The sequence below is a fragment of the Oryza brachyantha genome, chromosome 8 (assembly GCF_000231095.2).
Source record: "Oryza brachyantha chromosome 8, ObraRS2, whole genome shotgun sequence".
In the NCBI taxonomy this organism is placed as follows: Eukaryota; Viridiplantae; Streptophyta; class Magnoliopsida; order Poales; family Poaceae; genus Oryza; species Oryza brachyantha.
In genome coordinates, this window is record NC_023170.2 from 999,707 (window position 1) to 1,068,776 (window position 69,070).

Below are 69,070 nucleotides of genomic sequence, written 5' to 3' on the forward strand. Positions count from 1 at the left end.
ACCAAATACCCCTATAAGATGACTTAAGTGCTTGCTTACCCAAACTAAAAATTGGATGGAGCTTAGACAATTAAAATAGTATTGACCTTAATATTTTGAACGGTTGCACATGTTGAAGCTCTTGAAGTAGATCTACTCGAAGAGCGACTTTACCATCCTTAAGAAGATACTAGAGAAGATACCAGAAGATACCATTATTTTTTATGTAAAATTTAAGAGCTTTTTTACCATCTTTGAAAAAGTATCTCAAGGTATCACACTTTTTAGTGTAAAAGGTATGATATCTTAAGGTATATATATTGTACCTTAAGATACCAAAAATTTATACTAAGAGTTTTTTATTATCCTTGAAAAGTACCTTAAGGTAACAAGAATTTTTGTATAGATTTTTTATACCTCAAGATACTACACTTTTTACACTAAAAAGATGGTACTTTGAGTTTATTTTCAATGATGGTAAAAAGTTCTTGTACTAAAATTCTTGATACCTCGAGATACTTTTTAAAAATGATAAAAAAACTCGAAATTTGGTATATTCTAGTATCTAAAATACCAAGAGGTATCAAATTTGGGCTTTTTTACCATTCTTAAAAAGTATCTCAAGACATCAAGAATTTTAATACAAATTTTTGGTACCTCAAGGTACCATATATTTCAGTGTAAAAAGTATGGTACCTTGGGGTACCAAAAATTTGTACTAAAATTTTTGGTACCTTAAGGTATTTTTCAAGGATGATAAAAAACTCTCAAATTTTACATAGAAAATAGTGATACCTTCTGATACCTGCTCAAGCATGAGAAAAATACTCACGACAGAATGAAAGGTAAGAATGATCACACAAGCAGCAGAGACAGAGTGTTGAGAAGGCTTATATATGCTGCTCCTAGCTTGGAACATACAGTGGCAAAGATTGTGGAGAAGGAAAAGAATCGGTATAAAGATTAGTTTTGTCGATCAAGCTCAGGCAAAGCGACATGCTTGAGCCATCAACCTAAGTATCTGACAGACAGACGAATGTACCTTATACGTACGTGTCACTCGATCTTAGAGCTAGCTGCATGCATGCATGCTTGCTACCTATAAATACCAGCTGCTAGAAACTGAAATTATCTATCTATTAGCCAATTACCGGTAGGCTTGATTAATCTGTGAGGAATAACATTTAGCCGCCGCCATGGCTGCCGGCGAAGCAGTGGTAATAGATATAAGTTTGAAGCATATACAGGAGAGAATGGACAAGATACCGGTGCTTGGCCTGGACGACGACATCCTCGACGCCGCCGTTCGGCAGATCAGCAGGATCCACGTGTTCCCTCGAGGCCTCCGAGGGATCGGCGGCCCCGACGACCGGTACACCGTGCCTTCCTTCGTCGCCATTGGCCCCTACCACCATGGCCAGCCTCACCTGCAGGACATGGAGGAAGTCAAGCTCGCGGCGGCGAGACGCTTCGTGGCGGAGTCGAAACGCTCTCTGGAAGATGTCTACGTCGAGCTCCTGTCCGTCGTCGGCGACGTGCGGGGCTGCTACGCCGAAGAAGAAAAGGTCAGGGGCTTCGGAGACGCCAACTTGGCCACCATGATGCTGGTGGACGGCTGCTTCCTACTGCAATTCATGGTTGGCAGCAAAGACAGGATGCTGTCGTCGGAGTATGGCATCCTCAAGGACATGATGCTGCTCGAGAACCAGATCCCATGGCTGGTGCTCGAGACTCTCATGAAGTTCCATGACGTGGACGTGGACGGCTTTGTTGCCGAGGTGGGCGACAAGTTCTTCCCCAGGGAGGAAAGCGAAGGCTGCTGTTCATGGATCCAATCCGTCTGTGGGTCATGGCAGTGCCGGAACAGTACTGAAGCGCTCGAGAGAAGCGTCCATGGCAGCCATATCTACAAAGCTCGCAAGCCGACGCACCTCCTCGACCTCCTCCGGTTGAGCCAGATATGGTGCATGCCCCAGGAACACATCGACTACAAGCCGGGCCACGTGTCGTTGCTGTCCAGCAGCGCCGTCGAGCTGGCGCAGATCGGCGTCAACCTGAGGGCCAGCGCGGCGGCGTGGTTCGGGGACATGAGCGTCCGGAAGGGCCGCTTCTGGGGCGGCGAGTTGTCGCTGTCGCCGGTGTTCCTGAACGACGTGACCGCCTGCTGGCTGGTGAACATGGCGGCCCTGGAGGCGGCCGGCGGCAACGCCGTGAACGGGTCCGCGGTGAGCTCGTACCTGTCGGTGCTGGCGATGCTGATGGACAGGGAGGAGGACGTGCAACAGCTGCGGGGGCGGCGCGTGGTGCTCAGCACCTTCAGCAACACGCAGACGCTGGAGTTCTTCAAGCGCATCGGCCAACACCTCAGCTTCCACGGCCGCTACCTCGCCGTCTTGGAGCAGATCGAGGCGTACCGGCGGAATAGGCCGGTGATGACCTCCATCCACAAGTTCGTCTACAACAACTACAAGGTCGTCGGCATCATCCTCTCCATCGCCAGCGTGCTCGTTGGCATCTTCAAGGCACTCAGGGGACGCTAGCTTAGACATCTAAATATACAAAATTATAAAGCATACCTAATATTTTTATAATAATAAATTATATTATAATAAAATAATTAATAATTATATAATTTTTTGAATAAGAGGAAAGGTTATCTAAAAGTTAACGATATCGTATAAAAAATAATACGAAGAGAGTGGTAGATAAACTTCACGTGCAGCACAACTCTCCACATGTGGTGCCCCCCCTGCCTTTATTCTCTTGTAATTTGTGAAGCCATGCAAAACTAGCTTGAAAGATAAGGAGTAAATGGAGGAAAGCAGGAGTGAGCGAAAGAAGGGCACATCCTTAACATAATTTTTTTAATCCAATGTCTGGATAACCAGATTAGAGCTATTTATTATATAAGTTATTTCTTTAGCTATCTATTGGTGACATGTATAAAATTAGAGATAGCAGCTGACTACGTTGTTAGAATAACTTCAAGAGGTAGGTAAAAATAGTTTTCCAAAACTGATATTTTGGCAAGTCTCAAACAATTATGAGAAAGAAAAATCTACTCTTTATCCAATAGTTTGGGATAAATTATTTGGCAAAACTAAAAGTTGGCCCACAATCTATTATTTTCTCCCTGCGAGTTGGAAAGATCTCGTGGCAGAATTGATCTAGTCTTCGTCATGCCCAAGCACAAATCCAACTAGGTTTATATATTGATGATGGGCAATTTTACAATTCTTAATAAGTAACCATATATGAGGTACCAGGTACTACTAGGAGGTACCAAATAAATCTAATCGTTGATTTGTTAGGGGTAGGATTGGAAGTAAAAACGAATGAAATAAGAAAAAAAAACTCTCTCATTAGTTCAATGAGATCAGTGCTGTGCTTCCTCTGGCTCAGCTGCACTTCGCGCCCACGACCTCCGGCGAGCTCTAGACCAGCAAGCCATGCAGTACGACGGCTTCGGCCATCGCTACTTCTTCCTCCTGCATCAGATCGACCGACGGCTACAAGCGCGACAGGGCGGCGTACTGAAGCTGTTGAAGTAGATCTACATACAGTCTTCAAAAAAAGAAAAACTCATCTACATACTATGACAGAATGAAAGGTAAGAGTGATCACACAAGCAGAGAGAGAGCGTTGAGAAGGCTTATATATGGTGACGCATGCTGCTCCTAGCTTGGAACATACAATGGCAAAGATTGTGGAGAAGGAAAAGAATTGGTATAAAGATTAGTTTTGTCGATCAAGCTCAGGCAAAGCAACATGCTTGATCTAAGTATCTGACAGACAGACGAGTGTACCTTATACGTACGTGTCACTCGATCCTAGAGCTGCGTGCATGCATGCTTGCTTGCTACCTATAAATATATTCCTGCAAGAAACTGAAATGATCTATTAGCCAATTACCGGTAGGCTTGATTAATCTGTGAGGAACACTTAGCCGCCGGCCCGCCGCCATGGCCGCCGGCGAAGCAGTGACAATACGTGTCGTTCCAGATGAAGCACAAGCAATTTTGAAGGGTATACAAGAGAGAATGGACAAGATAGTGATACTGGGCGACGTTTTGCAGAGCAAGATCCACGCGTTCCCTCGAGGTCTCCGAGGGATCGATGGCCCCGACGACCGGTACACCGTGCCTTCCGTCGTCGCCATTGGCCCCAACCACCATGGCCAGGTTCACCTGCAGGACATGGAGGAAGTCAAGCTCGCGGCGGCGGGACGCTTCGTGGCGAAGTCGGAACGCCCCGTGGAAGATGTCTACTTCGACCTCCTGTCCGTCGTCGGCGACGTGCGCGGCTGCTACGCCAACGAAGAGAAGGTCAGGGGCTTCAGAGACGCCGACTTGGCCACCATGATGCTGATGGACGGCTGCTTCCTGTTGCAATTCATGGTTGACAGCAAGGACATGATGCTGTCGTCGGAGTATTGCATCCTCAAGGACACGATGCTGCTGGAGAACCAGATCCCATGGCTGGTGCTCGAGACTCTCATGAAGTTCCATTGTGGACGTGGACGGCTTTGTTGCCAGTGTGGGCGACAAGTTCTTCCCCAGGGAGGAAGACGGAGCCTCGTGTTCATGTCTCCAATGGTCGTGCCGGAAAACTGATCTGGCGCTCGAGAGAAGCGTCCATGGTGGCAAAGCTACAAAGCTCGCAAGCCGGCGCACCTCCTCGACCTCCTCCGGTTCAGCCAGATATGGTGCATGCCCCAGGAACACATCGACTACAAGCCGGGCTACGCGTCGTTGCTGTCCAGCAGCGCCGTCGAGCTGGCGCAGATCGGCGTCAACCTGAGGGCCAGCGCGGCGGCGTGGTTCGGGGACATGAGCGTCCGGAAGGGCCGCTTCTGGGGCGGCGAGTTCTCGCTGTCGCCGGTGTTCCTGAACGACGTGACCGCCTGCTGGCTGGTGAACATGGCGGCCCTGGAGGCGGCCGGCGGCAGCGTCGTGTACGGGCCGGCGGTGAGCTCGTACCTGTCGGCGGTGGCGATGCTGATGGACAGGGAGGAGGACGTGCATCAGCTGCGCGGGCGGCGCGTGGTGCTCAGCACCTTCAGCAACACGGAGACGCTGGAGTTCTTCAAGCGCATCGGCCAGCACCTCAGCTTCCACGACCGCTACTTCGCCGTCTTGGAGCAGATCGAGGCGTACCAGCGGAACAGGCCGGTGAGGACCTTCCTCCACAAGTTCGTCTACAACAACTACAAGGTCATCGGTATCATCCTGTCCATCGCCAGCGTGCTCGTTGGCATCTTCAAGGCACTCAGGGGACGCTAGCTAGACATCTTTTAAACTACCCTACCGCTTCCTTTATTCCATATTATTATAAGACTTTTTAGTTTTACATAGATTCATGTGTATATTAATGTATATATTTTGTACGTGTCTGGATTTATTAGCACACGTATAAATTTAGCAGTCATGCGAAGGTGCTCTCCAAAATCTTGATCATCCATCTACTCATGTAAGTTCTTATGCGGACAGAGTTCCAGAGGCCTGCTCGTCCGAGTTGCTCTCCTCGTGCGCACGAGTATATCCTAGGGAGAACTGAGAGCATCACACAAACAGGAGGAAGTGATTCTCTAATAACGGAGAAGAAAAACAATGATATGTAGGACCTGTTTGGCATAACTCCAGCTCTCAACTCTAACTTAATTGGAGCCGGAGTTTTACCAAACGGTACAGATTCTAATTTTTTTGGAGCGGAGTTGACGGAGCTGCTCTTGAAAAATAAATTACGGGGGATAGAGCTGGGTTTTTGCTGCTCCACAGCTCCACTCTACGCCAAAAGACCCACTACCCTTTATCATTTTATTGAAATTACTTGAATCTGTCACTCATGCTACTATATATTATTAGTAACTATTTATATTATGTGTTAACTATCATATAGGAGTAGTATTTTATAACCATATAGTTGTGTTGTTGAAGTTCAAAAGAAAAATAATTAATATTTAATTACATGAAAAGAAACATAATTAAATAATGGTTTAATCATGACTACACATAATCTACAAGGCTATTATTGTCAATCTACTTCATATTCTCTCTTTTAGAAGTTCTAGAGCAAACCAAACTAGCCAAACAGTTTTAATTTGCTCTCCCGCTCCCACAGGATCAGCTCTCACTGGAGTTGAAGTTTAGAGCTAGGATCTGGAGTTTAGAGCTCTACCAAATGGACCCATAGATGGAGTCGGAGTGATAGAGTAAATCCAAAATCCGATGCGTTGGAGGAGAATCACAATGCACTAGAGAGTAAACAATTGTACAAGTTAAGTCGTGTGTTATTAGGGACGAAGTTAACTTGGCGCAAAAGAGAGCACATCCAGGTGCAATGCACCTGTGCCTTCGGCCCTACGTGCATGCATGTGTTTCCGTCTATCTCTCTAAATCTCTCAATAGATACATATCAAACAATCCGTTTAAGTTGAATCAATTTCTTATGTTGGTTCTACCCAGCATTAATTATAGACCTCAAAATTTAATGAAATTAATTTGACCCAAGCCCATATAGTTCCAACAATCTTGGCACACAACAAATTACTTTGCTTTCAACCATCAAAATACATCCAGAAGGTTATGAAACATGTTTATGAAGAAGAGTCCTTTTTCACGAAGGTCAACTTTCTTATTTATAGGCCATATGATATTTTTGCACTTTGGTTTAAATATATTTGATATATGATATTTAATTCGTTGTTGGTTCTAGAAAAATGAAATTGACTAATTAAATGTAATAACTTATTAGCTAACATGCATATTATAAGTCCGAGCACGGGGATATTAATAGTACTAAGAATGCATGGCGGAAAATCTTATAAGCTTATATTGAGGTAAATGTGTGGTTCACCCAGCTTGCTAGTTACACACTTACACGTGATATCGCAAACCAGAAGCTACGAACATGAATAACACTGCACGATCGATCGATTTTATGAACAGAATAGGAGTTAGAATCGCCCGAAATATGCTCGTACGTAGTTAGGGTACTGTGCTTTTTTTTTTTTTCAATTTTTGGACTGCAGCGCCTTGAAGATTCCGACAAGCACGCTGGCGATGGACAAGATCGATGATGCCGATGGCCCTGTAGTGTTTGTAGAAGAGTTTGTTGTGCTAGATTAGCCCCGCCCTGTCGCGCTTGAAGTAGCGAGAGTCGAAGTCGGAGCAATTTTATCATTCTTAAGTAGGTACCAAGAGATACCACTGTTTTTTATATAAAATTTAGTATCTCTTAGTTTCTAAGATAACAAGAGGTACCATACCTCTCGTTACCTCCTCAGGAATGGAAAAAAGCTCCCTGAAGCCGAGGTGCTGGCCGATGCGCTTGAAGAACTCCAGCGTCTGCGTGTTGCTTATGGTGCTGTACAGCACCTCCTTCGCCCGCAGCTGCTGCACGTCCTCCTCCCCGTCCATCAGCATCGCCATCACCGATAGGTAAGAGCTCACCACGGACGTCGTCGCGTCGGCGGCGCCGCTCTCCTCCAGGGCCGCGATGTTGACGAGCCAGCTGGAGGTCACGTTGTTCAGGAACATGGGCGACAGGGAGAGCTCGCCGGTGACAGCCCATCTCCCGACGCTGATCATGTCCCCGAACCACTCCGCCGTGCTGGCTGTCAGCTTGATGCCGGTCTGCGCCAGATCGACGGCGCTGCTGGACAGCAACGACGTGCTGCCCAGAGTGTACATGGGCTCATCCTAGGGCATGAGAAATATCAGGCTGAACCGGAGGAGGTGCCCTGCCCTGTTATCTATCATGAACTGCAGGAGGAAGCAGCCGTCAACGAGCATCATGGCGGTGCGCGCGCAAATGTTTCAACAACTTTTGGTGGTTTGTGAGCCACGAGGGAAAGCAGCAGCTGTGCTCGATGGCTGTTCTGAGCGAGACGACAGGGGAAGACCCTCCCACCGTGCATGGCGGCCATGGCGGCCCAGCTGGTTCTCGGCCCATGTCTGGGGGTGGGTGTCAGATCCCTGGGTAGAACGAAATGAACTTGAAAATATTTCGTGGACGCCGCCCCCAAAGTCTGACAGTGGGGCGATGGCCAAATCAATCCCAGTTCCCTCCTCCGATCTCTCATGGTCATGGGGGTGGAGGACGTCCAAATGAAAAATTTCCCCGACAACCCCAACCTCATGAGGTAAGAAATACTCCGATCCCCAATATCTCTTTCAACCCAAGAGATGGTGTTCGTAGAGATGTTGATATGAGAGGTGGTGTTTCGAAGAACCCGATTAAATGCTTCAAATGTGGGAAGGAAGGACAGCATCAGGCAAATTGTTTCAATCCTCCGTTGTGCTATGCTTGCCACAACACGGGTCACATTGCGTCTAACTGCCCAACCAATGCTATTTCTGCTAACCCTGCTAAGAGATATGTTAGGATGTGTGGTTTTGGCATCCCAGGTCATGGGTTTTTCAGTCTGAATATTGATACTTCTGTGGCTAAGTTGGAAAAATCCCCTGTTAGAGGTATTCTGTCAATTATTGAGGGTGAGGGGTACGTGGAAAAAATAGAGATGGAACTGAATCATATTTTCTCTGATCTCACCTGGGAATGAAAGGTTAAAAAGCTGAATGAGATTGAGTTCTTAGGGGGTTGTTTGGATAGGTGACTCTAGTTGCCACAACTCAACTTAGTCATGCCACAACTTGTTAGCCTATTGTTTGTTAGACTACCACATATTAGGTTGCCAAAGAAAGTCCGGCAGCTGTCGAGTGCTGTGTCATAGCTTTTTGGGCCAAACTTGTGGCGAGGAAATCGATCGCCTCGCTTGCGGCGTGAAGCGCGTGAGAGCGTTAAAGCTGATGTTATGGTCACCTTCTGTATGGTGTGTGGCGCGAAGCACCAAAGAAAATCCAGGAAGGTTCCAAAATTCTGGCGCCAAACAAGAAAAAAACGCGCGAAGCTCACAGTCTCCTAGGACAGCCTACACCAACTCCAATCTTTATTATCCCCTCAGCTCTATCTCACTCTTCTCTCTCCACTCTCTTCTTTCTCTCGTGAACTCCAACCAGCAGCAGGTTAGTATTCCCCTTTCCCTTTCTTTTCTCCTCTGCCTTCTTCCATCTAGCTCATGCATCCCATTGAGATCCCCTACTTTTTCTTCAAAATCCATATCTGATCGGTGCTCAAGAAATGGAGTAATCCAATTATTACTTTAATTTGTCTCCATCCCTTCCATCTCATTTAGATTCATATATTCATTTCCTCCAAATTGATATTCTAACTTGTTCCGTTCATAAGAGTTCAAGAAATGGAGTAGGCTGCAATGACAATTCATTTTGGTGAAGTTGCTTGTGTGGGTGGAGTGGTAGACTGGCCGTACTGCCTCACTCACATTCCGCAATCCACGCTAACGTGAAAGCAGGTTTCATCACGGTAAGCACATGTGCCTATTTGGATTTCTTTTTAGTGATTTGAATATTGGGTACTAATTGGACATTTCTTTACTTGGGAAAAAAATTATAGTATTTGTTTTGTTCTTGTCTGGGCTGAGTTTGCAAAATACTGTTGGCCTGGAGTTTTATTGCTGGATGTGTTATGCAAGCATTCCTATAATTATGATAAGGAAAAAAAATATCCCGGTTACTATGTATTAATTATTCTGATGGAATGTTGTTTCTTTTTGTTTTTGACATTTATTAATTTAGTCTATTTTAATTGCTTAGATGGACGAAAGGAAGCAACTATATTTACAGTATTTCTTCAACTACTACTACCAATACTGCATATGGAAGAGAAGGTTGCTAGTTGCTATTGCTATATGCCTAGCTAGTTACTCATATTTGGTTGACATGAGAAAAAAGCAGCGAGAAGGTGTAACATATTCACCAATGCTTCTTAGAGATGTGGAGCGAAATGCACGGTTAAATCGTTTATTTAATGGTACCGAGGCTAATTGTGTTTCCGAGCTCCGCATGCGAAAAGCCATTTTTCATAGGCTTTGTGGGCATCTCAGATCACGTGGTCTTTTAGTAGACACCCTGCATGTGACAGTGGAAGAATAGGTTGCAATGTTCATGCATGTAGTGGGACACAAATGGTCTAATAGGTCTGTTGGTTTTGAGTTTTATCGATCGGGTGAAACAGTTAGTAGGTACTTCAATGCTGTTCTGGATTCACGTTTCAATATCTAAAGAACTAATATACCTCAGAAGCACTGAAACCCATCCAAAGATTACAAGTAGCCCAGGAAGATTCCACCCGTATTTTGAGGTAAACAACACAAAATTAATATGTAGAATGCTCATCATATAATGAATTTACATGTTAGACTAATGGGACATTCATTTCTTTTCTTTTCTTAGGGATGCATAGGAGCGTTGGATGGTACTCATGTACCAGTATGTGTCCCTGCACATATGCAGAATAGATTTAGGGGTAGAAAGTCCAGTCCCACTCAAAATGTCCTTGCGGCTGTTGATTTTGATTTGCGATTTATCTATGTCCTTGCTGGTTGGGAGGGATCAGCCCATGATTCACATGTGCTTCAAGATGCTCTAAGCCGCCCTAGTGGACTAAAAATACCAGAAGGTGAACTTTAATTAAATCATTTAAGTATGTCAACCATAACTTCAGTTTGCCACTAACTTTAAGACATGTCCATGTTATAGGAAAATTTTTCCTCGCTGATGCTGGATATGCAGCAAGACCTGGTATACTACCCCCATACCGCGGTGTTCGTTATCACCTTAAAGAATACAAAGATGCTAGGCAACCTGAAAATGATAAAGAATTGTTCAACCTTCGCCATTCCTCATGTAGAACAACAATCGAACGAGCATTTGGTACCCTGAAAAATCGATTTAATATCCTCAAGAGTCAACCAAATCTCCCTTTGAAAACTCAAGTCAAGATTGTGATTGCTTGTTGTGCGCTTCACAATTGGATATTAGATAATGGTGATGATGAATATGTCTATGATGATGCTTCTTGGTATAGAACCTTGCCAAGGAGCTAGAGGATATACCGTGATATACGTCATGAGTGTCAAGCTTGGGTGCTTAAACGAGATCAGATGGCACATGCTATGTGGGAAGATAAAGTTGGTCAAAATGAGAACATTGGTCCCATGTAGTTGTGAATGGGTACTTCTAGTTCTTTATTATTATGTTGTGAATGTTGGACTTATCTATGTAATAAATACTTTGTTTGCTCAGTATTACATAGCTGCTTGCTCATGCTACTCCATCTTATTGATTACATTGCTATATCATATTGCATTCATTTGTTTATAGACAAATACAAAATGGGGAAATGGAAAGGAAAGGGGAAGGTGGAGGTTGAAGGGTCTACCCGTGAGAGATCAATTAGCTGGGATGAGGAACACACTAAGTTCATGCTTGATTGGTTCATTGAGTATAAGAAAGACCAACATGCAGGGTTTGTGTGGAAGAGTCAGCATCATCTGAAATGTGCTGATGCCTTAAACAAAGAGTTTGCTATGGGTGTAACATTTGCCCAAGTTTCCTGTCACTACAGACATTACAAAGAGAACTGGAAGATAGTTGAGAGGGCATTAAACAAGAGTGGAAATGGGTTTGATGCTACTAAGTGCAAATTGACTATATCAGAGTCTGAAAAGGCTTGCCTAAAAGTAAGTATCTGATGTCTAAACTCCTTTTTTCTATTAATTATATGGGCTTTGTTAGTGACATTTTACTAGACAATATATAGTTGTGATTATAGCAAAATGAATAGTTCTGTGAGCTCATGAATCATAACCTATTGCAATGATTTTGTTGAAATATAAGTTATATCCAATTAGGCTTATAATTTGCTGCTTATTAATGTTTTATGGTTTGCTTTTTCTCGTAATATTGTATGAACATGTAGGTTAGGGACAGGCGCCTACTTGCTAAGCCAATCAAATACTTTCATGAGATGCAAGAGCTTTTCTCAGGCAGCAATGCAGATGGTTCTCTTGCCATATATCAGCAAACATACATGGATGTTGATAGCAAATCTGATAACAGTGACTGGGAAGGGATGAATGATATGGCTAGTTATCCACATCCTATTGACATTGCTGCAGAAGACTCTGACACATAACCATCTCCTGTTGGTCGTAAGCGTACATCAAGCCCAGATAATTGCTCTCCTAGCACTTCTCGACTTGGTGCAAAGCGGGCAAGAGGAGTAAAGTCCCCAAGTAAGAAGCAACCAAAGCCTAAGAGTCGTCTCACAGATGCTGCTGAGAAAATTGGCAACACAATGGATCATTTGTTGAAGAATCTTGCTAGTGCTCCTTCTCCACCCCCAGTGCCACAACTTTCTGACCCTCATGCTACATTGTGGAAAAGGGTAGAGGCCCTTACCATTACCACTAATGATAAAATTAGTGTTGGAAAATACCTGGGTCGCCAAGAAAAATGAAGGAATGCGTGGATTTCTCACTGGTTCAAGTGACACAACATTAGAAACTTGGGTGTACCAATTCTTATGTGAGCGAGATGCTGGGACACTGAGATAGATGGATGGGTCTAGTTGCATGCTTCTTAGTATTTGTTGACCTTTTGCTATGTTAGAAAAAAAGTAATCGGGTATAATGGAACCTCGTTAACATGTTAGGCACAAAGTAGTTACTTTTGGTTAAGATTAGAGTAGATGTAGACGTTCTTATATACTATATTGGGACCTTGTGATTGCTTTTGAATATCAGTAGAACTATGATTATGAACTGATGACGCAGAAGCATGCTCTTTCTGCTTATATTATAAATATGTTGTGAATTTATCTTCAATGGTTTATTGTTTATCGGTACTGCAGACTTTTCTTTCTAAGTTGATTTTCTAGCTTGTCCAATGGAAATCACTATTCGTTATTTATTATATGAATACATTTTGTTTAATTAGATTTTCAACATTCTTTACAAAAAATACTTAATAATTTGAGGGATAAGTATATAGTGGAACATGTATGCTAAAATAATATATAGCTCATATACCTTGAGGGTGGTAATCTCACCACCAATTTATTAGAGGTAACCATATTGAAGTTTGGCACCATCCAAACAATTGCCACATAATTTGCCAAAACTTTGGCACGTAACTATGACAAGAATCCAAACACCAGCCTCAGCAAAATTGCCACATTTTAGACTATCAACCAAACAGCTCAATTTTAGCACACAGTTAGGCATGCCATAACATCGGCAAATGCCTAACCATAGGCGTGGCAACTTGAGTCACCTATCCAAACAACCTCTTAGTTACGTTTCCCTCTGAAGATATTGTTAAATTTTTTGGAGTGCCAAAAATAGCTAGAGATGAATTATCTATCAAAGCAATTACTGAGCTGGTGGGTGAATATGAATCCTTAGATGAAAAGAGTTTAGAGATAGATGGACCTATTAGGGTGAGATTGGCTTGTAGGGAGCCTAATGAGCTGTTTATCTCAATGTTGATCTATATCAACAAAGTGGGTTACAAAGTTAGATTGGAACCAAAAGGTTTTAAAAGAAAGTCTCATGATATTCCTCCTCCCCCTCCTTCTGAAAAGAAAGATGACAATGAGGATGACGATGTTGATGATCTAGGGGATGCAGATGGTAGTAAGGATCCTTTCTTTGATAAAAGCCTGAAACAAAAAAAATTTCCTAAAGGATCTGCTTCTGCCCCACCTTTCTCTGGAAAATCCTCTAGTTCGAAATTCAGTCGGGTCTCAGCTGGCAATGAGATGATCCTTAGTTCTTCTGAAATGGAGGTTGACATGGTATAGTGGTCTGGGTACAATCTATCCAGGAGACTCTGTAGGAATCTCAAGAAGAGGTGTTACCCTTAAGTGCTGCTCTAATAGATATGCCAGAAGAAACCAGTAAAGGATTAGGCCCGGTCCCATTTGAGCTAGACATTGAAACTCTAGAAGAATCTGAAAAATGTGATATCCCCACTAACTCTGATATAGAGAGGCTGAGAGCTGAAGAAGAAATAGAAGTGATTGAGTCCTTTGAAATTGTATCTCGTAAGAAACAGAAGAAGAAAAAAGAGTTGAAAACTATCCTAGCTAAGAGGAAGAGTGATAGAAATAAAGATCAGGCCATACCTGTGCAGAAAAGAACTGAAATGTTGGCCAAGAAGAAGAATTTAGAAGAGCCAGGTAACATTTGTAATTCTTTTGCTATTTTTCAGTCTATTGATTTTGAAACTTTAAATAATATTGCCCTAAATGTTGGTGTATCCCTGGGGTCTTCCCAAAAAGAGATTGACTCAAACATTGATATTATAAAAGCTAAGGAATTAGCACAGGCTAGGGTTGCTGAGTTAGAGTGGAAAAGGAAAAAGAGCTGAATCAAAATGAGAGTTCTGTAGGAAGTTCTAAGGAAGATTTTTTAGAGTTGAATGAAATACACCTATCTGAAAAAGAGGTGTGTGAGCCAAAAAAGAGAGGGGGTGTTAAAACTAAAAGTAGGAAATGATTGTTCTTTTTTGGAATGCTAGAGGTTTAGGTAATAAGGCTAGAAGAGACCAACTAAGGGATTTGATTAGCACCCATAAAGTTGATGTTGTTTGTGTGCAAGAAACAAAGAAGGAGAGCTTTTCTTGTTCTGAGTTTCAACATCTCCAGGGCAACAAGAATTATGATTGGTTTATTAAACCCTCTGTTGGTGCTTCTGGAGGTTTGATTACTGGGATCAATATAGACTACTTTGAGATTTTGGATTCTCACGTTGGCTCTCACTTCATTAGCAGGTCTGTTAGAAATAGAGATGATGGCTTTAAGTGGGATATTTTAAATATCTATGGACCTATAAATGTAGATGATAAATACCCTTTCCTTGGTGATCTATCGAATTTTGTGATAGATAATCAGAACCCTATGATTTTGGGAGGAGATTTTAATATGTACAGATAGAGATGGGAGAAATCTAATGATAACGTTGATGAAAGAGTTGTGAGAATGTTTAACAATTTTATTCATTCTACCTCTTTGAGAGAGATGGAGAGATCTGGGACTACTTTCACTTGGACAAATAAACAAGCTTGCCCTATTCAAATTGTCCTAGATAGAGTTTTGATTTCTTCGGATTGGGAGCTTCATTATCCTCAGGCCTCCTTAGTTACTCTAACTAGGGTAGGCTCTGATCATTCCCCCTTACTTCTGTGTACTGGAGACATGGTTTTGCAGATTCCTAAATAATTTAAGTTTGAATCTAGTTGGACCCTGGTTGACAACTTCCATAATTTAGTAATTCAAAAATTCCCTGATAGAGATGTCTCTTATATCTTAGACTTCTGGCATAAAAAACAGGGGTGCATTAAGAGATTCTTGAAGGGTTGGGGTGCTAATAATGATAGTTAATAGATAATTAATTACTAAGGCCACATTCATTTGGGGTGAGGAGGGTTAGTTATCCGGCGCGAAAAACGTATTAATATATTAGTACATGATTAATTAGTTATTATTATTAAAAAATAAAATAGATTAATATGGTTTTTTTAAATAATTTTCCTATAGAAAATTTTTGTAAAAAAATACACCATTTAGCAATTTGGGAAACGTGCACACGGAAAACTGAGGGGGCTAAGATAACTTATCCCCTCCCCTAGCCGAACGCGGCCTAACTAATTGTATTTGGCCAGTCTATTTATACTGATTATTATCACTATTATCATGAAGCCCATTGATTTATTACAGCTCTTTTAGATTAAATCAGCTGGTTACCATATCAACCATCATGTCAAAGGCTGATCAGTTGATTGAATTTAACTTTGTTTATTCCTTATCGATTGCAGGGTTAACTCTACTGGCACGCCTTGAATTCGAAGATTTAGGACTTACGCTGGAATTAAGCAGATCTCCAAGGCCTACCATCAACAGATACAAAATGACATCTTTAATGGGTGGAATGACGTCATTAGAGATAGTGTAAAGATGCTACTAATAACTTGAAGATAAACATGAATAGAAGAAAGAAATAATTATAACATTTGATCTATTGTATTATTAAGAAAATTTAAATGATCCATCACATTTATTTTATGAACATGTAAATTACTATGTCAATTAGAATATCAAATATTTAAATTTGATGATGTAAGGTCAGATTTTTTTTAAAAATATATCGCTCTTCTCAACATTTTTCACAGTATATTAAAATATATGCTATTATATGAAAAAGAACATATTCCCTCTACCCTAAAATATAAAAATTTATAGGATCCAAATTTTGTACCACGATATAAGCATGCCTGGTTGATTCTCATTATTTCAATCGTTATAGTGATTTTAGAACAAATCAGATGCTTAGAAATAAAATCTAAACAATTGAAAATTCAAAAATAAAGCACTGAAATGACTAAATGGAACACACGTGGATATATACTGGCCGTAAAATGTAGTACGTGCTACCGCGCATAGTAGTTAGTTTTGTTTGTCGTAGAGAGTCTTGAAAATGCCGACGAGCACGCCGACAATGGAGGCGAGGGAAGCAATGGTCATGGTCTTGAAGCCATTATAGAGGAGTTTATTGAGGAAGATCATCACCGGCCTATTCCACCGGTACGCCTCGATCTGCTCCAAGACGGCGAAGTAGCGGCCGTGGAAGCTGAGGTGTTGGCCGATGCGCTTGAAGAACTCCAGCGTCTGCGTGTTGCTGAAGGTGCTGAGCACCACGCGCCGCCCCCGCAGCTGTTGCACGTCCTCCTCCCTGTCCATCAGCATCGCCAGCACCGACAGGTACGAGCTCACCGCGGACCCGTTCACGGCGTTGCCGCCGGCCGCCTCCAGGGCCGCCATGTTCACCAGCCAGCAGGCCGTCACGTCGTTCAGGAACACCGGCGACAGCGACAACTCGCCGCCGCAGAAGCGGCCCTTCCGGACGCTCATGTCCCCGAACCACGCCGCCGCGCTGGCCCTCAGGTTGACGCCGATCTGCGCCAGCTCGACGGCGCTGCTGGACAGCAACGACACGTGGCCCGGCATGTAGTCGATGTGTTCCTGGGGCATGCACCATATCTGGCTCAACCGGAGGAGGTCGAGGAGGTGCGCCGGCTTGCGAGCTTTGTAGATTTGGCCGCCATGGACGCTTCTCTCGAGCGCTTCAGTACTGTTCCGGCACTGCCATGATCCACAGACGGATTGGATCCATGAACAGCAGCCTTCGCCTTCCTCCCTGGGGAAGAAACTGTCGCCCACCTCGGCAACAAAGCCGTCCACGTCCACGTCATGGAACTTCATGAGAGTCTCGAGCACCAGCCATGGGATCTGGTTCTCGAGCAGCATCATGTCCTTGAGGATGCCATACTCCGACGACAGCATCCTGTCTTTGCTGCCAGCCATGAATTGCAGTAGGAAGCAGCCGTCCACCAGCATCATGGTGGCCAAGTCGGCGTCTCTGAAAAACCTGACCTTTTCTTCTTCGGCGTAGCAGCCCCGCACGTCGCCGACGACGGACAGGAGCTCGACGTAGACATCTTCCAGAGAGCGTTTCGACTCCGCCACGAAGCGTCTCGCCGCCGCGAGCTTGACTTCCTCCATGTCCTGCAGGTGAGGCTGGCCATGGTGGTAGGGGCCAATGGCGACGAAGGAAGGCACGGTGTACCGGTCGTCGGGGCCGCCGATCCCTCGGAGGCCTCGAGGGAACACGTGGATCCTGCTGATCTGCCGAGCGGCGGCGTCGAGGATGTCGTCGTCCAGGCCCAGCACCGGTATCTTGTCCATTCTCTCTTGTATACGCTTCAAACTTATATCTATTACCACTGCTTCGCCGGCAGCCATGGCGGCGGCTAAGTGTTATTCCTCACAGATTAATCAAGCCTACCGGTAATTGGCTAATAGATAGATAATTTCAGTTTCTAGCAGCTGGTATTTATAGGTAGCAAGCATGCATGCATGCAGCTAGCTCTAAGATCGAGTGACACGTACGTATAAGGTACATTCGTCTGTCTGTCAGATACTTAGGTTGATGGCTCAAGCATGTCGCTTTGCCTGAGCTTGATCGACAAAACTAATCTTTATACCGATTCTTTTCCTTCTCCACAATCTTTGCCACTGTATGTTCCAAGCTAGGAGCAGCATATATAAGCCTTCTCAACACTCTGTCTCTGCTGCTCGTGTGATCATTCTTACCTTTCATTCTGTCGTGAGTATTTTTCTCATGCTTGAGCAGGTATCAGGAGGTATCACTATTTTCTATGTAAAATTTGAGAGTTTTTTATCATCCTTGAAAAATACCTTAAGGTAACAAAAATTTTAGTACAAAATTTTGGTACCTCAAGTTACCATACTTTTTACACTAAAATATATGGTACCTTGAGGTACCAAAAATTTGTATTAAAATTCTTGATGTCTTGAGGTACTTTTTAAGGATAGTAAAAAAGCCTAAATTTGATACCTCTTGGTATTTTAGATACTAGAATATACCAAATTTTGAGTTTTTTTTACCATTCTTAAAAAGTATCTCAAGGTATCAAGAATTTTAGTACAAAAACTTTTTACCATCATTGAAAAACTAACTCAAAGTACCATCTTTTTAGTGTAAAAAGTATAGTACCTTGAGGTACAAAAAATTTGTACAAAAATTCTTGTTACCTTAAGATACTTTTCAAAGATAATAAAAAACTCTTAGTATAAATTTTTGGTATCTTAAGGTACAATATATATACTTTAAGATATCATACCTTTTACACTAAAAAGTGTGATACCTTGAGATACTTTTTCAAAGATGGTAAAAAAGCTCTCAAATTTTACATAAAAAATAATGGTGTTTTCTGGTATCTTCTCTGGTATCTTTTTAAGAATGGTAAAATCGTTTCTTTGAGTAGATCTACTTCAACAGCTTCAACATGTGCAACCGTTCAAAATATTAAGGTCAATACTATTTTAACTGTCTAAGCTCCATCCAATTTTTAGTTTGGGTAAGCAGGCACTTAAGTCATCTTATAGGGTATTTGGTTCGTCTTAGGCACCGCATGCTGGCTTTTTTTTTTTTTTTTGGCGAAGCGCGCATGCATTCAGCATATTGCAGTCGTTTATTCTAGTACCATTCTTTGCTTTGTTCGTTTGTCGCATGTATGGTGCTCTAGAGCATGTGTAGGGAAGCTTCTCCTAACTACAGTTTTTTCTAAAAATTATTTCTGCCAGAAACTATCCTAAACGGCTCACAGCTTTTAAGAATCTGTAGTTACAAATTCTAAAAAATAAACTAAGAATCCAGAAGCTGGAGAAGCTAAGTTTAGGAGCTTTTCCAGATTCTCAGAAACTGGCTACTAAGCAGTTGCTTCTCAGAATCTAAAGCTTCTCAAACAAACTCTTAATTTTTAGATCAACCGGAGGACGAGATCTCGTCTGGACAAAAGAAGTTACGAGCATGTGATGATAATAATTGGTACCGGATGATACTGATCGTTATTATCTATTGTCAGATGATATCAACTAGTATCAGTATGATTGCTATCTAGTATCATCTAGTACTATTATCTAGTACTATTGACGCTACATGGTGAGGCAATGCGAAGGTGGAGCTTCGGAGGAAGCAGCATGGACGAGAGAGCGCCAAGGCCACAGGGGAGACAATATATTTATTAAAATTACGTAAATCCTACAACATTTGTAGTCCATTTGTTTTGAAAATATGATCATTTCTAATACTATCCATAACAATATGTTCCTGATGGATCACTTTATATTCAAATTGGTTGCTATCTTACCCTCATATATCCTCTCACCTCCATTCATCACATTTTAAGAGGCACCAAAGTTTTCTCTTCTTAACATTAATTTTTGTTAAACAATTTAGAAATATTTATATTCTAGAATAAAGAGGATAGGTAGAAGCAGTCTTGATGGAATATTTTTTTTAAATGTGACTTGCAGAAAGAGCAAATACGATAAGGCAAACCTCCCTACCGTGAATATTTATTCCCTTTGTAGAACCGCCTCGAATTGGACGCACAATGTTTTAAAAAAATTGATGGTGTTTCATCACATAGGAAAGAAATGTTTCATTGTGCACGAAAAAATGTTACAGCTATTAAAGTGGTGAAACACACTCTGAAGCACTTTTAGCTTTATATTATAAAACATTGAGTTTTCATATACTGAAACAACACATCATGTTTATCAAAAGATTAAAAAAAAGTAACATGAAAAAAGTCACTGCAACATTTTGGTTTAACACATTATAACATTAAAAATATCAACTCAAACATAAAAAAATTGCAAAAAAAAGTATCATTTCAAATATAGCTCTTACTGCTCTCCAATGGCTATGAAATAACATCAAAGTACCTATTGAAATATTTCAATCCAACATAAAAAAAAACATCGAAACACATTGGCTGAAACATCCAAATATCTAGCCAAACTTCACTTCGCCTTCACGTTGAGCGTGCATGATACCGCCGATGCCGAAGTGCCATGCCAGTGTGGCGAGCGAGCCACGAGGAGGGCTGGGAGGCTTTTGAATAATTTTGATGTAACACTATAAGAACAAATATATAAATAATTTAAAAAAAATATTTAAAATTCGCTAATGCATATGTGCGTATGCATGCAAGCAGTTGAGGTGAGAGATATAATACCAGGAATGATCCAAATGACATATTTAAAAATAAAAATAATTTGTAAATAAAATTTCTAGATATGTGCTCTTAACTATCTTATAACTATCTTAAAAAAAATAAACTACAACAAAAAGTTTCTAAAATCAACTTCATATTTAAAGTTAAAAAATTAAATTTTAACTTATAAGCATAGCCAGAGGTGGAAGGTAAGGCTAAGTGAGTGGAGACTGATTCAAAAAAAAAAAGTGAGTGGAGACTTGTGTTGGAGTTTTTCTTGAAAAAATTGGCCTTTCTGCTGTTCTTGTAGAAAAAAAAGAATTTAGAAATGTTCCATTTGTTTTGAAAAAAAAGAATTTCTAATACTATCCATAACAATATAACAATATGTTCCTTATCGATCACTTTATATTCAAATTGGTTTCTATCTTACCCTTATATATCCTCTCACCTTCATTCATCATATATTAAGAGGCATCGAAGTTTTTTTACTTAACATTAATTTCTGTTGAACAATTTAGAAATGTTTATATTTTGAAATAAAGAGGATACATTAGAAAAAAAATTATATACGTGATCTCAGCGATCTAAAAGCTAAGACTAAAAAATAAATTACAATAATTTTTTTTCTAAAATCAACCTCAAATTTAAAGTTAAAAGAATTAAATTTAAACATATAAAATGTAACCAGAATTGAAAAGGTAAGGCTGCAAGTGAGTGGAGACTTATGTACGCGAGGTGGTCATGCACTCATGCGGATCATATATGGTTGGTTTTTCTTGGAAAAATTGACCTTCTACCGCTTGCAAAATTCTACTTCCTCTGTTCCATAATATAAGATGTTCCATAATATAAGATGTTTGACTTTTTTGGTTGTACCGTTTAATCATTCGTCTTATTTAAAAATTTAGTATAAATATAAAAAACGATAATTCGTGCTTAAAATTCTTTTGATAATAAAGTAGGTCACAAGCAACTTAAAAGATATTTTCATATTTTTTTAAATAAGATAAATGGTCAAACATTGTAAACAATAATATCAAACATCTTACATTATAAAACGGAGGGAGTACCGCCCTATCATAAGACCGTTAAATGACTGCCCCTTGCTGTCTACCACATCAGATTTCGCATCTAGCTAGTGGACATTTTCTATATTTCGCCTACTAACTGAGTTGGGAGCATAGATCAGATATTTTCAAATGAAAAACTATTTTTAAAAAGATTAATAGAAAAAAAATTAAAAAATGAGATTGGGCATGAATGATATATTAATGTAGGTCTGTATTTCGTTAGTTACTTATAGTCATTTTGAGAGAGTCCTTAGGTTAACCAAAGAATGATTTTCTAGGTAATTAAGGAGAAAATTTAAGAAAATGTCATTGACAAACACTTAATTCTAAGAAATGTCATCGATGGGTTATGTTAGCCTTTCTTCATTAATTGCTAGATAAACAATGTATTTAACGATACAGATGAAAGAAACCCTAACGACGATTGAATTTATCGGACAAAGTCATTTGTATCAAATTTATCAGACAAAGTCATTTGTACATGATATTTCATAGGACTTGTTTCCATCAATATCATTTCTTAGACTTAAACATTTATCGATGACATTTCTTATATTTGCCGCGAGACCTCACCAGCTTAGATGCTATTTTTCTCACTGATATTGATTTCTCATCGGAAATTCAACACGATACCTATCCGGACTCACCTTTCGACGTAAATTTCAGAGATTGGCACGCTGATGCACAAATCGAAAGGTGTGTGTGTGTGTGCATTTTTCATCATTGCAACTGCAATCTATACGGGTAATTAACTTTCTTATTGCAATACCATGTTTAATTAATTGTCCTTCGTCCACGTACCATGCTAATCTTGCTCGATTTACGTATAGCTATGATGCAATTAAGTGTGCTAGCCTGACATTGCACAATACACATCGACGAGGCTCGTACACAGAGAATATATTCAAAATTCGTGTTAAACAAAAATGTTCAGGTACGCGGACTCTTGATATTTAGTTAATAAATTTGAGTTGTATCCGTCTTCTATTCTCACTTTAGCGCATTATTTGTTTTCTTCAAAATTAATAATTACCAAAACTGATATGCACGGGCTTTCTTCCAATCGAATCTTGATTATCAATTTAAACTATTTGTCAACCAGTCACTCTAATTAAGCACGTTGTGTAGGCCCAGTTTGCTTCGGCCCAATATCTGAGGCCCATCAAGAAAGTCTAGTTTTGCCTCCCTCCACCCATCCGTTTTCTCATCCTAAAACCCAAAGCCCACCAACTTGTGCGTGTGCGCGTCCCCGTCGCCGGCGACCACCACCATGTGCGCCGCCGCCGCCACCGCGGGGATCATATCGTCGCCTTCAGCTAGTCCCCTCCACGCGAACACCAGAGCTTCCTTCGTCGTGTCCTTCCCGCGGCGATCCCCTCCCGCAGCCACCCTCCTCTCGGTCTCCTCCGCCGTAGCACCCGCCCCGCCGTCCGCCAACCCGAAGTACCACAACGCGAAGGTGGACGCGGGCGACGAGGAGGTGGACGGGGAGGAGATGCTGCTGCGGTTTAGGCGGGAGGTGGCGCGCGCCGGCGTCATGGAGGAGATCAGGCGGCGGCGGAGGCACGAGGACGCCCGGGACAAGCGCAAGCGCAAGTCCCGCAACGCGGCCCGGAGGTTTCGCCGGAGGTGAGGCCCTCGTCCGTCGCTCCATCGGTCGATTGGTTCTGTGATCCTGCCTTGCTGATAAAATTTGCTGCAGATTAGCTGCGGCCTTCTACTCAGATTCTACTCCGGTTGATGATCCATTCCATGTGATTATACCATTTTAGGCGCTAATTAACCATGCATTTTTTTCCTCAGCGTCATCAGATCACTTTGATCTGTTCTAGTAATTGGCATGATGCACCCAAAAACTATAAGCATAGCTTGTTTGGGCTCCATCTTAGGTCCCTTCGGTATTTTAGTGATTGATTTCACTTATCACACGGATGCGATGATGCCTCTTTAGCGGAATTTCATGTCATTTTAGATTGCTACAATACATTGGGCATATCTGAATGTCATTAGCATTTCAGCGCTCTGAAGCTACTTATTGTTATGCTCTTCTGAATATGGTAATTGGATTGTATCGATCGTCTAGTGAACTGATTGTTAGTATCATTCTTGTCCTTAATGGAAGTAATTGAGGTTAAGAGATTATCCCCTTTTCTTAGCAGGAAATATAGTCCTTGTAAAAGCTGCTATGTTCTTCAGTATCCTCCGACAGTTTTTTTAGTATGTGATGATCATGTTGCTTCTATTCTGTGATTCTGTCCATTGACATATTGGTCCTATTCTCAGTTATGAATTCATTATGGTGACGTGCATTTCCATGTAGGAACAGCTACGAAGTGCCAAATCATTCATCAATTGTACATAAATTACGGTAGTAGCGACGTAGCATACACTTGAAATTACAGTGTGTACGTACTTCTGAAATTGCAGTGCGTACAATGAATGGATCATCCATGATTACTTTGTAATTTGAGAGCATCTCTTGAGGTCATTTTGATTGTTACATGCTATTTTTAATTGGTCCTATCATTTCTACCGCAGGCCTTTCAAGGGTCCATATCCATTTGATGAGGAGCAGGAACCAAAGGAGGGAATCATGGATGATGATAAGCATGACAATTGGGAGCTTCCTGGAGGAGAGCTCCCTTCTTACAGATGAACCAAGAAAAGACACTGATGCTTTTTTGTCTGATGAAGCGTTTCGACGCTTCAACTTCAGTTCTTCTTTCATCGATGATAGCAGCAGCAGTAGTAGAGCAAACCTTACCCAACACACTCCTAGTTGATCTGTGACCAAGATGTAGTGAACCTCCATTCTGGGTGTGAAGTATAGTTGCTAGGTTCGAAAATACGTAGTCTGAATATCTGATTCATCTGTTGTGTGTTAATCTCCAACTTGCTTCAGGTGCCTTGTTTTCTGTCTGCTTAACTTAGCTCGTGACTTGCAAACTGCACTGCAGTGATATATGTTACTCGTACTTTTTTTTTTCACATTATAAGATATTTAAGCCCTCACTAGATTCATATACTAATGAATTTAAATACACGTATAAAACACTTACATTCTCTCAAACCTTTATGAAATTTGGTCGGCCTACTTTGGCTGGCCCGGCAAAAAAAACATGTATAAAACATATCTATTAATCCATAGAATTAATAAATCTAAGTATGGCTGAAACATTATATAGGGGTCATTGTTCCATTTTTTCAAGGAAAAAACCAACATCATACTTACAAAACAAAAAATAAGTTGTAAATAGAACTTGCAAACAAAAAATACGTTGTAAATAGAACTTCTATATGTGTATTCTTAACGATATAAAAGCAAACAGTAGAAAATAAAATACGATTTAAAATCTTAAATTTAACTTCAAATTTAAGGTTAAAAAATTAAATTTTGGCTTATAAAGATAAGTGAAACACTAACGACAAGACTGAATAAACGACGATGCTGATGATGTGGAAGGGAGGGAGTGCATATTACATTAAGTACAGGGCTTATTCTTTTCTTGGACTATGATAGCTAATGGGCCAGATTCAGTGACCCCAAAGTTTGGTAGGATTTGGGGCTCTTTGGCAATCACTTGTTGTTGGCCCTCGAAAACTCTACATTGCAAATCTGTGTGGATAAGTACTGCAAATAATTGAGATTTTGATCGTAATCTTCTTGTACTAACTGTTAAACTGTGCAGTGCACGCGTGTGATGGACAGGTCTTAGCCAGAACGACATGGAGAAAACGATAAAAGAAGAGGGAAGGAGAATGAAGAGGAAAGCTCGTGGCCCTCCTCCCCATATGCATGCCATCTCGCCACGCGGATTCTGGCATTATTAGGCAACTCAAATCATTGTGGCTTTGATCATTCTTCTCAGTTCTTCTGTTATGTGTTTTTTTTGTTGAGTTGGCAAATACACAGTTGGTCACTAGTTTTCTTGCAGAAAGGTCGACTGCTCCAGCACAGCAACAGAAAGCGAAGATTGCTTCTGGTTCTGGAATTAGTGTCAGCAACGTAGCATCCGACACCACCTGTATTTCTTCTTCTTCTCTTTCTTCTTTTTTTTTATGTTGTCAATCATGATCCACATCCATCTTTCGCTTCTGCTTATACTTCTAAGCTAAAAACTAAATTTTCAACCTTAAATTTAGAGTTAATTTTAAGTGTTTTTTCACCAAAGCGTATTTTTTATCATTAACTTTTAGATCATTAAGAATACATATATAAAAATTTTATTTCAAAATTATTTTTCGTTTGCAAATATACCGAACAGCTCTATCATCTTTTTGTTTTTGTTTTTTGCTTTTGTTCTGCTATTATGTGTTTGCAGCAAAGAAATACTTCTTTTTCATAAAACATATCAAAATGGCTTCAGAATTATTGCGAGATTGCCAGGTAATTATGTAATCCTAGGAAGGTGCCTGCAGGGTAGTGGAACGACTTAAATGTGCTTTGCACAGTTGCATTTGCATGGCATGAGTGCGACCCATGATGACGTGCTTGGTCAGCTGGTGTTGGATGGTGAGTTCACAACCGACAGCAGCTGAAGAAACTACAAAAAAATAAATAAATAAATTGCTGTTGATGTTTCCTTTGATTGCCCAACAATTCCTAGTCAACGTATTCGGCCAGCTGATAAACGAGAAACTTTTATATGATTAATGCATTTTTTGCCAGGAACTCGATGAATTGCATTGCATGGCAGTGACCTAGTGATCAAATGTTCAGTGAGACAGGGACCAATTGTACAGGAACAGGTATGTACAAATAGTACAGCAACTGGTTATGGATCCAGCTGCCCTGCATCTAAATCTGAAGCTACATCTCATCTCATCCCTCCAATATGCAGTGAGCACAATGCAATTCACAGCTACTAGCAAGTACACTGGATTAAAAGGATCCAACCAATTCAGGGTGCAAAGTGGAGGATTTTGCTCCCCATGCCAGAGAGACAAGCAAAGGTGTGCCAGCCTATTACCTGCCAGATATTCAGGCACTGTTGTCCAATGCATGAAGATTTCAAGGTCCAACTTAGCAACAGCATTATCATAGCAGCTCACATGTCTCCATACATGCACTGTCCTTATAGTATACATATGGGCATTATACTATTTATTATACTATTATACATTTATACTGATAAGAGTACCAAAATGCCAAATCGCCGGCCAGATGTGTATACTTTATTCTTGCAGTACTTTTCAGTTTTATTGAGGTATCTTCAGATGGCAACATCCCCAGAAGGCACCAAACCAATCCACAACACTTGCCCGCTTAAGTATTGTTGTCCATAGCTTTTCTTCTTGATTAGTACAGCAAAACTGACATTAGGAACAAGGGCCGATTTGTGGGTTAGAGGATAGGAAATTAAAAAGTCCATGTCTGATTTAACTATGTGGAAGAAAGCCTGTCCTGATAAATTTATGGATACTAGTAAAATAGAAGATCTGGGACCTTCGAGGCACACAAGGACATCCTGTCAAGGAACTTTAGATAATTAAGTAATAAAAGGAAGGGAGTACAATAAGTTAAAGAGGAAAATAAGACCTAGGATTTATCCAGTGAGAGTGCTTGTATGTGCCAGGTTAAGCTAACCTACTAACTATGAAAGTTCAGTAATGGAAGATGGTTTGAGAGAGTGACCTGGATGTTGATCCAATCTCTTCAGATACTCCCCCCCCCCCCCCCCCCCCCTTTTAGTGAAAATAACCGGTGTGACATAACAGGAATACACTCCCAAAGCTACTACATATAAAGATGCTAGAGATAAAGTAGTTATGATGTAAATATAAAGTGAAAAAATGAAAAAAAAAAGCAGGTAGCATAGATTACCCGAGTATGATTTTTCCCTGAAAAGCCAAATATGCTTCCAGGACCACATCAAAGGAAGGTGTACCATCCTTGTCTGCGTCACAAACGGCCAGTTAACCAGCTCGTGGTTACTGAACTCACTTGTAGCTTTCTTCATAAGGACTTTTTTGTATTTGCCAGATAGGTGAATAACTGAACAGGCACTGTGATTTCAGTTGTGTTGGCCATAAGGCAACAGAAAATAAAACCAAGCATAGTAACTGAAGAGAAAAGTGAAAGCAAGTAACTGATTGTATGATTGTTTCTTCCCCAAGAAAACTTACAGTGAATTGTGCTACCTATCTGTATCTACAAAAGAATCATTTCCCTCTTAGATATGTAACAAAAAAATGATGATTCTAAATGAACTAAGAAAAGGAAGACCTTAAAAATCTAAAAATATACCAAAGAGCAAATAGCTCTTCTACCTAATTTCCTTTTGGCTCCTTTTCCTGTCTGTCTCCATGTCAGTTATTGTGGTGCCGTGCTGTGCATGATCAAATGAAGTGTTTACCAATCTACCATGGAAGATTTCCAGAGTGTGGATCTGCAAAAGTGTTCTGAACAAAATCTTTCAAACCGGTATCATATACTTCACAGAAACGTTTTGGCCAATCCTTCGGTTCAACCGGTTTGGTCCCAAGCCCAGGAGCCCTGTCCCTGGATCCAACATTCTCCTCGTCCTGCCAATCAGCAACATATGTCGCAACACGTCCGGAGAACTTATCCTTGAACACCTCCCATACTTGGTATTTATAGTGGTTGATCAACATCATACCCTGACCAATGTTCACATACTTCATCCCTTCCTTCAGATGGAAGTGGTGCACAACATTGATCAGGGATGGGTTCAATGCGTCTGGCCTGACAATTGACTTGTGGCGTTCAGGTGCAGCCAGCCGACATGTGTAGCCTGTTGTAACACCTTTCTTCGGAATTTTAGTCCGGCCTGATGGACCAAAACTATGGCATGCAGTCCTGAGCTCACCAATCCGTGGCTTGGTTGAGTAATTTCGTATGACATCTTGTAGTGTTCTGTTGCCAGGGAAGTGCAGGAACTCATCGATGTCAATGAACCCCACCCACTCACAACTCTCTCGAGCCCTGAGTGCACAATGTGCAAATCCAGCCTCCTGAGATTTCATCCATGGCCATAAGTGGCGTGTCACATTGTACATGGATGGATCCATAGTGCTGAGGACTTCCTCAATGCCATCGTCGCTGTTGTTGTCATAGATGAACCACCGCTGCACACCAATATGTGAGTGATAGATGATCCATTCCCGGATGAAACGAGCTTGGTTGCGAAGCATGGTGCAGACACACATTGAGTGTGCCTTTTGTCTCCGATGCCTGTTATACCGAGGAAGTGGCTCAGGTTGTGCAATTGAAGGAAGTGTAGAGCTTCCCCGGCCCTTAGTCCTGATGGAGACCAACATAGGCTTTTCATCATTATTTCTGCTGCTTTTTCCACCAGTAGTCATCCTGAGGTACCGGCGAATGCGAACTGGTGTCACACACCGGAATATCTCCTGGGCAGCAGAAACCACTGGGGAAGTGACAACAAGCTTTGGCTTCGAAAAATCTCGGCCGAAGACACACTCATACCGTGATGGCACACCTAGACGACCCGGACGGAGGTTCATCCCCTTGGCAAACACCACGGTGGAGTTGTCCCGGCTGTCAATAAGTGCAGTGTACACAAGCCGATCCCATTGCAACGGCGCCACCGGAGCCGACTGCGCCAGTGACAGGGATACAGCAACTCTGGCTGGTCCGGCAGGACAATGAACAAGGCTGGGTCCATCCGGCAAGGCGGCAACAGACAGGGGCAGACGACGCAGCTGTGAGGAGTTGACAGGGGAGTACAGGCACTCAAATTGCCCTGAAGACGGCAGCAATGAGCCATCTCTGAGCATCAGGAGAACATGGTCCGGCAAGGCAATTGCGTGCTGGATATGAACAGAAGGCAACACGGTGTCGACACTGACGACGCCAGCTTGCTGCGCACCGCGCTCGGAGGACACGGCGTTCAGGGTGGCCGACGGCCATGCCGTCTTGAGCACAGGTCGGAAGGATGCTGCACCAGGGAACAACAAGAACATGGGATTAGGTTAGCACAGCGCATTTTCTCCATAAAGAAAAGAGCCAAACGGATTCAGCATGCCTGAATTCAGATTACATCAACATAAACGTTCTTCATGTGACAAGATAAGCCTTTTCTATTCCCAGAACTCACAGTATCAATCAGTCAAACAGCAGTAGCAACACTAGTATTAGTAATTTAGTAAACTCGCTGGCCAACGTAACAATCCAGAAATCGTGGACTAGGCAAGAAACAAATCAAATGAGAAAAAAAAAAACACAAATTTTGAGACCCCTCAGATCTGCCATACAATTGCAACCCCACAGAGGAAAAAGGGTACTTTTTCTTCGCCACCTCCCAACAGCAAACACCATGCGCATACCAGAAACAAATCTAAAAATGCAGACTTTTCCTCAAATCATTCGCGTGAGTACAATTGAATTGATCCAAAACCGCGCCTCCGACCACAAGATTTCCATGAGAGTATCATTCCACTGGCCTACCTAAACCCAACCAAGATCCAATTTACCGCACGCGGCGGCAGCCAACCAACGGCGGCGCCGCCGTGCCGAGAAGAGACCAAGGGTTGGAGGAGAAGGAAAATCAGTCTCACCTCCAATGACGTGCGCAGCGCCGAAGACGACCGCGCCGGCGCAGAGGAACGCGAAGAACGCCGCGAACAGCCGCCGCTGCGTCCCCGCCGGCGCCCGCTGCCCCCTCGCACAACTCCCGCCGCCGGCGCCGGCGCCACCTCCACTACTGCCTTTGCTACCAAGCCTGCTCAGCTTCCTCTCCTTCGCAGCCAACGCCATCTCCGGCACCGCCACCACCACTCCAGCAGCTCCAACTCAGATCGATCCACGAGCACCAGCCAACTCCACAGCCCGCACCATTTACTACAGCTCCTCGTCGGCGGCGGCGGCGGCGGCGAGCATTGGAGCCGTCACGCCTCTCTCTCTCTCTCTCTCTCTCTCTCTCTCTCTCTCTCTCTCTCTCTCTCCCTCCTCAGTCTTCTCTCTCCGCCGCGGCTGCCGTAAATGGCGAGGTGGCCGCCGAATCCGAAGCGGTGGTTGCGCTGCGCGACGCCGACGCCGAGGTGGGAGCGAATGGGAAGCCTCCCACGCCGCAGCGGCGCCGTTTATACCGCCCTCGCACGCGGCTGCAGGTGGGCCAGGGCGCTCCTGCCTTGTCCCCACATGTCAGTGACCCAACCACGCGGCCGCGGCTGGCAATGACAGGTGGGGACGGCCTGTCAGTGGGACGTACTGGCGTGTGGACTGTGTCCAACGGCACGGAGGCGAGTCGGTTAGACGGTTATTTTCGGAGCGGTGTGAGAATGACATGTGGGGCCAGATAGGTGGGGTCGTTACGTCAGTTGGTTGGCCTGGGTGTGTGTTGGTGCCAATTGTTTTTTTTTTGCTTTCAACAGCAATTATTGGGGTGCACATGGGGCAAGGTATCTAATTCTGCCTATTGATTAGGGAATTTTTATTAGGGAATAAATTTATTGGTATAGTATTTTCCATAAGAAACAGGTGTTCTATCTTTCAAAAAAAAAAGAAACAGGTGTTCTTTTCATTTCCATCTTCTTTTATTTGAGGAAAATAGCTAATTAATAGGGAGAAAACAAATAGAAAATGAATAGATGTTATTGCACTGGAAAAGGATGCTTTTCACAGCTTCATTTGCCAGCAGATGACACGTTTAAACAGTGTAAACTCATTGCTAATTCAGAAAAAGTTCGTGTAACTCTTAAGGCTTGGGTATATTTAGGTACTTTCTTTATCAATCAAGATTCCCGATCATTTTCATAATTATATATTTCCTTAAAGGAAACGATAATCGAATCATATTTGGTTGGCTAATAGCGTTTGGACGATGAGAGCTTCTGCGTGTTGAAGTTGGTGGTCACGAAAATGCTTTGCTTAGGGCTGCGTTCGAAGCAGCGGGTTGTAAAATCCAATTAGCCACACAGAAAACGATAAATATAATTGATATATGATTAATTAAGTATTACTCATTAAAAACTTTAAAAATATATTTATTTGATCTTCTAAAACTATTTTTATATAGAAATTTTTTGCACGAAATATATCATCTAGTAATTTGAAAAGCAGGCTAATGGAAACCGAGTAATATAGGCTGGTTCGACCGCAGCCTAGGACCATCAAGGTCCTACTTGGACAAAATGTTTTGTCACATCCACACTAGCATGTGATGCCTTGTTCATTTTTGTCTCTAGAAGTCAAAAGAAAACAATGGACTGTGAACTTAGTTGAGTTCGAATCAATTGAAAGAATTATACTTACCATAGCTCAATTTGTTTTTCTTTCTTTTGGAAAACATCGTTTTGACAAGTATCTGCATACTGATGAAATGAAAAAAAAATGTACCTGTTGAATTTTGTCAGTGATTGCCATGGATCATATAACAGAAGTATTTGTAACCGTTTTCCAATAAAATTTCTAGACAAACTGAGTGTTTGCATCATCAATATGCATTGTGGGCTTCCTTGGCATTTGTTTGTCAATTGTCAGTACCAGCCCCTTTTTGTTACTAATTGTATATTTATTATCCTCATTATCTAAAAAAAAGCATATTTAGTATTCTGTACAGAAGTTCCATCAAAGATTTTACCATAATACAGCATTCTACATTTGACAGTAGTAGTTAGTTTGGTAGTTTGCAAAAATAAATGCCCTTAGGGTTGATCAAGGAATCCATAGCTAAAAGGAACCTATATACCTCAAAGCAAAGTCAAATGTGGTCCTTTAAAGGGTCCTCACATTAAACCCTGCTTTAACCTTTGTTGGAGGTTGGCTAAGGGTAAGTATTAAGTAATTACAACTTGCATTGTACTGTGTTTGTATGAGTGATGCTACCCAAATACACTGCAGCAATCCAATGTGGAGCCCTTGCCAAAAGGTTAATTATAAAAAAAGGAACACTGTCCTGGTAATACTTTATTAACTGTACTGTTGTTCCTACAACTAGTTTACCTTTTGTACTCTACAACACACATGGGGTGTGGGACTTTAAGCTACTTCTCAGCTAATCTGAACTCTCAAGAAGCATATAAATTTTACAGATCCGGATAATCTGATGCTAGTACTACGTTTCTGTCAGTGTGTTGGTGTCCGTATTAATTAAATGGCATTAAAATCTCAAGGAAGAAACTACTCTACTGGTTTAGGTTTTAATAGAGAAACAGATACTAGCAACTTAAAGACATGTGAGCAATCGAAATGCAGCATACCTGATTCATTGTAGGAAGCACAAGTATATCAAATGCAAATGCAGTATGTTTCTGATCTGGTCAGAGTTTGTTAGAAAGTGTAGCTACTTTCAGCACTTCCTTTTCTGAACATGCACAACTCATGATGGGATAGAGAACATTGCATGGAGCAGAGCATGAACTTCAGATTGAACTGGCCTATAAAATGGCCACCCCATAAGGCTGAAATGTCGCAACCGATAACATATAGTTTAGCTCTGAAGGTAAGAGTTGCAGGAAACTGAACTTTTTCTTGTCAATGACAATTTCAGGAGTTCAGTTTTCTCCAACATCTTATCTTCGGTGCATTAATCTGACTGCAAATATGTAGAGTGGTAGCTTGGCTAGGCATCACAATTCACAACCAAAATTTCTGGCAGTTGAATTTGAGGTTTGGATGGGACCAAATCTTACTGCAGACTTGCAGATTAAGACAAGATTTGGTTTCCTCCAATATCTCATGTTCAGTTATCAGACAGTGAATGGTGCAATCAGTAATCTTTAACTTGTGGATAGAACAACCTTGGAGGCTGAATGTGAGAGTTGGATGAGACCAAATCATGAGCTACAGATCCTGCCATGGCACAAGATTTGGTTTCCTCCAATATCTCATCTTCATCTGTCCAGGATGCAACACGAAATTTGTTTTTGAGGGCTATAGCATAACTGGTACTTGCAGCATTTTCTGTACTTCTTTCAAATAAACAAGTAGATTTATTCTGATTCTTGACCATCTTCCGAAAACAACTATCACATTTTGCTGAACCATAGGTTTCTTTTGGTCGATAGGTGGCAGCAACCTGCAGGCCGCAGCTGCCATTTGCTTAAATTTAGTTTTTTTTTAGTTTAACTCCATGATAAATGTACATAAAACTATCCCTTTTCCATCAAATACTGGGCTCACAGACTTTGATTCGATACAATTGCTAATTGCATCGAAGCAATGCTCATTTCCAAATTTCCTGAAGCTAATCAGAGATAAATAAGCATTGCATTTTACAGTTTTTCAGCAATCTCACAGTGAACCATACTATACAGTCAATCAAATCCATTCCTTCAGGCGAAGGGGAGAGTGGGGCTACCTTGCAGAGGTCACCGGCGACGTGGAAGATGAAGTGCGCGGGCTGCGCGGATCTCGAGGCCTATGAAGCTTCGCGGGAGACGGAGTCAGGGTCAATGGCGCACCGCCGCCGCCGGTGATGACTTGACCGGAGACGATGGCGATGGTATTTCGCTGGTAAAAACGAACCTGCACGCTATGTTTATTCCCCATCAATCGTGTCCATAGATTAACGGCAGATCGCTCCGAATGGTTGCAATCCAAATCTTTGGAAGGATTTGTACTTAAATACTCCACAGTTTCCATGTTATGAGATTTTTTTCCTATCTAGATACATTTGTAAATCAATATATATATATGTTTTATAAATGTATTTAGTTTCATTGCTAACATTTGTATCAATCTAAAGAAAATCTTATAATATTAAACAGAGTTATGGAGGTAATGTGGTGTCGGTGATTTTTTTTATACACGTTTAACCATTCGTCTTATTCAAATAATTTACATATATATATGTAAAAAAATATAAGTTATAATTAAAATCTAGCTAGTAATAGATTCAATTACAACAAAATCAATGAATAATATGAATGTTCAAACACGTACGAAAAGTTAACAACGTAGAATTCTCCCATTCTTTTTTTTCATTGGTTTTGGGATAATATGGACGCAATACATTATGGACATAAAGATAAAAAAATATGCTTGCAGTCAGAAGATTTCTCGGAGGTGTATGTGAAAAATAGCTCTCTCACTACGGTATTTTTCTTTTCTTTTTTTTTTTTGGAATGCCCCGCTCGATCTGATCCGTACAACAAAGATCATGTAAACGGATAAATGATAATACAGAATACTTCAGAGGGTTATGTGGGAAACAGGATACATCTACCGCTGGGGACAAGCTACAGTAGAGAATGTTGGTCACATCAACCCTTTTATCGTAAATTTAGAGTCAATTTTAAGGTTTTTAATTAAAGTTTATTTTATTCATAAATTGATTTTTTTTTATGAATACGATGTTTGAATTTTTTTTATGAAAAAACCAAACAATCACCCCTATGTTTTCTAATCAACCCATTCTAAAATATCAGTATTTTAAAATTTTAAATCACAGGATAAGATTTATATCATTTATATCAATAGTTGTACAACCAATCGGGTATTTGAAAAAAGAATCTAGTATAAGATGTTTAAAATTTAATCAATGAAGTAATTAAAAGAGAATCTTCTAACTAAATCTTAGTGTGAGTATTTGCTAAATAATCTAAAAACATTTATATTTTGGAAATTACTGACATAGGGACTACTTGTTATGCTATCATGTTGCACTGATGTTCTGTTGCTTCTAATGAGATGGCAGACTATGGGTTGGGGCAGAGAGATTTAGTACTGAAAATTTTCTACCTAGGAAAAGGCTCAGAGCCAACATGTTAGCAGATTTGATACTTTCAGCCCGTCTTTAGGGTTATATTAAGAATAAACAAAATGTCTTATTAATGATAAAAAAGTATTTCTAGGTAAAACTTTTATATACATCATATCAGTGATCTAAAAGCAAATGCTAAAAAATAAACAACGATAAAAAACTCTAAATTAACTATAAATTTAATTTCTAAAAATCAAATCTTAGCCTATAAACAAAAGCATAAACAAAAAGATAAGACCAATTACTGTACTGGAATGTTCATTAGTAAATGAAAAGCAGTTGAGGTCCTTGAGGACCATTCATAAGGTATTTATGAGATTCTTAAGATTAATGAAAAATGCAGTGGTTCTACTGGAGAATCAAATACTACCAAATAGCAACGCAATACATGTGAACAGTCGAAATGCAGGCATGCAGCACACCCTATTCATGACCCATTAAACTTCTGGTTTGTAGGGCACTCCCCAAAAAAGGGCTGATTTATAGTACGCACGAGAATATCAAATCCAAGTGCACACCACAGTATTTTTTAGTGTCAAGAGTTTGTTAGAAAGCAGAACTACTTTAAGAACCTTTCTTTTCTGAACATGCACAGCTCGTGCTGGAGAACATTGGATGTAATAGAGCACGAGCTTTAGATTGAACTGATCTATAAAATGGCAGGTCTGTAAGGCTGGAACATTGCAACCAAAAACATGTGATTTTTGCACTGAAGGTAAGAGTTGTAGGAAACTGAACTCTTTCCTGTCAATTTGTTAGTAAGAGTTTCAGGAGTTCAGTTTTCTCCAACATCTTATCTTCTCGCTGTCTTAAGTGGTAGTGACTACAAAGATTTGAAGTGATAGCTTGGGTAGGCAACACAGCTAAAATATTTGGCAGTTGAATTTGAGATTTGGATGGGACCAAATCTTACTACAGAATTTTAGAGTAAGGCGAGATTTGGTTTCCTCCAATATCTCATGTTCAGTTGTCAGACAGTGAATTGTTGCAATTAGTGAGCTTTAACTAGTTGGTAGAACAACCTTGGAGGCTGGATGTGAGAGCTGGATGGTACCAAATCTAACATCCTGTTATTGTACAAGATTTGGTTCCCTCCAGTATCTCATCTTCAACTGTCCAAGATTTGGTTCCCTCCAGTATATCATCATTGATACTCGCAAAAATTTTCTGTTAAGCACTTAATTAATTAGTGAAATCTTGAAGCTAGTGGCTTTGGGTATATTATCGGATTAGGATGAGACTGGCACCAATTCAGTGTAGGGAAATCTGATTCTCCTCTTATATACAATACAATACTAAGCATTTAGCAGTAACCCTGGTGCCAAAAACAGATAAATTTAAGAGCATGTCCGATAGAGGACTAAAAAATAAGTCCTAAAAATCTTGTATTGGAGGCCTTCTAAAAGATAATGGGCCTAAAAAATACCCCATATTCCAATAAAAACCCAGAAATCAAGTCCTAAAAATAATTAGTTGATCAAATCAACCAAATTAGTTAAGATAGGATCGCTGTCTTCGTTTTTTTAAGGTCGCCGCCCCTTTCTCATACGCCGCCGCCGCCGCTGCCTGGCAGAACGTCGTCGTCGCCTGCTGTATACTGCCGTCGCCCATTGTTGTGGACGGTAATTTTCTTTTTCTCACTGCAACGTCGCTCTCTTCTTTCTCCTTCCCTTCTGTAATTAATTGTCTGATGATTTATTATGCGAAGACAAACGGATGTGAGTGATCTAATATTTATGAAAATTAATTCTTCATATTCTCAAATATTATATATTTTACGGCATATCTGTAGTCTAATAATAAGTAGTTTTGCAGTTCAACCAATCCGCGATGAGTTATCCTCGTTCTTTATTTCAACAGCTATTAGATGAATTCTCATCTGATGATGATGATGAATTTTTGTTGGCCACGACACAAGTATTGTATTCATGTGTATGCTCTATTGATTTACCAAAATATGGTGGGTCTATTGTTAGACATCAGATGATTGACCGTAGCCGAGAAGCACGATACTTGAGATTATACCATGATTACTTCTCTGATAATTCAACTTATGGGCCGATTTATTTTAGGCGCAGGTTTGTACCAAGTCTATTTAATTTATTTAATCATTGTGGCGAATGATAATATATACATCCCCATTATATTTTGTTTTCTTCATGCAGGTTTAGAATGAGCCGTTCTCTCTTTTACGCATAATGAATGCAGTAGAGCAACATGATGACTATTTTGTGTAGAAAAGAAATGCAGCTGGCATACTTGGATTAATTTGTTTGCAGAAGGTCACTGCAGCGCTGCGTCAATTGTCTTATGGTGTAGCTGCAGATGCTGTAGATGATTATTGTGGCCTTGGTGAAAGTACCGCTCTTGAGAGTTTGAGAATGTTTGTTAAATCAGTTGTTGGAGTTTTTGAATAGGAGTACTTAAGATCACCTAATGCGAATGATACAACTCGATTATTTGCACTTGCAAAGAAAAGAGGGTTCCCGGAAATGTTAGGTTCTATAGATTGCATGCATTGGAAGTGGAAGAATTGTCCTTTAGCATTTCAAGGTATTTACTCCGGCCACTTGCATGAGCCTACAATAATATTAGAAGCTGTTGCTGCAAAGGATCTCTGGATTTGGCATGCCTTTTTTTGTCTACCGGGGTCTCATAATGATATCAATGTGCTACATCGGTCTCCATTATTTGCAAAGCTAGCTGAAGGTGAGGCTCCTAAGGTAAACTAAGTAAACTATAACGTAAATAGTCATAATCAAACCATGATCTATAGTAACTTCAATATCTTATCTATTCATGTAGAGATGCAAATCCAGAAAAAAACTGCAACAAATAATTATCAAACTATACTAAGTTGCAAAAAATGAAGTAAGTTTGAAAAACTGCACTAAAACGTCATTGCCACTCTGTTTTTAATATTTAGGGACCAATGTCCTATTTTATCAAACATGGGAACAGCTAATCAGTAATCTCTAATTCTGCCCTCCAGTTACATTGATGGCAGTAATACTTTTAAGCAACAACAGGTTATCTGGCAAGTTTACTATGCAAATCATACACCGTATAGCTTTTCTACTATACAGATTACCAGATGTTGTACCTCAAAATCTATCGAATTTAATAAAACAATGGTACGAAAACAATTGGAACAAGATGACCAACATAAATACATTTAGAAGGAGATGGTAACTGAATTTTGTAGCTGCTCAATTTATAAACTTAATCACACGGGCATTTGAGGTCTGTCATTTCTATTTGCTTCCCACCAGAAGCAGAAACTGAAACTGAAAACAAGGTGCACATTTCATTAATAGAGTAAATTAAACAAATTCTCAACAATATTACATGCTCCAGCTTGTTTTATTAAATACATTTAGAAGGAGATGGTTACAATATATCTGTGATAACCAAGCAGCATGAGCTTTATTTTCTATGTGCTATTGTAAACATGGTTAATTTGGACTTGTCTTCCAGAAATTTGCTTATCTCATCAAATTGGTAAATCTGAATCTGTCATGTCATTATTTGGGAGGCATAAAAAATTGGTATCTAGCAGTACACCAAATTTTACAAACATCATTCGTAAAACAATATACATCTGTATGTGGGCATTCTTTTTATTTTTTTGCAAACAGAACTCACAATGGTGCTAGTTTTAACATACTTGCAGGCTGCAGCAGAGGGGCAGCTTTGATGGCTTGCCGGCGATGCAGATGGGCAGGAGCGGCCGGGTTGGTGGAGGCTGGACGGAACCAGCTGCAAGGAAGGCTACCGACGCCGGCGACCTAGAGCGGAGGTGGCGGAGGAGTTAGGTCGCCGGTCTATAGCAGATGGGATGGAGTCAGGGTCGGTGGAGGAAGCGACGCCGGCGTCGACAAGCGGAGGGGGATGACCGACGCCGACGAGCGGAGGAAGGTTGCCGATGCTGGCAACCTGGAGCGGAGGTGGTGGAGGAGTGGTCGCCGGCTTGCAGCAGATAGGATGGAGTCGGGATTGGTGGAGGAAGCGACGCCGGCATCGACGAGCGGAGGTGGATGGTCGGTGTCGACGAGCGGAGGGCGTCTGCATCGACGAGTGGAGGGCCTCGGCGTCGCTGGCGGAATGTGGTGGAGAGGCCAGATTATTTGGGGGCGCAGAAGTTTTGCCGCGGCTGAAAAAAAAAGCGCGGCATGGACACTTCCGCGTCTTGTAGCTGCGAAATTTTCCCGCGGTACCACCGATTGGGAGCGCAGACTGCTTCCCTGGATTTGGTTCACTTTTGAGCTATAATTGGGACTGCGGATATTTTAGGAGCAAGTTTAGGCCTCTGTTGGACACCTGTTTTTTAACGTAAATCCAAAAAAGATGTTTTGGGAGTATGTTTGGTACACTATTGGAGATGCTCTAGCAGCAGTATATGCCTTTTCCTGATCTCTTTCCACACATAACTGCCACATTTTGCAGAAAGGTATAGTTTCTTTTAGTGTGCAAGGAGCAACCTGCGGACTGCACTTGCTATTTGCTTAAAGCCTTAAATATAGTTCTTTTCCGTGAAAAAATGCACATACAATTCTTGTTTTCTGTCAAAGATTGAGATCACAGGCAAGAATTTGAAGCTAATCAGAGAAAAAAAACATATCATTACTGTTTCAGCAAATTCAGGGGCCTATGGAAATGGGCCTCACGTAAATCACGACAACGTTGTTGGGCCACGTGTGATCGACATCCCATTCCGACCGAACTAGTATGGGCCCAACCATTGTGGGCCGCACGTAAGCCAAAATCCTAGCCCAGCTGAGTCTCACGGTCACAGCCCCGTTCTTGGGCCTCACATCCAAAATCACCATTCCGGCCCAGCGGCACATTAGTCACTGTCCCGTTCCGGCCCGATAATCGTGGGCCCAACCAAGTACAGCAGAGCTGATCTGCTCGCTTGTCGCCCTAATCTTTCAATATTTCCATCAAAATGTTAAATTAGACATCTCGGAAAAAGATGAGATATTTCAAACAAAGGCAAGAATTCCAATACTTTTTACAAGCAGCCAGCAATTCAGATCATAGGAAAGCATTGCTCATTACAAATTTCTGTATACATCTAGAAAAGCAAACGCATGTACACCAGGAGTGCATATTATCACGACAAGACTCCAAGTTATTCATACATATATATATAGATAAAAGAAAAGAACACTGTGTTTCTGCAAAATCATCATCGACAAAAGCAAACTCAGCTCTACTCGTTACTCTCTCTTGTGCTGCTAACCGTCCTCAAACATCAGTGACACTGAGCTCCAGGATGCACACTGATCTCTAGCAGGCTACCACATACATCTCAGAAAAGCTTCAGGACATAACCTGCCTTCTTTCCTTTGTTCCATGACGAAAGAAACTGGTGATGCGATTTCAGAAGTTCATCATCTACCTCGTATTTACATGTCAGCCTGTGAAAATGTTCAGGAGCAAGTAACATGAGGTATGCAGGTGCAGCCATCCATGAGCTGAATTCACATCAGTGATCTAACTAGATCCTGTGAACGAGCTGGAGCTGAGCTCATATGCGGTCAGCATTCAGCAAGCAAGCAAGAGGGGCTCTGCTAATGAACTGTGGCCTCTAGAGGAACTGCTGCCTCAGCCTCGCTGCGTGTAGATTTTGACAAGGCAATCTCTTCTAAGCGTTTCCATGTAGCCTCACGCTTTGACCTCAACACGGTTTCTTTCGCTTCGTCTTCCTCAAACTTCTTGAGGCACTCCTCAAACAGTACTGGGTCATGATCCATGAAGATTTTGCGAACATTAAGACTCAAGCTTTGAACTGCCTGGTTCCAGTGCCCTTTTGTATTTCGCTCTATTGCAGGCAGGATTATGGGCAGTATCACCTTGCTGTTCTGCTTGATCAAGACCTCAATATGGTCATTGTTCCACAGAAATAGAGATCTCTCTGCCACCTGCAAAACAAGTAAAAAAAGAATCAACACACCATTAACTTCTATAATAAATAGGTAGCTAGGGATCACTAGAAAAATAGAAAACATAAGTCTAGTTTATCACAAAAACTGAAAAACAACCAAATTTGAAATAATCAAGCAAATGATCAAGTAGCTGATGGCCATTTTTAAACACCAAATAGTAAGAACATATAATAGCAGATCCATCGATCAAGATCTTAGTGGAAACTCACCAATATCTTGTCATCTCAGATAGGTCCAGAACAATTACATACCAGGGGAAATTTTAAGTTATAACTTGTATATGTAAATAAGCCTAGCTGTAGCTCTTTCTACTATATAGGGTAAGTTCGTTGGTCTGGGTCCTGTTGATAGCAATTTCATATGTTTTTTCACATAAAAGTTAAAATGGGTTTCAAAAATTTTGGTGATAGTAGAAAGACCTCATCTTGGCTTCGATTGATTTGTTTTTTTTTAATTATTTTTGGGTCAAAACCAGCCATCTAAACTGGGGCCATATCCTAATTTCAGGATATACATCTCCACTTCTGAAAAATGGGATCAACCTAGGAGGAACTAGGTTGACTTTGTATAGGAGGAAATAGGTTGACTTTGTATTAAGGAAAAAATAGGCACCCAAATTTGCCTCAAGGAATCGACTTGAGTGATCCAGGTGTACACCCACACCATTGACCAACTAAGCTAGGCTCAGTTCCTATATATCTCCACTTCTCAGCAGGAAGTGAACAGTCATACCATAAATCCAAAAAAAAAAAAGAGAGAGGAAGGGTGGCATTAATAGCAGGCAAAAGAAAATGCGCAAACATAAGAAATTAAGAACAAATAGCTCCCAATATGATTTAACTGGTACAGTGCTCAAGGGACTAGAGCAAAAGGTGCCTCTCGAGGAAATTTTCAATGCAAGAAAAAATGGATTATGACTGTTTTCTCAATTGTCATATCAAAAGAAACATGATTGATAAACCAGGAACTAACATGATCCATAAGTGGCACATGAAAAGAAAAGTAAGTGGTTTGATTAGAAAATATGGAAAGAATCATGAAGAATACCTGTAAATGATCATTTAATATGAGATCCATGCGTTAGTGCAAAACAACAGTTCAAAAGATAATACTCCCTCCGCCCCCAAAATACTTCATTATTAGCCTTCCTCATATATATCTATACAAGACTACAAAGACTAGAATGTCCTTCACCTTTTCAAATCCCAATACATTTGTCCCCTAATTTTTCAAATCTCAATACATTTGTCTCCTACTTTACCAAACTCTAATGCAATAATTTCTCAAAAATGAATTCTTTGTTGGACAAAGAAGTTGAGCTAAAAATGAAGTCTTTTTGTCAGCTATAGTTACATGGAAGGGTAATATAATGGACTTTTAGTATGGATTCACAAGAATATCGGTATGCCTTTTGGTTCCAGTCCCCCAGGACGCATAGAGAAAGTATTTCAGGCATTTAGCAACCCCATCTTGTATTGGCCCAAAATCATGCCAACAGGTTGTTATATAAAAAACATTATTATAATCAACAGCCCAAATCTATAAAGAATAACCAGAATTGGCATAACATCTCATTTGCTGAAGTATATGTGTTGGCTATTGGAAATAAATTAACTGTGGATCATTGAAATGACCAGGCTATCAGTTTGATGTTCCATCAGATAGAGAATCCAATAAAGGGTTCTAATATAAAATAGTTAAAAATGCCTATTTCCATGTCAACATTGAAAGAAGTGATGAGACAAGCATACAGTAACTAGTCAAAATAATATTACGTTTAAATGGTTTAACTGGCATTCTGTAATTCCTTTTTACCTGAAAGTGTGAACTATTCAAACATCGGGCAATCTGACGGAAAAGTGGCACCATACATCTCTGAAACTCTGCTGGCTGTGTGGCTTCCAAGACCTCTTCTAGCTCGCCCAAAAACATGACCTCCTTAGCACTATTTGTGATGGGCCAGTATTTAAGTAAACCTCTTATAACAGTATCAGAAAGCTTGCAATCCTTTTCAACAAACTGAGTAACACAATATGACAGTTGTTGATGATACATGCTAACACATTTTGGTTTGTGGAGTGGAATCAATGCTCGGACAAGAAACAATTTGTGTTCTTCCTTGAGTGGCAAAGCGAAACCATTGATTATACTCCCCAAAATCTCTAATAGCTCAGCAATTCCGTTATGCTTTTCTGTCTCAAATATGAACCTGTAGAAGATATTATTGATTGCCTTCCTGATGTATGGACGGTGCACCATGAACTTCCCGTATATCCTGTGAAGTATTGTCTTCAAATACTCCCTTTCCCTAGGATCTTCCGAGTCAAAGAGATCAAGTAGCTTTATAATGAAACCATGATCAACATATCTCTTGGCCAACTTAGCATCCGTCTCAGGAGATTGGACAAACCTTAAGAATAGTTCATACACAATCTGCAAGTGTGGCCATGCAGGGTCCATGACAGGTTCTTCCTCCTCCAAATCGAATGACTCGAGCACCTTGTTCTCTCTTGGCGCTGGGGTAGGCACCCGGAACAAGTTTATAGACACCATCTTGATGACCTCCTGCACAACAGGCTCCGGAAACTTCCCAGTGGCAGAAGTGACGTAATCCACGAGCTCAAGCAATGTTTGCCTCTTGATCTCCTTCTCTTTCACATCCTTTGTTGGGTCTGTGAAGTCAAAAACCACACAGCACATGGTCACCTTCCGGAGGAACAAGCCAGGCTTCTCCGATGTCGGGACATCTCGTAAGCTCGGAAGCGCCTCGTACACAGGCGGCGCCAAGAACCCATTGCTGACACCCGCACCAACATGTGCGTTCTTGGTGGTGTAATTCTGGCCGGGATTTGTGACAGCGGCTGTATAATTGTTGGGATTGGCAATTCTACTAGACATCGTCAAATCTGTCGTGGTTCTTGCATCAGGCACCGGACCCGGCAGCGACGAGCCGACTCCGGCCAAATCCTTCTCCCCGGACTTGCCAGGCTTCTCCTTCTTGGGAAGCCGGCCCAGGATTTGCTTAATCATAACGGATTGTCCAAACAATTAGCTCGATCAAACCGCGATGAGAACACAGCTCCTCACAAATCCATCATTTCTCAATCTGATCAAAATCAAACACCGTAAGAAGCGGCCAACAAATTCACCTCATAGAACAAAAATGACTAGGGATAAAAACACACCTTGCTAGGATCAAATCGACGCCTCCGGAGCCAAATCCGCGATCGATACAGCCCCCAAAACCGCGCCTTTTCCACGAGAAACACAATCAGTGACACTAATAAAAAGAAGAACCGACGAGGAGTCAAAAAGGAAAAAAAAAAAGGGGGGCTCAGGAGGGTAAAGAAAAAGGCAGAAAAATTCCGCCTTTTCCCAAATTTCCACGCGAATTGGCCCCGGCGAGGAGGGAAAGGCCTGGAATTGGATCGATTCGTGCAGAAATTTGTGGGGATTTCGCGGTGGTGGATGCGTCGCCGCCGGTCGGGTTCGTTCGGGTCTCTTCCTGCGAGCACAGTGGGGACGAAGGCAGTGGGTGGGCGAAGCCAAAATGGAGAGAAAAAAAAAATAAAGCAGAGGAGGAGGTGGATAGAGAGAGAGAGAGAGAGAGAAATAATCTTTTTTGTTTTTTTGTTTTTGGACCTAATCCAAAATGGATAGCTTCCTTTGGCTGTAAATATTCTGGCGCACATTTTGTTTTGCACCCAGCTCTGTGCAGTTTCAGTCTTGTGTGGACTGTAACCTTTTCCGTGGCAGCACAAGTTTTTTTTTTTCATTCATGAGGTTGCTTCATTTATTTTATTTTACATGTTTTTAGTAACATGATGATATAGACCTATGAAGATTGACTGTTCCATCGTTCATGGCGACATTCTTCTAGATTTAATGGAACTAGATTGCCATGCCATCAGGGCATGTGATGGTTGTCTCACAAGTCACAAATCAATTGCATGTTGGTTAAGATGGTGAAATAGCTTTTTCTGCATCATTATTTGGCAAATAACTGAACTTTTTTCCCTATTGATAAGCTTACCCCCAGAATATAACTATCCAAGAAAAGGAGAACATTGGATTAGGTAGCTCACTTTGACACTTTACTTACCCTATATCAGGATACATGCATCATCATTTTTGAACTTGTCGTTTTGTTGATGATACAAATTACAATAATGCAAAAGATATATTCTCATTGCACTTTAGAATATAAACTACTATATCTCCATGCCTTTATAACTGAAACTCTTCTCGGTGGGCTGTCTTTTCTCTGAGTACACTTCATGTGTACCCTTAGGAAATAATTGCTAAATAAAGGTCCGTGACAAATGAGAACTCATGAGGAGAATTTTGCTAATAGACAAATTAATTTAAACATAAGCGGGCCATATAGACTAAGAAACTAATGATGCAACCATGGCCAAGACGATAGACTTGTATAACAGGTCCAACATGCCACTTGGGATGAGAAGACCAGAGGCAGTCAAATCAAACATGCATATACTTTTATTGGGTCACCATTTAGGACGGTCAAATCTCACCTCCTCTATCTCAAATAATCACATGGTCAAACATCACACAAGAATGCAACTGAATTTTTCAACTGTAAGAACAATATTGTTTCTTCTTTCAGCTGAATTTTCAGGTAAGTTAACATAGTTCCACACAAAGAAAAAACAGATTCAGGATAATTGCTGGATGCCTGGATGGTGATTACTGATTAGTGCAGCAGGACAGCGAGTCAGGGGAAAGGGGGCCAAAAAAAGAGAAGAGTAATAGAGTCATAAGTGGTTAGCTAATCTGCATCTGGTGTCACCGTTAGGACCAGGAGTAACAAATGGCTGAAGGAAAGGCATGAGAGAAAATGTCACATTCAGAGCAGTGTGATTAAAGCAAAGGCCAGTGTTTTGCTGTGCCCTTAACCCTGCCTATCTGTCCACCTGCTTGTGCAAGAAACTTTTACCCAATCCCCTCCACTTTACTGTTTGCTCTTGCAGATTGGTTTACCCTAGCTAACTAGGCACCAAAAAGAATCCAATTAGGAAAAAAAAACAGAAAAAAGTAAACAGGTGTACATGTACATTCATTCAGACATAAAGAGATGAGTAGCTAGATTGCATTAACACAGTCAGAAAATGGTAGCAGAAAACTTACCATCCTGTACAGTCTCAAGTTAGCAAGCCAAGCCTTCTGCTGCTTGAAAAGATTTTGTCTCAAAACGTACGGCTCCTGCTCCTTGAGTGAAAGAAAGAAAGAAAGAAACAGGTCAAAGAACAGAAGATGCACTAACATTCAGGATGGGGTGGGGTGCAGAACTGATCAGGGATGGTGTGGAACCTGAACTGCAACTTCGTTTCATCGCTGTCGAATGTAGGTGGAGCAGCAGCAGCACTACAGGGAGTTCATATATACACGGTTTGTTTCTCTGCAGCTTCGTAGCTAGCATAAGTGCAAAACAAATGTAATTTGATCAGTCTCACTCTTGGCCAGCTCAAAACCAAATGGTCTCCGACAAATTAAGGAGACAGATAAGTCAAAAGGAGAGAAGAAATTAGGACAAAAGTAAAATTCACACGAAAAAGTTGAAAGATGGTTGCATCCATCTATAGTGAGGCCCGTTTAGTTCCTAAAAATTTTTGGGACAAGGTCATATCGACGCGTACGGTTGCATATTTAAAGTATTAAACGTAGTCTAATTATAAAAGAATTTTCAGATTCCGCCTGGAAACCGCTTGATGAATCTTTTGAGTCTAATTAATCCGTCTCTAACACATGTTGGTTACTATAGCACTTATGACTAATCATACATTAATTAAGCTCAAAAGATTCATCTCACGATTTCTCCTATAACTGTGTAATTAGTTTAATTTTTATTAATATTTAATATTCGATACGATGTTTTTAGAAAATGTTTTTGGAACTAAACTGGGCCTGAATACAGGGATCCCTGTTGCCATCGGAGACGCATCAAGCCACAGCCATCATCTGCTGCTTGCAATAATAATGGGCCTCACACATGGGCCCATTAAATTAGGCGTCATAGACTTTCCAGCCCCCATACACATATGGGCCTCACGTACGTACGCCGCGATCCAGTGACGGCCCAACTAAGCCAGGCCCAGTATCGAGCTTTTGTTCCTTCTTCCTCAACCGCAGCAAACGAGCCTTGGACACAGAACAAAGATGGCGTCTTTCTGCCGCGCCGCCGCCGCCACGGTCAGGGCGGCCGCGCGCCGGCCGAGATCCCCGGCGGCGAGCACGTTCCAGTCGGCGAAGCATCCTGCCTCTCCTCCCCGCCTCCGCAGGTCATGCCCAGAGTCCCGAAACCTTTCTGTGTCTACTCTCTGCTAGCTAGGTCTGGATGTGGATGGGAACTGTCCTCCTAAACGGCGCGCCTTTCTTGGTGTCGACTGTCTCAGGTCCTTCGTGGCGGCGGCGCTGGCGAGCGCTGATTCTTTGATGCCGCTGCACAGCGCGGTGGCGGCGTCTAGGCTCCGGTCGTGCATCGCCGCAGACTCGTCCTGCTGGAGCTGCCTCTCCCAAGGTGAGGCCTTTGCATCTGCTGCCCCTACTGGATGTGAAAAATGCTAGTGGTTGATTGGTTACAATAGTTTTTTGTTTTTTGGTCTGATATTGAAGTTGTCTGCTTTGGTCTAAGAAAATTTTATGTGTTGAATACTTATAAGTTGTCAAATACTCAAAATTGCCTCTAACTAGATTGGGTATCCAGATGACTGGATGACGTTGTAATGCCCCAACCGCATTTTGCATTGGACACGCATAGGGGTCTAAAATCTAGCATGGCATTGATCCAAATATGTTATAAAACCAGAATATTTATGGTACTTATTTTTGTTAACCCTGGATGGGATTATGTTGCGTTGCTTGTTGATACTCTAATTTACAAAGATAAAAAAAGAGATCAGCGTATATATATCCCTCTGCATATATGTTGGTTTTACCCACAAAACCAAAGAACATATGCTGATTTCATGCTGTCACTAGCTGTTATAGCCTTTTCTGCAAGTGGAAGATATAAGAATGGGGATTGTTTTGATGTCTCTGTTAGCATATATTCATATTTATTACCTTAGTGTGTTTCTTATTCCACTTTCAAGAAAATAATTTAAGGGCTTCAACATCACTTTAGGTTAGGGTAAAACAATCCTGCATTAGTGTTTTGGCAATTTATTACCTTTGCGTGTTTTGATGTCTGCTGTTATAGTCTTTTATGCTTGAAAAACTGCTGAAACTATTGTAGAACTTTAAATTTGGAATGCTTAAATGACTGGATCTGTTGCTCTTTGTCAAAATTCATTCTCATTATCGTTTTGGCAATCATCCTGTTAGGTTTAATGAAGCGCATCTGATCCTGGCTAAGGACATAATGTGAAAGAGAATGGATTATGCACTACTGTGTTATGATATAATGTTTCCAGACCTTCCCTTTCTTATGTAAGGAGTAGGGCTCAATCAGATTTTCTTGAGGAAATTACAACAATGAAATTTCTGATGATCATATCAGGACCATCTCTTTTATTTCCAAATTTAGCTTGATTGTTCTGTGAAGTAGCAGACCTATCAGTCCTGGATGACATGCCTGCTGCATGAGTGTGACTTATTCCCTAAATCTAACAATTGATTGATCGTGCTGTTTTTCTTGTTTGTGTGTGTTAACATTTTTTGCTTGATATTCTTGATTCCACATTCAAAACCTTGGGATAAAACATAGGCACATAATTTGAGACATTTGCATTTTAAGAACTGTTGTAGTATAGAATTGTTGGCAGCAGTCCTGTTTACAGCAGGTAGTGACCACCCTGTTGTTTAACCACAGTAAATCTGAGATGGTATGCCTGACCTATCTAGGTTTCTGTTATTTACACCGTTGTGTTTATCGTTTGCACTTCACTTTGAGCAGCCCTTTGTACTAGCAACCATTTTTACTGCTTGTTTCGCCTTTCTAGCTTTTAGAACTTTCAACTTGAAAGATATGCCTTCTTTCTTCTACCTTTTATTTTCTGATTGAGCTTTCTTCTTTTGTCTTGGAACAATACACTAGACTTTGCTCTTCCACGGTAACGAAGACTGGAGAAGGGGACCAGTTTTGAAACAGCACTGGAAGTTCCGATTCATCTATTTTTTGTTACACCTAGTTGATTGACGAAATGGGAGACATCTATAGCAGCAACATGAAACATGTATCAAAAAGTATTTTGTGACGCATTGTTCTCAATTTTATATGTGTGCTTCTATTGTGTCTTTTTGTTGTGATGCTCTATGCGTATGGATCTTAATGACTGAACTATAACGTCCTAGTTTATATTCTTGTTGTGCGTCAGAGATGGGGATGCATTTGGATAAAACCTAAGTTCAGGCAATGTTCTATATGGTTGTCAGCCAGGGTTTTGCCTATTATTGTATGAAATCTATGAACAATGAACATGTCCAGTGAGAGGCCTCTTCTGTTAGTGACTAGGATATCTACTGAAAACGTGAAAAATATGCAGCGAATAACAATCAGATATACGGGCAGTTTGGTTAAATATATCATAAAAATATATTCAATGGAGAATTTAATAGAACCTAATTTGATGGTGTGAATGTTAGTATTCTTTATAAACTTAGGGAGTGTTTAGTTGGGAAAAAACAATTTAGGGGTTACATTAGACGTTTGACTGGATGTCAGAAGGGATTTTCGGACATAAATAAAAAAAAACGAATTTCACGGCTCACCTGGAACCGCGAGACGAATCTTTTGAGCCTAATTAGTCCATCATTAGCACATGTGTGTTACTGTAGCACTTATGACTAATCATGGGCTAATTAGGTTCAAAAGATTCGTCCCACGATTTTTCCTATAATTGTGCAATTAGTTTTTTTTGTTTTATCTATGTTTAATGCTCTATTTAGATATACAAAGATTCGATGTGATGTTTTAGGAAAAAAGTTAGAAACTAAACATGATTTAGTTAAACTTGAATAGATTTAACTTAGCACAAGTCCAAACTGACTTATAATATAAAATGAAGGGAGTACCGCTCTATATGTGCTGGATAAAGAAACGATCTTGAATTCTCAATCAAGATCAATTTTACCATCCTTGAGTAGATATACATACCTTTTTAAGGATGAGAAAAATACTCTTCGATCAAGGATGACGTGGGAAAAGCACCCATATTTTCCGTGGTAGAAATGTCTTCTGATTTGCGCGTGGGTCCTCTAGGAATCTTTTTGAGGGGAGCAGCAAATGGTGGAAAGATGTCTGCACAGCACATATATCATTCTGCTTATATGTTTTGTTTTTCCTACAAAAACCCAGGAACATATGCACTATGCACTCATGTGCGCTGTTTATGATCTTATCTGCGAGACTGAAGCGGAGTGATTCAAGAATTGGGATTGTTGTAACGTCTTTGTCGGAATTAGGGGGTGTAAGCGGTCCGATCCACCAACCGTTTATACTAGGCTACCCGCTTAATTGATGTATAAGCGGGTTGATGGACCAGGTCAATTACACCCTTAGTCGGAATATCTTCATGTTTATGAACCAGATCCTCTTACGTCAGAGGGACGTCGAAAGACTCTCCTCCGTTCGTTCGGCATCGGACGGAACCGAGCGACGCGAACAGCCTCGTTCTCGGCCAACACCAAAAAAAATAAAATAATAATAATAATAAAACCAGCCCTCGAATGGAATTATGGATGCCACCGTCGCTGCTGCTTTTGCTCCTCGTCGCAGCGTCGCTCGTAGTCAGCGGCAGCCCTCCGTCACTGACGCCATCTCCATTCGTCTATTTAACACTTGACAAAACACAAGTAAACTGGCCAAAGCCATCGTTTTGATGCATTGAAGGCAAGAACATCGTAGACTTGTATCTGCAGAAATCTTAGTACTTCACTACAAAATAGGAAAACCATATCAACATCAAATTGGCTTTTTGGCAGCAGTGGACAGCTAATTAAGGTGGTCGTAATCAAGAAATGGTGCGGATCAATGTGCACCAAGCTTACCCCGCCTAACGAGGTGAGATTGCTGTTTGCGTCAAGCTCGACGATGACATCCCCGTCGACGACGAGAGCTGCCCCTCCGACGAGGTCACCGGCGGCGGCGGCGCATATATCGGCACGGGCATCTTGGCCGGCAGCACCGGCAGCGCTCCATTCGCTTGGAGGACGGCCATGGCAGCTCTGATCGATGGTCGAGCGCACCGGTCCGGGTGCGCGCACCAGAGCCCGACGGCGATCACACGCTCCATCTCCGCCTTGTCGTAGTCGTCGTCGAGGCGCTTGTCGGCCGCCATGAGAGCAGCTCCCCGGCCATACAGGTCCCATGCCCACTCCACCAGCCGGAAGAGGCCATTGTTCTGGTCGTCGAGCAGGCTCATGGGTCTCCTTCCACACGCCACCTCCAGCAGAACGACGCCGAAGCTGTAGACGTCGGACTCGGCGCTGGCCTTGCCGGTGATCACGCACTCGGGATCGACGTAGCCCGGCGTCCCCGAAGGGTGGGTCATCGTCTGTATGCCAACGGCATGATCGATCAGCCTCGCGAGGCCGAAGTCGCCGAGCTTCGCGTTGAAGGATTCATCTAGCATGACATTGCTCGGCTTGATGTCGCGGTGCACGACGCATTGCTCCCACTCCTCGTGGAGGTAGAGCAATGCGGATCCGAGACCAAGAACAATGTTGATCCTGAGAAGATACCAGGAGTTACTAAAATTAAAATTAGTGTAAATTTTGGTAGGTACCTCTCGATTCGTAATCAAAAACTATAAAATTGCTCCTAACATATATATTAGTGAGAGTAATTGAATTAGTAACCTCATTGGCCATGTGAGGAAGGTGCCATTGCCGTAGAGATGGGCGTCGAGGCTGCCGTTGGGGACGAGCTCGTAGACGAGGAGGAGCTCGCTGCGGCCATGACACCAGCCGATGAGCTGCACCAGGTTGCGGTGGCGCAGCCGGCTAATCACTTTGATCTCCGACTTGTACTCCGTCCTCCCTTGCTTGGAGGAGTTTTTGATGAACCGCTTAATGGCGACGGCGAGGCCCTGCTCTCTCAGGTAGCCCCGGTACACCGCCCCGAAGCCTCCTTGGCCGAGCTTCTCCTCCGCCGCGAAGCTCTTCGTTGCGCTCACGAGCTTGTGGTATGGGAACCGCCTCGGCCCCGTGCCGTTCTCGATCTCCATGATGGGATCGCCTTCCGAGTCGTCGTCGTCGTCCTCCGCCTCCCTCATCTTCTTTATCCGACGCCGCCGTACGAGGACTGCTGCTACCATGGCGAAGAGGAGAACGGCGAACACTGCTGCACCGACGGTGGCTCCCGCTACGACCCCACTGGAGGTGGCCGAGGTCGGGGAAGGTGGTGAAGGTGACGGCGACGGCGACGCCACCTTAGGCTCCAACGACGAGCTGAAGTACCAGGAACGCAGCTGATGCAGCTCAACGGAGGTGGACGTCGCGGCGGAGAAGCCGATGGAGACCTGCTCCGGCAAGACGCTCTTGAGGTCAACCTTGTAGCTAAGGTTGTACGGCGGCCGGTGCCGGGGGCCGCTAAGGCCATAGCCGAGCTGCAGCTGCATAGCCAGGATGCTGGTGACGTTGTCGTACTCGACGACGGCGGTCATGTTCCCGACGATGCTGAAGCTGGGCAAGGTCAGGGTTTTCTTGGAGACGACGGAGTTGACGTCGATGCCGAGGTGGTCGTAGGTGTCGTGGGGGTCGTGCACGATGGTGTCGTTGAAGGTGTCGAACTCGACGGCGACGAAGCGGTCGTCGCCGGCGGCCACTTGGTCGGCGGTTTGGTTGGTGAGGCCGAGGTTGTAGGCGTAGGAGCCGGCCGACGGCAGCCTTGACGGGTAGCAGGCGAGGAAGAAGGCCATGCCGGCGCCCTTGTTGTTGATGCCCGCCGGCGGCGGCGGGTAGATGTCGAAGGAGAAGCGCGTGGTGAAGCTGGCCACCTCGCCGGTGTCCCTGTCCCAGAGAGGGATCGGCAGGGCGTAGGAGGCCCGCCCCCTGCTGTGGGCGATGCTGCCGTCCAGCCTGTTGGCGCTGATGTCGATCCACCCGCCGCCGTCGCCGCTGAAGGAGACGTCGGCGCTGAACGCGGCGTCGCCTTCCAGCCTGATGTTCTTTTGCTCGTCCGGCCCGAAGTTGGAGTAGTTGAACGACAAGGCGGCGACTGGCTCGTAGCAGACGGCCAAGAGCATGAGGCCGACGACGCAAGTGGTGGTGGTGGTGCTCGCCGATGTGAGCACCGAAAAGCCGGCCATCGCCGTCGCCGCCGTATACCGGTTTTGATCTTGGAGCAGGTCGATCGATACACTGTGTTCCAGTGGCTGGGTGAGTTTTAGAAGAAAGGTTAATGTGTACGTACACGTACTATTCCGTCATCAGGAAAGTCACAGGGATACTTCTTCACTTTCTTCTTCATCATCGGAGCTGTTCACACGTGCGACAGCCTGCAAATTAATACTTTCTCCGTCCATTTAACAGCGTTTGTAGATTTATGTGTATCGTTCATCTTATTTGAAAATTTATATAAAAAATTAAAAAAATATCACACGTAAGTAATTGTTTTATTATTTAGTAATAATAAAAATATTAATTATAAAACTTGAAAAAACGTTGAACATAAAGAAAGTAAAATGCACTCTTTTAAGATGGAGATGGTAACATTAACTCCTGGGGAACAATAGTTTACGATTCTGTTAATTAAAAAATAAAAACTGCCTCGGCCTTCTGTTTGACCAATCTCAGCGGATTCTGCTATTTTAATTTACCTCTTTTGTGTTTTAAATAATTAAATAATTCATAGCATAAATCATTGGTGTCCCCTACCAATAAAATAGGAGAAATTGTACTGTATAAAGTTAATTAGCCTCAAGCTCTAGATAGAGAAACAAACAAACAAACAAATTCTACTTGTGAATACAAACAACCATCACGTGCAAGAGCTGTGCACAAGTCAAGGAAATTAACTAGCTTATCTATCCGAAATTATTGCAGAGGTGTACTGATTGATCGAGAGTGACCCGCGAAAGGCAATCAGGGAAGCCGCCCCCCTTTGGCCGATTATTTTAGCAAAAATCAGGGGTGGTTTAGATGAGATAAACTTTTTACCCCCACGTCACATCAAATGTTTGGACATTAATTTAAAGTATTAAACATAGACTAATAAAAAAAACTAATTTCATAAATGAGAGCTAATCTGCGAGACGAATTTAAGCCTAATTAATTTATAATTAACGCATGTTTACTGCAGCATCACATAGGCTAATCATGATTAGGCTCATTAGATTCGTCTTGCAAATTAATCCATGATTATGGATGTATTTTATTAATAGTCTATGTTTACTATTTATAATATTTATAATAAGTGTCTAAATATCGAATGTGACTAGTTACTAAACTTTAGTCCCCAGATACGAACACCCCTTAATTTCTCGTCACTGTTATGAGTGGGTGGCAACATATTTGGCTCTGTTCATTCTTCTCTTTTGTAAACCCAGAATGTTTCGTTGTTGTTCGTACGTATGCTTTCTAAACTATCAAATGATGTGTTTTTTGCTAAATATTTATATAGAAAAGTTATTTAAAATCATATTAATATATGTTTCATTTTTTATAGTTAATTACTTAATTAATTATATATTAATCTATTACTATATTTACTATATTTACTATGTTTTTCGGTTAACCAGCCTACAACCGAGAGTGGCCCTATCATGCTCCTCTCATAGAATAGTGTAAGAGAGACTGAACTTAATCGGGAAAGAGTATTAGTAAAAAGTTAAACCCTTCTTCGGTTCCGCCGCCGTTTGAGACGCACAAAAATCAGCCGGACGATACATTCATACATCTCTGCTTCCAGCTCTCTGCAATTCCAATCAGGGAGACCACCAGTCAACGCCTCGAGGACTTGAGCCTCTCTGAAAGACTGAAACCGTGTGCTTCATGCGGTGAAGGGGAATAAATACTCTCATCTTATCTTTTCAATTTTACGGTACTTAAAAAATATCATGTATCAAAATCTTAGCGTAAAATTTGATATCTCTGAGTACTCAAATACTATAAAATTACTATTTCGCTTATGGTTATGCCCATAATCTAAAATTTAAATTTTTAAATTTAAATTTAAACTTGATTTAGAGTTTTTTTTCACCGAAGTTATTTCTAACCTTGGCTTTTAGATCATTAAGAATATGTATATAAAATTTTTAATCACAAATTATCTATGTTTGCAAATACGACATTTGATTTTTTTCCATAAAACACTCAAACAACCACCATACATAACTTATTACTTCTCTTTTACTTTTAAGTGAATGATGAATTGATTCCACATGTGACAGTCCCAATATCAATGATCCCCGTTGGAGAACAGCGCATCAGATTAGAGCATTTTATGGTACTTGAGAAGGTATCAGAAGGTACTAAAGTTTTAGTGTAAAATTTGATATCTCCTAGTACTTACGGTATCAAGAGATACCAAAATTTGACTGTCTTTATCATTCTTGAAAAAGTACGTAAGGTACACCATTTTTAGCGTAAAAAGTATGGTATCTTGGGGTACCAAAAATTTATAATAAAATTCTTGGTATCTTGAGATAGTTTTCAAGGATAATAAAAAAAACCCTCTAAAATTTACATAGAAAAAAGTTATACCTCCTATTATCTTCTCAAGTACCGTAAAATTGTTCATTAGATTAACCTCATCCGTAGAGCAGGAAATTTTACGCGTGGTTTCCTCTAGAAACCAACTGAAGCAAGATTGTATCTTTTAGAATATATGCAATTTCAATCAGAAAGATCAATGTCTCGAGGACTTGGTGTATATGAAACCGTGCACTTGACATATTGGAGAAAACCAAATGTTCCAATGTATTGGATGGGTGTCTGAAATATATGCCTCATAATTAATGGGTTCATTTATTTGTGACCTATGCAAATAACAATATGTCATGGAAGCCTTGTCCCTAACGGAAAAATGATATCTCAGCGCACCATTTCCTATACAAATTGACTAAAGCAAGGTTCAGTCATTTTAGACATGACCATGTAAACGGGCTTGTTTAAGAAGTTCTCTTTTTCTCAAAAGCTACTTATACCACAAGTTATCCCAAATGGTTTACAGTTTCTGAGAATTTATACTTATAAATTCTAGAAAATAAATTAAAAAGCCAGAAGCTTTCCAGATTCTCAGAAACAACTGTTTCTTATAATCTAAAAGTTTCTCCAAGCAGATCCATAATAGTACAATCAATTGCATGTAATATGGCTGTATTATTTTAGTTTTTTTAAGGTGCACAAAAACTTCTCAAAATTGTGACTGAAAGTGAAAACCATTGGCTCCTACAGTATGTCCGTGTTGACAGTGCCAGTTGACTGTGTCGACTTTCGTGGAATGAGCCAATATGTTGACAGGTGCAACTTGCTGATCGTCGATCGATGCTACTGCTAGTGGCGCACATCCGAGTCGGAAATACATGCACATGACCCTTTTTTTTGTCATGCTTTTAGCCCCACGAGCCTTACTTTTCAGTTTTTAGGGGGTCGTTGATATTCCCTCCATTTTATTTTCTATTTGACGCAGTTTATTTTTAATATACATTTAATTATGTATCATATTTAAAATTTTACATAAATATATAAAATTACAAATCATACTTAAATTTTTTTATAGTAATAAATTAAATCATAAGAAAATAATTAATAATTATATAAATTTTGTATAAGAAAAATGATCAAGAATAGATTAAAAGTCAATAATATCGAATAAAAAAGAGAGCTAGTATATACTTTGTTCATAGCTTTGGACCGTCAGGATTGCGTCGAGTCAATGATCGATTGTCAACTTTAGTCAACACCACTTGCCGACTTGCAGCAATGTTGAGATGGAAAAACACCACAGTTTCCCTCCCCCAAAACTGATGCTAGTGAGTCTCCATCGGAGAAGGATTATGTACATGTTCATGCAATTTGTAATGCACTGTGCGTAGAGAGCAGACGAAGAAAACATAGTGTTAAAATAACGCCACAAGTAAAAATGATTATCACTGAAAAACACAAAATCAGCCGTGCATTACGCACTACAGCTGCTGCAGCATCACTGTCGTATTATGGCATGGGTTACGCTCATTCGTCCTTATCGAGTCTATTTCGTAATTTTATTACTTAATTTTGTATAGTGCATTAGAATACTGGATTCTTATTTTTATCTTTTAGCTTGTGTTTATATATATATAATAAGCCAAAAATTAAATTTTTAATCTTAAAATTGAAATTGATTTTTGGGATTTTTATCGTAGTTTATTTTTAGTCTTAGTTTTCAACATATATATATAAATATTTTATTTAAATTATTTTTAGTTTGCAAATATGTCATTGTTTTTTTTTCTTTAAAACACCCAAAACAGACCCCCACCGGATATCGAGCTAGAAGAGTGCTGTAATGAGATACTGAGATACGATCGAGAGATGCGCAGCGAACTTGTTCATCAAAGGACAGAGGCCTCATGCTGCTGGTAATATCGTTCACTTGCTCCGGCAGTTCGGCCAAGGACAAGAAATCGAAGGACAACCGCCTGACGAACAAATCATGCGCTCGAATTTTTTCTTATTTACATATTTTTAATTAAGAAATAAAAAAATAGAAAATTGTCTGGAAATTTGAAAAAGCTAGACTCCCAACATCCTCCGAGTGGATGATATATATATATATATATATATATATATATATATATATATATATATATATATATATATATATATATATATATATATATATATATATATATATATATATATATATATATATATATATATATATATATATATAAGGTTTACTAGATGGTGTATCTGACGTGAGAAACATCGATAGGAGGTGGCGTAAGCACTTAAGAAACATCCATAGATGGTGTAAGCGCTTAAGAGCGAGGGGCCTACCGATTTTATAGGCGAGACCCTTAACGCCACACCAGTGGACGATTTTCCCTCCTCTTAACCTAGCGGAAAAATTTTACAAGCATCCACTTGACACCTAGAGCATTCATTTTAAATGAACGCTAGCCACTCCTCCACAGCTGCCAACAAACGTCCGCCGCTTGGATGTATCCCCAGCGCTTTATATATACCACACACTAGTTGGTCATCGGGGGTTTAGCTTTATAATTTTTCAAACAAAAATCTATTTTTTTTAAAAAATTAATAAAAAATAGAAATAAAAAATTCTCACGCTCTCACCCTATCAATCAATTCGACATGCGTCCCTTTTCTCCTTTGTTTTTGACGGAGGCCCAAGGCCCATCTGGGACTTGAATTCTTGACCCAACCAGGCCCAGCCATGGCCAACGGAAGCTCCGGTCTTTCTGCCGTGACGCCGACGGCGAATCTCCGGTGACGAGCACGTTCCAGTCAGTCGCTTCAATTCGTCCTGCTGGTGCTGGAGCTGCCTCTACTGAATGTCAAAAGTGCTAGTGGTTCATCTTACAATGGTACTGCTGTTTTTTCTTTTTCTGTCAATAGCCTTCTCCAGTCTTTGTTTCCGTTCTAATGAACTGTGTCAAAACAAAAGAACCAAAGATGAGAACAGTTTTTTGATCAACAGTGGTTCAGTCTAGGTTGCCATTCTCTTTTATGTTTTTAATCCCTCCTTCACTAAATGTTTGACGCCATTGGCTTTTTTATACATATTTGACTACTCGTCTTATTTAAAACATTATATAATTATTAATTATTTTTATATCATTTTATTTATTGTTAAATATACTTTTATACATATTTGATAAAAAAATTGATAAAACGAGTAGTCAAATGTGTATAAAAAAGTTAACGACACCAAATATTTAGAAACGGATGTAATAAGTTCTTGCAACTTCAACAACCCTAAGACCTTTAAAAGTACTATGACATTCGCTACAACCATGAAAAGTTTTTCATGTTCGTAGACATATGGGACATTTGATCGTAGAGAAAATGGCATCAAAAAATCTTTCTAGGCAACTCTAAAGAGCAAATCTAAATCAAGAACAAATCAAATGATCTGAACATTATTAGTACTGATGTCTGAGCAACGAAGACGAGTCCTTCAAACCAGCTCAGGTGGACGTGTCGGAGGAACCGAAGGTGTGAGTGCCATAGCCACTCGCCGTCGACGACGACTGCGTCGCACTTGAGGAAGACAACCCTACAGATGACGCGAAGAGCCCTTCCACCAAGATCGCCGGCGAAGTGTACATCGGCACAGGCATCTTGGCCGGCAGCACCGGCAGCCGCCCGCCGGACTGGAGCATAGCCATGGCGTCTTTGATAGGCGGCCGCATGGCCAGGTCAGGGTGCGCGCACCACAGCCCGACGAATTACAGAAAAGTTTAGACTTGAGAGTTGCACCGTTGTTTTAGACTTTTGATATATACAACGTCAACAAAATTTTATTTATTGTAAGAGGACCGAAAGTTGTACGTGATACAACTTATATTTGTATAAAGTGGTTTTTATTAAATTTATCTTTATATAGTTTAAATTTATGTTAATACAAAATAATATGAATAAATTATTTAATTAAAATTATTCTTGCAATGTAAACTTGATATTGTAGTGATTGCAAAATGAATCAATTTGTTGTTGCAATATTTTTGAAAGTAGCGTATCAACATGATCTTAAAATCTCCGCAATTAAATTATTTGACGAAAAATCACCTAGTATCTTATATCCTATATAAAAAAATATTTTTTAAAAAATAAGTGGAAAAGGAAAAAAAGAAAAGAAAAATGTGAGGAGAGCTAGCTGCGGGGCTGGCCACCGACGAGAGCAGCACGGCCGTGGTGACCACAAACCTGAGCAGCGTCGAGTGGCGGCGGCAACCGACGGTGTCGAGCGGCGCTGGCGCCGCGGCCACCGACGGGGGCGGCGACGAACGACGTCGAGCAGCCACGGGGTTGGGTGACCGAGGGGGGAGTATCGGGTGTCGTAGAAATATTTTGTTAGTATCTTGTTTTTATATAAAATAAGTAAATTTATTGATCTGTCGAATGACACATTACTATAAAATATCTTTTAAATTATGGAAAGATATATATACGCATGCCGATAATAATGAACTGGAAACACAACTAATAAAAAATATCATTAATAATTTCACTTTGTTAAAAGCTATGATATATTTTTAAACTATAAAGAATTTGTGCAATAAATATTTGCTATGAATTATAAGATCATTGGATCTTTGATTTAAATATCTTTTCATGTGATATAAGAAGATACAAAGAAATTTGCTTTTAAAGTCATAATAAGTTTAGACTTGAGAGTTGCACCATTGTTTGACTTTTGATATATACAACGTCAATAAAATTTCATTTATTATAGGACGCAAAGTTATATGTGATACAACTCATGTTTGTATAAAGTGGTTTTCATTAAATTTATCTTTATATATTTTAAATTTTATGTTAATACTAGATTATGTGAGTAAATTACTTAATTAAAATTATCCTTGCAATATGTAAACTTGATATTGTAGTGATTCCAAAATTAGTGAATCAATTTGTTGTTGTAATATTTCTGAAAGTAACATATCAACATGGTCTTACAAGTTCCGCAATTACGGTTCAAACTAGAGACTCTTAATTTATGATGTGGTACAATCAATAATTAATTATGCAAAGCTATAATAGTCACCGTTAACTGGTGGCTTGCTGCTATTGTATCATAGATTGTTTAAATAATCAAATTAACAAAAGATTAATTGACAAACAGATTCGAATATTTGGTTTATATATGATTGTATTAAAAATAATTTATAATATCTTATTTACACTATTAAATTGGGTCGTAGTGTTAGCACGTGTATATTGCTAGTCATTATCAATATTTTAACGGTGTGATTAAAAAGTTATGATTGTACTTTTATTCTAAAGATTTACATTATATTTTTACAGATACTTATGATTAAAAAATTTATATATTTATCTTTATATAAAGTCAAGTGTTTCTAATTAGAAAGATTTTTCTAACATATGGAAACTCTATAATTGTTAAGATAATTTCTAATTTAGACAGTCACTGGTATATGGAAAGTCTATATAAAGAAAGAGTGAAGTATACCAGCGGTACCTAAACTTATGTGTATGTGTCATCTAGGTCTCTAAACTCTCAAAATACATTTTTGGGTTCCTGAACTTGTCTGGGGTGTCATATAGGTTCAAACGGGCTCCAACCCGCTCCATCCGCTGACATGGCATGCCACGGTGAGGCCTACGTGTTGGTGGGGCCATGTGGGTCCCACATGTCACTGTCTCTCTCCTCCTCATTCTTTTCCCTCCCTTCTCAATTCCTTCACTCTTTTGTTGTGCTATCTTGTTCCCTTCTCACATATGCACGTGCCTGAGCGGGAGACGACTGGCACGCAACGGTGCGGTCGGCGGCCGGGTGATGTTAGCGCAGTGCAGCGGCGTGGGAGAGGCAGCAGTTGGGATGGAAAGGGAGGCGCGGCGACCGGGTGACGTCGGCGCAACATGGTGGCATGGCCGAGGCGATGGTTGCGTGGCGGCGCACATGCGGGGCCAATATGGCCGCGTGAGACGACCCTCGTGTGGGACCAACGATAATCCACCATGGCATGCCATGTTGGCGCGTGGGACGGGTTAAGACCCGTTTGGATTAGTGATGGCACCTGAAACAAGTTGAATGACCTAAAAATATGTTTTAAGAGTTTGGGGACCTATATGACACGCCTAGACAAGTTAAAGGACCGCCCATGTACTTCACTCATAAAGAAAAGTGGAGTCTGTCTGATATTACGAGATGATTTTAGCCGTCAAATTTAAAGAATGATGAATAAACTATGTAAAACATGTAAAAATAGTTCATACACGATAGGACATATGAAAAATGGGTCAACTCTTGGTGGTTTGCATGGATGAAAATCTAGAGAGCAACTGAGAGGTACTAAAATTTTAGCGTAAAATTTAGTACCTTCTAGTAGCTAGGTATCAAGAAGTACCAAAATTTTATATTGAAAATTTGGTACCTGCTAGTATTTTCTCAATGATCATAAATCTAGATGATCGAGATAAACATTGACTCACTATACACACCACACACACATACTCAAATCCAATGAGTTAGCAATCCTGCAACACTAGCGAGGTGTGATCGACGTCTGTGTCAAACTTGAGGACGACCTTCCTGTCGACGACGAGAGCTGCCCCTCCGACGAGGCCATCGGCGGCGCGTATGTTGGCACGGGCATCTTGGCTGGTAACATTGGCAGCGGTCCATTGGACTGGAGAACTGCCATGGCTGCTCTAATGGACGGCCGCGCCAATCTGTCTGGGTGTGCACACCAGAGCCCGACGGCCATGACACACTCCATGCTGAGCTTGTCGTAGTCGCCGTTGAGACGCTCGTCGGCGGCCGCGAGAACGGCTCCCTGGCCGTACAGGTCCCAGACCCATTCGACCAGCCGGAATAGGCCATTGTCCTGGCCGTCCAATAGGCTCACTGGTCTCTTCGCACATGCTACCTCCAGTAGAACGATGCCAAAACTATAGACATCAGACTCGGCGCTTGCTCTGCCGGTGATCACGCATTCGGGGTCAAGGTAACCCGGCGTCCCCGAGGGGTGGGTCATTGTTTGTATCCCAATGGCATGGTCGATCAGCCTCGCGAGGCCGAAGTCGCCTAGCTTCGCATTGAAGGACTCGTCCAGCATGACATTGCTTGGCTTGATGTCGCGGTGCACGACGCATTGCTCCCACTCCTCATGGAGGTAGAGTAGTGCAGACCCAAGCCCAAGAACAATGTTGATCCTGTGAAATTCACACTATGTTTATTGCATATAACAAAATTAATATTCTGACAAATTAGCGAGATCAGTTAACTAGCTACTACTCCCTCCGTCCCAAAATATTTGACGCTATTGACTTTTTTATATATGTTCGATCATTCGTCTTATTTAAAAACATTAAAATACGTAAAACTATATATATACGTCAAAGTATACTTAATAATAAATAAAATGATATAAACATAATTAATAGTTATGTAAATTTTTTAAATAAGATGAATGGTCAAACGTGTATAAAAAGTCAACGACGTCAAATATTTAGGAACAAAGGTAGTAGTAACCTTATTGGCCATGTAAGGAAGGTGCCACTGCCGTGGAGATGGACGTCGAGGCTGCGGTTGGGGACAAGCTCGTAGACGAGGAGCAGCTCGTTGCGGCCATGGCACCAGCCGATGAGCTGCACCAGATTGCGATGACGCAGCCGGCTTATCACCATGATCTCTGACTTGTACTCCTTCCTCCCCTGCTTAGAGGAATCTTTGGCGAACCTCTTTATGGCGACGGCGAGGCCGAGCTCTCTCAGATAGCCACGGTACACCGCGCCGAAGCCACCTTGTCCAAGCTTCTCGTCTGCCGCGAAGCTGCTCGTCGCATTTACAAGCGCGTGGTATGAGAACCGCCTTGGACCCGTCCCCATCTCGATCTCCACGATGGGATTGCCTTCTGAATCGACGTCCTCCGCCTCCTTCATCTTCTTCCTCCAGCATCGTCGTACGAGGAGTACTGCTACCATGGCGAAGAGGAGCACTGCACCGACGGCGACTCCTGCTGCAACTGCGCCGCCACGTGAATGTTGTTGCGATGATCTTGCTCCCGTCGGCTGCCTCTGCTCTAACGACAAGTTGAAGTACCAAGAACACAGCTGATGCTGCTCAACAGATGCGCCCGTGGACGCCGAGAAGCCGACGGCGACCTTCTCCGGCAAGGCGCTCTTGAGATCAACCTTGGAGCTAAGGTTGTAAGGCGTCGTTGATCCATTTGCCCAAAGCTTCAGCGATAGGATGCTTGAGTTGTTGTTGTACTCAACGATGGCAGTCATGTTCCCGATGAGGATGAAGCTGGGCAAGGAGTCGGTCTTCACCGATCGGAGCGCGTTGACGTCGATGCCAATGTGGTCATACGTGACGCTGGGGTCGAAGGAATTGTTGAAGGTGTCAAACTCGACGGCGACGAACCGGTTGACGGGCGTCCCGCTGTCGTAGCTCCGGCTGCCGAGGCCGAGGGCGCCGCCGTCGCCCATGTACGGCATCGCCGACGGGTAGCTGACGAGGAAGAAGGCCATCCCGTCGCCCTTGTTGCTCTTGTTCTTCGGGCTGATATTGAAGGAGAAGCGGGTGGTGAAGCTAGCCACCTCGCCGGTGGCAGCGTCCCAGAGCTGCACCGGCGGCGTGTACACCATTCGGCCCATGGTGCCGCCGCTTGGCAAATTTTTGCCTGTGGTGAGCTCGATCCATCCGGTGGAGCCGCCGGCGAACGCTGCACTGCCCTGGAGGGTGATGTTCTGGGTCGTGTTCCTGAAGCTCGAGTAGTTGAATGACACAGTAAGAGTGGTAGCTGAGCCTGGAAGGCAGCGCAGCAAGACGAGCAAAGAGGCTAGAGCAGAAGCAGCAGCCATGAACGATGTTGTCACGAGGACAGCGCCGGCCATCGCCGCCGGCCGTTGAGACAGACAAGAATTAATCAGCCGGATAAATACAACAACGATACGCTGCCTAAAGAATTCCACGCTGCGCGAGTTCGCCGAGAGATGTAGCTAGTCAAGATCTGATTAAGGACTTGGCGAGGATGTCTGCCAAAGCAAGTTGAGTGGTTTAGACAGGACCAGCAAAATGGGTAATGCGCGGCTCCATGATTCTTTTTAGCGTTCTTCTTGGGTTATAGTGGCACATTTTGTGCGAATATTTGTGTCTATATAATATATGCTCTCTAAGGTATGGTTTCTTCGTAAACTTTCTGTATCAGTATTTACTGCCCTCGCAATATAAACAATTTTACCATTTTTAATAAATTATTGGGATGTATCAAAATTGGCTACCTCTAGTTATTTTTTATCTCAAGGTATCGACTAGAGCTACTTTTGAAATAATAAAATTGCCCTTATAATATACATGACATGTGGTCTCGGACGTCAAAAATGTTTCAGGTGTTTCACTGCACGGTAAAAAAATGTTTAAAAAAATATTATTTTACATATTTCATTAATTGGTGCACCATTTTTCATTTGGTAAAAAAGTATTTTAAAAAAATGTAACATTGAAAATTTCTAATTGGGGCCAAGACCGTGCTATGTGCAACATCAAAGAAAACGTAAGTGACAGCATGTGCAACATTCCACCAGAAGAGTGTGAAACACTCAAATGCAACAAAGTGATAGAACAATATATAGATTCAACAAACATATCGTCCCCTTGTAGTCGAATCCCTTTTTTCCCTCTCCTAATATCTCTCTCGCTTCCCATATAAACACCACCTCCAGCTATGGAGTGGATGAGTCAGACTATGCTTAATTAGCATGGCACGTCCACCATTTCTCACGGATTAAATACTATTCTCTTCGATTTATATTATACGACTTTCTAAATTTGTAAGTTTGTATAGATTCATATGTATGCTAATGAATCCAGACATATATAAAACATAAACATTAATAAATGAATGAATCTAGACAAATCTAAAAAAATTTATAATACGAAACAGAGTAAATATTTGGGAGAGATAATGATACCAAGTTCGTCCTAGTTATTCCATGTTTTCTAAATTGTGGGTAAAAAACCAAGGGCTGTGTAGTGCCATAGTGGTCCTAAACTACCTTTTCATTGTCTCAAATTTGATGAACGAGCCACTATGTTGATTTGGCATACCCTGGTGGCACACATTCGAGTTGAAAAGACATATATGTCCATGAAGAAGGTAGTAGTACCGTGCTTCTTCCTTTCTTCTACAGGATTTTGTTTCCGCTTACGCTTTGCCCACTTGCGGTATGGTTGTCACTTGTCATTTTGAATGAAAGGGATGCTTGAACAGCACTCTCAATATTAAAAATTATCGTTCTAGAATAGAATAAATGAGAGTGGATTTTAAACTCTTGATACAACGTCTCTTCCTCTATTGTTATTCACATAGTTATAAAAAATATGAAAAACAAATTATGAAGATAAATTAATATGTGATATATCAATACACATATGTAAGTTAAAAGATGACCGTAGAATCTATAAAAAAATAATAAATTAAACTCTAAATAGTATACACGTACTCATAATCATATATTTGTTATTTTTGTTATGTATTATAAAAGTCATATTTTAACCTACATGTTTGTGTAGTGATATATTACGCATTAATCTATCTTCACAAACTTTTTCATATTTTTTTGACTATCTGGATAGCATGCAATAGATAAGGAGACGCTTCCTCGAGAGTTTAAAATCCGCAATCTTTCGGTCTAGGCTCGAATAATTGCTTGTGGGCCTTAGGTCTAACTTCTTCTTTCTCGGTTTCCTTTGTAAGCAATTTTACGTACCTTAAATACTAAGTACCAAATTTTACACTAAAATTTTAATACCTCTTGGTATCTACTTAAATACCATAAAATTGCTTTAAATACCATAAAATTGCTCTTTCTTTGTTTGTAGTCCGTTGCAAACTTGGATCTATTCAATGCTACAACCTATGTAAACTTCTCTAAGAATAAATAAAGTCAGGTTTGCCCATAATCCAACGATGTCCTGTACCAGCTGAATTCATAGGAGTGGTACAAGTATGCAGGTAAAAGCATTCCACTTCAGTTGACCACGATAAAGCTTAACGGGAAAGGGGCGTTACAATTTTGGCGTTGTTACTGCGCATTGAAAATAGTATTAATTACTGCACTGATTCAAATCTGATTAATGTGAAACTTGAGACATATAAGTTCTAGATAGTGCAATGGATGGAATTGATAGGATCTAGCTAAACTTTAATCTAACAAAAAACTTACGTATTAGGCTTGGCTACATGGTAGGTCGGAGCAGTCCTCCATTTCGGTTTTTATGTCCCTTTTCGTGTCATCTCGGTCCTCTCCAAAAACAAAATAATATAAAAGAAAACGCAGTCATCGAGGTGGAGAACCGAAATAACACGAAAAGAAACACAGTCACCGAGATAGATGACTATCTATCATAGATACAATTGATGATAGAGAAACAGATAAGAAATCTCTTCTCTATTGGGCAAGAATGACCCCGGTCCTGAAATAACATTCGAGATGAATGCAATCCCTAGCTCCGGAGGATCCCCAGCCATGAACGGAACCTGATGGCGGAGTCGCTTCACGCCCTCCATCCCGGGTCAACCGCCAAGTGAGCGATACAATCATCAAAATCTCAATAGAAGCATATATTGAAACCAAATCCAAAAGATACATATTTTTCAGTGGACTCCTAGCGGATACATCAATTTCCCATGAATATTGTTTGTCTGGCAAGGATCACTTCTTCTAGACTTGATTCGGTTAACTAGTTATTGAATTCATTGCCACTCTGAAATCATCCATCCTGGAGATGGAGTAAAGCATAGTGAAATTCAAATACATGTGACAAATAATTGAGCCAGTAAACATGACATAATCTACTCATAAATTAATTTTTGGTTACTTGCTACTACCTCCGTTTCATAATGTAAGATATTTGATTTTTTAGTTAGAACGTTTGATCATTCGTCTTATTCAAAAATTTAGTTCAAATATAAAAAATAACAAGTTGTGCTTAAAGTTTTTTTTATAATAAAGTAAGTCACAAGCAAAATAAATAATATTTCTATAATTTTTTAAATAAGACAAATAATCAACCATTAAAAAAAAGTCAAATATATTACATCATGAACCGGAGGGAGTAATATATATGATGTGCAGCTTATTCTTCGCAATGTACTAAATAAGCCAAGCGATGAGAGCTTAATTAAATTCAGGAGCACCAATCAAAATAATGCTCCTCGCAAAAGAAATAGAATCTACATATTGTATAGTCTACATGAATATGAGAGCACCAATATGCAATTAGTGAGAATAATACATACACATATATGGGAGCACAGGACAATGCTAACTAGCGAGAATATTGAAAGTGCATCTAGGCCCTAAACGGAGTTTTGTATGATTAATAACTATGTTGGTCAAGCATGTGAGCACTAATAAGTTGTGATTGCAGAGAAGTTAAGGGATCAATTAAATTGAAGGATTGTGCGACTCACTTGATGCATGTGTGACCCGAAGAGATGGTTCTAGAAGACGAAGGCATTCGAAGAAGTTTTTATTTTTTAGTCTTAGTCGTAGAAACTCCGTACTATTAAGAGGGTCACCAAAAGCTCAGCATGCATCCAAGAGTGTTAGGGATGAGTCTAGGTTGAGCACAGGTGTTGACGATTTGGATATCGGCAATATATATGGGGTGGCTAGCAAGGCGTAAAGATCAATGGTTAGGATGAAGACACAGTGTTACCCAGGTTCAGGCTCTCGACTAGCGAGATAATACCCTACTTCTGCTTGGCGATTGTATTGGATTGTAGACAGATCAACTAGAAAATAGCCGATCTGAATATACCGTCTGTTTGGCTGTCCTCATGAGGGGTGCCCCTATCCCCCTTATATAGTCGGGGATAGAGCTTATAGATAGAGTCCTAATCTGATAAGACTAAGATCTATCCTAATTCGGTTACAACTCGGATCCGGTACATGCGGCATACAATCCTACAGTAACCAAACTCCAGTTGATACTATACAGATATAATCTCTTTCCTATTCGATACCCCTACGACTGTATGTATACATGTAGTCTACGGATACCCTTAGTACTGGTATTCCACAGCAGCCCCCGGAGTCGTACATAGCCGCGCAAATCATCCGTGTAGATTGTTGATCATCAGGCGTATCTTCACACAGTGTGCTTGATGTTATCCAAGTGCTTCCTAGGCACTCTCCGAGTGCTTCCCGAGTGATCTCGAGTACTCTGTGATGATTGTAGAGGCTGTGGATGACTCCGAATGGAAGAA

General features: G+C 41.2%; 10 protein-coding genes, 1 long non-coding RNA gene and 1 pseudogene across 15 annotated transcripts; 7 read left to right on the plus strand and 5 right to left on the minus strand.

Annotated features, from left to right (window-relative positions):
- The first annotated feature begins 1,175 nt into the window (after nt 1–1,175).
- LOC102699981 (UPF0481 protein At3g47200-like) lies at nt 1,176–2,519 on the plus strand. The gene has a single exon (XM_006659717.2). It carries the CDS (start codon nt 1,176–1,178, stop codon nt 2,517–2,519), a length of 1,344 nt encoding a protein of 447 aa, XP_006659780.2.
- A 1,422-nt stretch (nt 2,520–3,941) lies between these two features.
- LOC102700262 lies at nt 3,942–5,261 on the plus strand (annotated as a pseudogene).
- Nucleotides 5,262–8,920: 3,659 nt separating this feature from the next.
- Nucleotides 8,921–12,698, plus strand: LOC107304791. Of its 2 annotated transcripts, none has more exons than XM_040527055.1 (4): nt 8,921–9,005; nt 9,229–9,363; nt 11,223–11,581; nt 11,821–12,698. In XM_040527055.1, the coding sequence occupies exons 3-4, from the start codon at nt 11,234–11,236 to the stop codon at nt 12,034–12,036; spliced, it is 564 nt and encodes a 187-aa protein (XP_040382989.1). In that variant the 5' UTR covers nt 8,921–9,005; nt 9,229–9,363; nt 11,223–11,233; the 3' UTR covers nt 12,037–12,698. The 2 variants fall into 2 exon arrangements, with proteins under 2 accessions (XP_040382989.1, XP_040382990.1); XM_040527056.1 differs by having other exon boundaries at nt 8,977–9,005; nt 9,237–9,363.
- On the plus strand, nt 10,090–11,279 carry LOC102700547 (protein ALP1-like). Its single transcript, XM_015840401.2, has 3 exons — nt 10,090–10,200; nt 10,293–10,518; nt 10,599–11,279. The coding sequence occupies exons 1-3, from the start codon at nt 10,090–10,092 to the stop codon at nt 10,943–10,945; spliced, it is 684 nt and encodes a 227-aa protein (XP_015695887.2). The 3' UTR covers nt 10,946–11,279.
- Nucleotides 12,699–16,347: 3,649 nt separating the features above from the next.
- LOC102700822 (UPF0481 protein At3g47200-like) lies at nt 16,348–17,646 on the minus strand. Its single transcript, XM_040526705.1, has one exon. It carries the CDS (start codon nt 17,644–17,646, stop codon nt 16,348–16,350), a length of 1,299 nt encoding a protein of 432 aa, XP_040382639.1.
- A 5,128-nt stretch (nt 17,647–22,774) lies between these two features.
- LOC102699329 (30S ribosomal protein S21, chloroplastic-like) lies at nt 22,775–24,574 on the plus strand. The gene is made up of 2 exons (XM_006659013.2): nt 22,775–23,188; nt 24,098–24,574. Exons 1-2 carry the CDS (start codon nt 22,830–22,832, stop codon nt 24,213–24,215), a joined length of 477 nt encoding a protein of 158 aa, XP_006659076.1. The 5' UTR covers nt 22,775–22,829; the 3' UTR covers nt 24,216–24,574.
- Nucleotides 24,575–27,635: 3,061 nt separating this feature from the next.
- LOC102701098 (glycosyltransferase family 92 protein Os08g0121900) lies at nt 27,636–30,580 on the minus strand. The gene is made up of 2 exons (XM_006659721.3): nt 30,101–30,580; nt 27,636–29,481 (listed from the first exon to the last, which is right to left on the minus strand). Exons 1-2 carry the CDS (start codon nt 30,297–30,299, stop codon nt 27,920–27,922), a joined length of 1,761 nt encoding a protein of 586 aa, XP_006659784.3. The 5' UTR covers nt 30,300–30,580; the 3' UTR covers nt 27,636–27,919.
- Nucleotides 30,581–37,157: 6,577 nt separating this feature from the next.
- LOC107304802 lies at nt 37,158–39,672 on the plus strand. Its single transcript, XR_001550853.2, has 3 exons — nt 37,158–37,325; nt 37,413–37,956; nt 38,904–39,672. It is a non-coding gene; the product is annotated as an uncharacterized LOC107304802 (long non-coding RNA).
- A 552-nt stretch (nt 39,673–40,224) lies between these two features.
- LOC102699610 (serine/threonine protein phosphatase 2A 57 kDa regulatory subunit B' theta isoform-like) lies at nt 40,225–44,737 on the minus strand. The gene is made up of 3 exons (XM_006659014.3): nt 44,384–44,737; nt 43,014–44,304; nt 40,225–41,174 (listed from the first exon to the last, which is right to left on the minus strand). The coding sequence occupies exons 2-3, from the start codon at nt 44,226–44,228 to the stop codon at nt 40,824–40,826; spliced, it is 1,566 nt and encodes a 521-aa protein (XP_006659077.1). The 5' UTR covers nt 44,229–44,304; nt 44,384–44,737; the 3' UTR covers nt 40,225–40,823.
- A 2,626-nt stretch (nt 44,738–47,363) lies between these two features.
- On the plus strand, nt 47,364–49,341 carry LOC107304844 (protein NONRESPONDING TO OXYLIPINS 2, mitochondrial). 2 transcript variants are annotated; one of them, XM_015840590.2, is made up of 3 exons: nt 47,364–47,497; nt 47,612–47,736; nt 49,255–49,341. In XM_015840590.2, exons 1-3 carry the CDS (start codon nt 47,376–47,378, stop codon nt 49,272–49,274), a joined length of 267 nt encoding a protein of 88 aa, XP_015696076.1. In that variant the 5' UTR covers nt 47,364–47,375; the 3' UTR covers nt 49,275–49,341. The 2 variants fall into 2 exon arrangements, with proteins under 2 accessions (XP_015696076.1, XP_015696077.1); XM_015840591.2 differs by lacking the exon at nt 49,255–49,341 and adding an exon at nt 48,543–48,883.
- Nucleotides 49,291–53,511, minus strand: LOC102699885 (L-type lectin-domain containing receptor kinase IX.1-like). 3 transcript variants are annotated; one of them, XR_005812311.1, is made up of 4 exons: nt 52,017–53,511; nt 51,207–51,887; nt 50,314–51,088; nt 49,291–49,371 (listed from the first exon to the last, which is right to left on the minus strand). XR_005812311.1 is itself a non-coding variant. In XM_040526619.1 (2 exons), the coding sequence occupies exons 1-2, from the start codon at nt 53,465–53,467 to the stop codon at nt 51,212–51,214; spliced, it is 2,127 nt and encodes a 708-aa protein (XP_040382553.1). In that variant the 5' UTR covers nt 53,468–53,511; the 3' UTR covers nt 51,103–51,211. The 3 variants fall into 3 exon arrangements, 1 of the variants encoding a protein (XP_040382553.1); XR_005812310.1 differs by having other exon boundaries at nt 50,314–51,093; XM_040526619.1 differs by lacking the exons at nt 49,291–49,371; nt 50,314–51,088 and having other exon boundaries at nt 51,103–51,887.
- An 8,581-nt stretch (nt 53,512–62,092) lies between these two features.
- LOC102700166 (L-type lectin-domain containing receptor kinase IX.1-like) lies at nt 62,093–64,691 on the minus strand. Its single transcript, XM_006659016.3, has 2 exons — nt 63,325–64,691; nt 62,093–63,005 (listed from the first exon to the last, which is right to left on the minus strand). The coding sequence occupies exons 1-2, from the start codon at nt 64,689–64,691 to the stop codon at nt 62,336–62,338; spliced, it is 2,037 nt and encodes a 678-aa protein (XP_006659079.1). The 3' UTR covers nt 62,093–62,335.
- Between the last annotated feature and the right edge of the window lie 4,379 nt (nt 64,692–69,070).

Coding starts and splice junctions, on each gene's coding strand:
- LOC102699981 (XM_006659717.2), top strand. CDS start 1,176: ATGGCTGCCGGCGAAGCAGTGGTAATAGATATAAGTTTGAAGCATATA.
- LOC102700547 (XM_015840401.2), top strand. CDS start 10,090: ATGCTGTTCTGGATTCACGTTTCAATATCTAAAGAACTAATATACCTC. Junction 10,201..10,292: donor GATTCCACCCGTATTTTGAG/GTAAACAACACA, acceptor TTCTTTTCTTAG/GGATGCATAGGAGCGTTGGA. Junction 10,519..10,598: donor TGGACTAAAAATACCAGAAG/GTGAACTTTAAT, acceptor TCCATGTTATAG/GAAAATTTTTCCTCGCTGAT.
- LOC107304791 (XM_040527055.1), top strand. CDS start 11,234: ATGGGGAAATGGAAAGGAAAGGGGAAGGTGGAGGTTGAAGGGTCTACC. Junction 11,582..11,820: donor CTGAAAAGGCTTGCCTAAAA/GTAAGTATCTGA, acceptor ATGAACATGTAG/GTTAGGGACAGGCGCCTACT.
- LOC102700822 (XM_040526705.1), bottom strand. CDS start 17,646: ATGGACAAGATACCGGTGCTGGGCCTGGACGACGACATCCTCGACGCC.
- LOC102699329 (XM_006659013.2), top strand. CDS start 22,830: ATGTGCGCCGCCGCCGCCACCGCGGGGATCATATCGTCGCCTTCAGCT. Junction 23,189..24,097: donor GCCCGGAGGTTTCGCCGGAG/GTGAGGCCCTCG, acceptor TTTCTACCGCAG/GCCTTTCAAGGGTCCATATC.
- LOC102701098 (XM_006659721.3), bottom strand. CDS start 30,299: ATGGCGTTGGCTGCGAAGGAGAGGAAGCTGAGCAGGCTTGGTAGCAAA. Junction 29,482..30,100: donor CGCTGCGCACGTCATTGGAG/GTGAGACTGATT, acceptor TCCCTGGTGCAG/CATCCTTCCGACCTGTGCTC.
- LOC102699610 (XM_006659014.3), bottom strand. CDS start 44,228: ATGATTAAGCAAATCCTGGGCCGGCTTCCCAAGAAGGAGAAGCCTGGC. Junction 41,175..43,013: donor TGAATAGTTCACACTTTCAG/GTAAAAAGGAAT, acceptor CTTGTTTTGCAG/GTGGCAGAGAGATCTCTATT.
- LOC107304844 (XM_015840590.2), top strand. CDS start 47,376: ATGGCGTCTTTCTGCCGCGCCGCCGCCGCCACGGTCAGGGCGGCCGCG. Junction 47,498..47,611: donor TCTCCTCCCCGCCTCCGCAG/GTCATGCCCAGA, acceptor CGACTGTCTCAG/GTCCTTCGTGGCGGCGGCGC. Junction 47,737..49,254: donor CTGGAGCTGCCTCTCCCAAG/GTGAGGCCTTTG, acceptor ACAATACACTAG/ACTTTGCTCTTCCACGGTAA.
- LOC102699885 (XM_040526619.1), bottom strand. CDS start 53,467: ATGGCCGGCTTTTCGGTGCTCACATCGGCGAGCACCACCACCACCACT. Junction 51,888..52,016: donor TTCCTCACATGGCCAATGAG/GTTACTAATTCA, acceptor GTATCTTCTCAG/GATCAACATTGTTCTTGGTC.
- LOC102700166 (XM_006659016.3), bottom strand. CDS start 64,691: ATGGCCGGCGCTGTCCTCGTGACAACATCGTTCATGGCTGCTGCTTCT. Junction 63,006..63,324: donor TTCCTTACATGGCCAATAAG/GTTACTACTACC, acceptor TGAATTTCACAG/GATCAACATTGTTCTTGGGC.